This window comes from Oratosquilla oratoria, chromosome 29 (assembly GCF_046742065.1).
Source record: "Oratosquilla oratoria isolate Oo_2021 chromosome 29, ASM4674206v1, whole genome shotgun sequence".
Lineage (NCBI taxonomy): Eukaryota > Metazoa > Arthropoda > Malacostraca > Stomatopoda > Squillidae > Oratosquilla > Oratosquilla oratoria.
Window position 1 is genome coordinate 20563664 of NC_134805.1, and position 72089 is coordinate 20635752.

Here is a 72089-nt window from a genome sequence, read left to right on the forward strand (position 1 = left end):
CCCATAGATCAGTCATACGAGCTCTGAGCTCTCTTCCGGGAGGGAAACAGCTGTCGATCACGTGCCCAACACGTGATCCAAAGATCAAGGTGAATCACACACACAGCGATGCCTACTTCGCACCTTTTGTCCAATCAAACAATATCCACCTCACGTATGTGAATCCAACTCACCGACCCCTTTGAAACGTAATTGGGCCTACCATTTGAAATCAACTCACACGATATGGGTTGCTTTCAAAGGACGTCGAACTTTTTTAGATAGAAAGGACTCGCATTGGAAGCCGTGGGACTTCTTCTTAAAACCAACTAATTTATCTAAAACAACTCATTTATATGAGTTGCTTTCAAAAGACGTGAAGCAATTCTTAATCGACAGAACTCGCATTTGAAACCGTGGGACTCATTTTTTAAACCAGTGCACTCATTTAAACCGTGTAGCATTCATCGTCAGCAATTTGACTTTCGCCCTGAACTATTCTATCTATATATAAAGAGCTCCCCCCCCCCTTATAAGGGAGGTAGCCAGGTCAAAGACACGTACCCACTCCCATCCAGCACTCTTTCCTCCCTCCCATCTTAGCTCCTCATGGATGACGGGTCACACCTGTATCCTTACTGCTCTGTGTCAGAAGACACAGTACATCCTCAGCAAGGCCGCTTCACTTAATCGGCGCCCCCCCCCCACCTCTCCGTTCTCTCATGCAGAAAAAGAGAAGACGGGGAGAAATCCCTTTGGGCTGCGTCAAAATATCATTCACTCATAAACACCCCCCCTACCCCCATCCCCCGCCCCTCCCTCCTCGCTTTGAAGTAAATAGAGATATTGTAGTTACTCTTGATAATAAACTTTGACTTTCGCTTTGAACTAAAAAGGGTTATTGTAGTTCATTCTTGATAACAAAGTTGTAAAACCTTGTTCAATTATACGAGAATATCTATCTATATTTTTTTCCGCCGTGGCTTTTTTTCCGCCTGGGCTATTCCGAAAAGGGATTTTTTCCGCCGTGACTGGATGTGATTATGACTGGAAATGGTCAGAAGGGATAGGAAAGGTCAGGGCAAGTCATGTTGGATAACCCCTCTGGGATTATCACAAAGTAAAGTGATAATTTAAAAAAAAAACTCTGCATGTATGTGAGAGTTGAGAGGGTTTAAAATGCATTTTGTTTGAGAAATATTACAAAAAAAAAATCTTCGAACAGCGTTAATCCATTAATGTATTGAATATCTACATCCCTTATTCTTTATAATTTTCGGAATTAACCACTTACACAATTATTGCCTATAAGAAACAAACGTTACTTTTCCTTTGTGATATTTCTGAAGCTAAAAGTATAACTTTGAAATCTTCATTTTACGAGCATCTTTAATCCGTTGTACTGAATATCTTAATACTTTATTCCTTATCATTTTCGCACTTACCAGTTAGGCGATTATCTGGTACGCATCTGTTCAAGACGTAACTGTTTGTTCACCCAAAACAGAACTAAGTTACTATTACTAACTATATTATTGCACCTCCAGCCCTTGATATAGCCTATTTCATATTTCTAGTGATTTGAAATTGGTGCAGATTAGCCTGACCATTTGGATTTTTTTTTTTTTTTTTTTTGGGGGGGGCGAATTTCACCCGCTACACGCATCAGTTTTACCAACAACGATGACAACATTGTCCCACTGTTGGAACAACATGGACATGTTATCAGGGATGTCAAGTTTAATTTTCTAACAAATTGTTAACGTCATTTTTGCGTAGTTTTATTTTTTAAATATAGTTTGGTTATCTAAGGCCCAATATTTTTAAAATTACGTATTAATTGTAATTTGTATGCCATTTTACATGTACATACTTATCAATATTTAGTGCCAGGGACTTTTCATTGTTTATCATTTGGTTATTTTTCTATTTCAGTTTATTGTCGTTGTTTATCTTTCCTAAGAAAAAAATAAATAAGAAGACTTTACGCCGTGGCAAGCACAAGCAGAGATGTAGAACAAGTGTGCGGCAACCGTTAACGAGTAGGCCTACTGGCCAATGTTAGGGTAGCTGAAAACGAAAAATATAGAGGTTTTGTTACAAAATTTCTTGTCAGTGCATCTCTGAAGCGCCCATGTATTGAGAACGAGGAAAACAAAAGCTATTCAGGAAATGACAGCATAGTCTTAACTACAATTACATTTGATAAATACAGTGATGATATTTTGAGCAAGTCAGAAAAGGATAACGCAGATGTGAATCATCCCATTACGCCAGAAGACAGTCCCAAAGCGGAAAGTCTACTTAAAGCCAAAGAAAGACCAATCCCAAACCTAATGCAATGATGGGTCATCCATGAATGCATTTGTAATTAACATTTATGATGGCCCAGCTAGCTGGCTAACATATATGAATCAAAATGTAAGATCATTTAACAATGAGAGGTCCTCCTAATATTCAAGTGAAGAAGTTCCCACAAAATGAAGATGGATTGTGTTTATCCAGCTTTCACTGTAAAAGGATACTTCCAAATGGGGAGTGTTATAAGAACATAGATTATATGCTATCATTTTGCCCATAGAGTTAATTGCTTTTATCATGAATTTTTAGTAAAAACACAACGAATGGATTCATCAACCGGTCTAATCTTCACTAAAGGATAGAGTTAATTGCTTTTATCATAAACTTTTAGTAAAAACACAACAAGTGCATTATCATCAAGTGAATTCACCAACTGGTCTAATCTTTATACAAGGTTATGTGAACATGAAAATTCTAAAAACCGTTTGGAAGCCACACAGAGCTTCCGAGAGTTGTTCTAAAGACTTTGTAGTGGACAAATAATTGAGAAAGAACATGAAATTGGAATCAAGACAACTTCAAGGAATTAACTTCGTTGAAGGAAGAGAATGTTTTCATATGAGGCAAAATGTCAACCTTCAGATCATCCAAATGAAGCATACATAGTTAAGGGCTTCAGTTTAGTGCAAGACAAAGCTATTCAACTTTAGAGTCTAGATCAAAAGATTTAAAAGCATGTAAAATTATTTGGATTTTTAAATAATTCTCAGAACTTACCAAAGACGGAAATATGGAGGTAGACAGCAGAACTTAAAACGCTTTTAATTTACCTCAAACCAAAACGGAGCACTGAAGGAAGAACAGTTAATGAAACAGTTAAAAATGTGGATGGCTATCTATTGGCAAAATAAATTGAGACTCTGGATTCTTTTCATCTCTTCAATGTCAGTTTGAAGCTCAGTCTGAATGTCTGGTAGTAAACAATACATTTACATCTTTTCTTAATGTTTTTATTGGTTTGAGAATTCACTAAACAATGCCCGCAACTTCGTAACAAGATTTTTTTTATTCACAACTATAATCTAATTAAAACATACTTACGGTCAACAATTTCACAAGTGACTATACAATTTGGCGATATTGTCTATAGAAAATGACATTACTAAAACCATTGACTTTAAAATTATTATGAAATATTTTACAAATAAAAAAGCCAGAAAAGTATTTTTCTAAATGACCTCTGCAGTATACCAGTTATTGTCTTAACTTGTATTGAAAATTAAAACTTTCATATTGTCTTTCAACATTTAGTATTTAATGTTTTGTTTCAAGTCTGGTATACCACATTAAAATTAAACATCAATGTCGAGCTTTTGTAGAGCAAAAGCCCCGCTATAAAATTTCTCATTGGGCCTCGCATTTTCTAGCACCGAACCTATTACTACGCAGAGAAAATATAAATATATATATATATATATATATATTTTTTTTTTTTTTTTTTTTTTTTTTTTTGTCTGGTATATCCAGTCCTAGATTGAGCTTAATAGGAGTCTGAGACACAGATCATCTTGGAGGCCTATATATAGATAGATAGATAACAAGAAAAAAATAAATTGTTGCTAACGTTTTATTAAAAAATCAAAAAGCACAACTATTGGTAACCACTTTTCTAGGGTCCAGCTGGATACATTAAGACAGAAATAGTTAAAGGTGTACTTATTCGTTGATCATTTACTGGAATATATAGATAAATGTAGATACAAATATCCATAGAATCTAGGGGCCCCTTACATGAGTTGGGGGGAAGGGGTCAAGATCCCCTAATGCCTCATTTTTAACCAACCCTGAGTTTATCATGGAACCCTTTCTCAGTGTATTGTGACTCCCTGCTACAGTCACCTTGCCCACCTCCCAAGCCTGATCATTTACGAAGAAATTCTGGATGACTATAGTAGGAATAGGATAAGAAATTGGCCCTTTAAATGGGCGTCTGAAAATCTGGTACATGAAAACGGTAATGAAAAATAAGATGTCAAGGTGGAAGACGGAGAAGAGAGGAGTTCCACAAGGTTCAGTTCTGGCATCTGTTGTGTCATTGATAAACGTCAGTAATGAAATGGAAGATAAGGCAAACTACATTTACATGTTTGCAGACAATGCAAAGATCGTGAAGAGATTAGAAAATGAGGGAGACTGGGTATTACTACAACATGATCTGGTAAAAGAACTGATATAGAAGAAGTGCAAAATGTTGGTAACTGGTAAAAACCCGAAAAGTTCATCACTGACTTACTCAGTGGGAGCTGAGTAAATTACAAAAGTAGAAGAAAATAAAGTTCTCAAACCACTGGTCAGATTCCATGTCACCTGACAGATATACTAACCAAATCGAATGAACCATACATCAGAGAAAATAAATACAGTGAGCACTTTCGTGTATTATATCCTCAGAGTAAAAGAAAATTCTTGGGATGTGCAATGACCCTACCTACCCTTACTTTACATGATCTCAACTATATTCATATGTCGGAAATTTCTTTGCAATCACTGTGGTAAATAATTTCAGGTGAGGCCACCTACCCACATCCATTTTCCATGGACATACCTCACTTTTTGTCCGTGTGTGTGTGTGTGTGTGTGTGTGTGTGTGTGTGTGTGTGTGTGTGTGTGTGTGTGTGTGTGTGTGTGAGATTCACCATGGTCTTGGATCACGTGTTGGACTCATGATCGACAGCTATTTCACTCCCGGAGGAGAGCTCAGAGCTCATATATGGCCGATTTATGGGTAATATTGTGACCTTACACACATCCCAACTCCCCGCCCACGAGAGTTGGAGTAACGACTCGCAGAGCAGCGATACTGAATTATTTCAGTCCTGGGCGGGATTCGAGCCCGGACCGCCATAGTGGCGGCCGGGAACTCTAACCACTGCGCCATCGAGAGAGAGAGAGAGAGAGAGAGAGAGTGTGTGTGTGTGTGTGTGTGTGTGTGTGTGTGTGTGTGTGTGTGTGTGTGTGTGTGTGTGTGTGTGTGTGTGTGTGTGTGTGTGTGTGTGTGTGAGAGAGATTCACCATTGTCTTGCATCACGTGTTGGACCTTTTTTTTTTTTTTTTTTTTTTTTTGAATCCGACCTAGATATGGATCAAAAGGCCTCCTGTCGGCATGCTCCGCCTTTGTAATCCTTTGTGATCGACAGATATTGCCCTCCTGAATGAGAGCTCGGAACTCATATATGATCGATCTATGGGTAATGCTATGAACTTACACACACGCGCGCGCACACACACACACAACTCCCCGCCCACTAGAGCTGGAGTAACGGCTCGCAGCGCAATTATACTGAAATTATTTCAGCCCTGTGTATGTGTGTGTGTGTGTGTGTGTGTGTGTGTGTGTGTGTGTGTGTGTGTGTGTGTGTGTGTGTGTGTGTGTGTGTGTGTGTGTGTGTGTGTGTGTGTGTGTGTGTGTGTGTGTTCGCGCGTGATGTACAAAATTATTTATTATTTTTATGTTTTCTCCTTTTGTAATATTACATACTTGTTTTTAGCCATGTAAAAACTCCTGCACTGTTGGTTTTCACATTGTCCGTAGAATATTCCAAGACTGAGGCCATGAAAAGGAACATGGCTGGACACAACCCGTCTTGGGTTGTGTAGCCGAGGGAGGTTACGCTGACGGTGACTTCTTGCAGCCACCGTCACACCCATGGGTCGGTGTATTAGTGGTGATGTTTGCTAGCGACGCTAATGCGTAGACCATGGTACTGGTGGTGATGAAGATGACGTCTTATCGGTGACATCCGCTCGTAGGCCACGGTCACTCGCCTCGGGTTGGTAGTAGAGGCGCACTACGAGACGGCGACATCTCGTGTGGGGAAGGATTCTAAAGACGCCATGTTGGAGAGGGTGGCGGCTCATCGGAGACGTCTGCCTATGGAGGGAGAAAGTGCCGCGCTGGCCCGATACCCTGCCGGGCGAACAGAGTTCGACACTTCGGTCATCCTCGCTTCTTCTTCTTCCATTTTCTTCTTCATCGTATTCTTCCTCTTCTTCTTCTTCTTCTTCGTATTCTTCTTCTTCTTCTTCTTCTTCTCCTTCTCCTTCTCCTTCTTCTTCTTCTTCTTCTTCTTCTTCTTCTTCTTCTTCTTCTTCTTCTTCTTCTTCTTCTTCTTCTTCTTCCTCTTCTTCTTCTTCTCAGATTATGCCACTCTGTTGGAAGTGGCGGTAACCGAAGGCGATCAGGAGAGGAAGGCAGGCCTCGATGCTAGCGGCGCGGCGTGCCAACGCATCAACGGGCCTCTTGTTTCGCGCGGCGTACATGTAATAACATCGCGGAAGGTGAAGAGGAAAGAGGAGGCTAAGAGGGAATTCTAGACCCTACGCAAGCAGGATCCGAACTTACACAAGGAAAAAGTATACAAACCTTAATTTCTATACTTTATTGATCAACTCTTGCCAGCTCGGTGTCTTTTTTAAAATGGAACAATGTCTAGAAATACCTGATTTGTCATATCTATATTTCGGTAACATCTAGACCTGTGGGAAACTTTACTATGTTATATTGCTTTCCTCAGTATCGTGTACTTCACACATCAACGTCACGACGAAATGTGAGTACAAATACAACGTGAAACAACCTGTAACTGAAATGCTGTAGTAAAATAGAATAAGAGTAGTAGTCAACCCCAGAAATAGATATTTTATTGATATTTTTGAATGGAACAACTGTACAAAGTGGAACATTATAGTAGCGTTAGAAAAAAAAAGGACAGCCGTAAAATGGCGGGACTGGCCTTCTGACCTGCATCGTAAAAATAATTGTAATGTTTAGTTCATATGCGAACATTTCCATATGTTTATGTAAGTTTCTACGTCCTTCTCCATTATCCTCCCTATGTTATGACCCAAACTCCAAATTTGCTCCGCTTCTTTCTCTTTCATTCTTGTCTGGTTTTCTGTATCTATCCCGAAAATCTTTGTCACTATGATTGTTTCCACAATTTACGTAACAACACGTCTTACTGTCTGGCCTACGACACTTCATAGCCATCGCTGCTTCGCCGTGCATTTTCCCCTGGGAAGGGTAAGCTTGCCTTTGTCTTCGGTGTGAGGGTTTCGCTTCTTGGTTGGCTATGTTAGGCATCCTTCACCCATAGCGTGAGCCACAGGGCTGACCACAGCTCGGTCGGGGAGAGGCAGGCCCTCTCCATGCTGCACTTCAATGGATTCCCCCGATCGCCCCTCTTTGTGCAGTGGTCGATGCAGCAGGAATCCAGTGCACCTCACTGCTGGCACCTCACCAGTAAGGTCCAGCCGAGGACACTGGTTTCGGGCCACATTCACCCAGCTTTTCCAGCACCGCGATGGGTGACCTGATCTGTGAAGGCCACATCGACCCCAGGGGTGAACCGGTGCTGTTTGACCGGTAACCTCCCCGGTATCCAAAGGGTTAAATTCAACTGAATAAAAATGACGACAACCTTGATATAGGGACACATGTCCTTCCGGTACAGGAAGTGTCCTTTCACAGTCCAGTTACCGAAGGAGTGGCGTGCAGCTGTGTCCTGTCGAACAGTCCGGTTGTATCCGGTAGGACAAGTGCCAGATGGAACGGACCGGATTGGGACTGAGCTGGTGGCACACCCGAAGTCCGGTGAAGGGAATATCAAGCCCAATCACTCCGCGGGTCCGGGCGAGGACCGGGGTGGAAAGAAAGTGTTAGCAAGCGAATTGACCTTCGCTTTAGAGGGGGAACCACAGACATGAATAAGATAGCCTACCGCTAATTATATCAAGAAGAGAAATGACATCAAGTACGAATAGGATTCATTATCATCAGTCTTGGTGTTTATTTCCCGCCGTCTTTTAAGGATTTGAGTATCCTTTTCAGTTCAGGTCTTGATTTTTTTTTCTGGTTATTATTTTCATATTCCTTTTTTCTTAGTAATGCCGAAATCATTCATGGCAATGTGTCAGAAAAAACAAGAAGATTTTACAATTGTTTTAACTACCATTACATCTATGCGTTACTTAACAATTTTCAAATTTCTTATTGATAAAACCTTTCCAAAAGACTTCGCATGACTTTTCTTAATTTGTACACAAAAAGTGACAACCATAAACATCACAGGACTGGCTGATAAGACATGAAGAGAGGCTTTTTAGGTGATATGATAATGACATTTAGATAAAAAAAAAGAGTAGACAGAGATTACCTGCTTGTATGGGATGAAAGAACAATAAGTCACGGTATAATATCAAAATATAGTGTTTAACATATGCTAGAATGTGTTTTAGTTTGTGGAATAGGTTAGAATACGTGGAATACATGACCCAGGCAATAGCCTTCATGAATTTAAGGCAACTTTTGATAAAAAGGTATACAGACATGGGGCCACTGAACATAGCTACTATAACCGGGGTACAAAATCCCACTGGGTCAGAGTCCTACTTACTAAATCATCAAAAGTCTCTTTAAGAAAACTGCTGCAGAATTTAATAAGGGAACCCGTAAACTCGTAGGAGATGATTTACTTAGTAAGTTAAAACTCATTATACCAATAAGGGTTCCATATGGCTCACAGAAATATTTTCATCTTTTGTTGGGAGTTTCTCCAATTTCCGTATTAGCCATTCTGAAGATTTTGTGATTAAGATTAAGGGACAAAACAGGCCTCGATATAGTTTCCCTATTCACCAATGTAAACAAAGAAGCTGTTCTAAACTGTTTATAAACTAAAATGCATCAATATCTTCAAAAATAGTCAGTTTGGCCCGTTTATGTGTTACTACTAATATTTTCTCCTTCAAAGATGCTTACCTTAGCCAAATATATGGATGCTGTGTGGGTTCTAATCTTTCTCCAGTGCCCACAAACTTGTATATGAAATATTTCGAGTGTGCCATCAAACCAATCGACATGCTGATGATATTTTTACCATCTGGTATGATAAATGGTTTTTTTTTATGATTATCTAGCCAAATCTAATAATATAGCTCGCAACATCGAAATAGATGTTTGGAGTGGGAAGCAGAAAGTAAACTCTCATTTCTGGACATATTGATCAAGTGTCCAGGCCATCTGTCTTTTTCGGTGTACAGAAAGCCTACCCACACGGGTAACTACTTACTCTTTTTCAACTATCATCCAGATACAGTATTGCTTTGGGCCTTTACCCAAGAGTACTCAGAATTTGTAGTTCACTATATTTAGACGACGAATTAGAATTAGTACGCTCACGACTTAAAATTAGATTGTCCGGTATGGTTTTTTACTAAAACCCTCGACAAAGCAAAGACCAACTTTTATTGGACTTCGAAATTATCCTACAACGAGTCCATCAATGCTGCTTCCAAACTGTTGCCAAACAATCAAATCAAGGTCACCTTTAATTACCTCAACAGCATTTTTTAAAAGGTAGGAAATGTCCATCAAAGAACCAAGGTCGATAATAGCCCCGAAGTATATAGATTACCATTCCAAGGCTGTGAAGTGGGGCTAAATGGCGTGTGATCTAACTACAAGATAAAAGAATAAAAGAACATGAAATCTCCATCAGATACGCTTAAGACAACTTAACATACCATACCATCTACTGAAGAAATGGTATTGTGTTTCTTCACTCCAACAAGATGGATCACCGCATCGATAGGAAAAAAGCTGCTATTATTTTCAAATCCCATTGTTGTTTCAGAAGAAAAATAATTGAATATTTACTTTTCAATTAAACACTTCATTAACTTTAACACTTCCAAAGGTCAATGGTCACGAGGTTCTATAACTTGGTTGCCAATCAATGAATTAATCTCCAAAGCTACTAGTCCCGAATTTGACACCTGTCAATCATTTACCTGACCTCACCAAAGGCATTGACATGAGTCTACTCGTTCCTATAATGTACATCTTTACTTTACATATATGCTTGTTCTCCACTTACTATACTTACCTCACGGTTACATGCATTGATTCCAGCCTCCAACTCCAAGTCTCCTGCCCATCCCTCCTAAGCCACGACACCACGAAATAAATATTCCTAAAATCGCCCGATGGCAATAGCCCTCTTTTATACACAAATATCTTTTCATTTTCATACAGACATCGCTTCCCCATCTACGACTACCGATCTCGCGCGAGCGGATGGTCTGTCCTAAGCAGTCCATACTCCATTACAGGATCACAAATAATGGTCGAAATATACGGATATTTCTGAACTTCTCCGTTAGTGCTTTATTTCTATTTCATCCATGTGCTACTGCATCACCTTACTCTAATACATGTATATATTATTTTTCTCCACTTACTCTACCTGTCTGCACAGGAGGATCATAGATGGTGGTCGAAATGTACGGATATCTCTGTACTTCAACACTTATTCTTCTCCTATAGTTGATCATTTTTATTTTACTCATGAGTTTCTATATCACCTCACTTTTAATACATGTATATGTACATGTACACACGCACACACACACACACACACACACACACACACACACACACACACACACACACACACACACACACACACACACACACACACACACACACACACACACACACACACACCACGGGATACCACGACACCACGGGATCCCACGAGCATAGCTCCTCTTCCCGTAAAATACAACTAGGTAAAATACACACACACACACACACACACACACACACACACACACACACACACACACACACACACACACACACACACACACACACACACACACACACACACACACAGGTCTTTAAGATTCTAAAGGAAATTGACGTCAAAAATGACGAAGTTTTCACACTGAATGCAAATCAGACAAGAAATAATGGTCTCAAACTGTCAGGAAGTATTTTTTATATGGAAAGTAGGTAGAAACAATTTCGCCAACCGTGTAGTTAATGAATGGAATAAACTTCCTGCGGAGGCATTGTAATGCAGTACAGTTCGAAGTTTCAACATTATTTAAATAAATATCTAAGTAATATGCTGTAATGCCCGTCATTTATTTTATCTTATTTTTTCATTTATTATTATTTATTAATTCATTATTATCTATCTGTTTTATTGTGAGTTATTATTACTTGTCTGTTTGTTTATTTGTTATCGTTATCTATCGATTTTTGCTATTTAATCATTTATTTTTTACTTATTGTTTTTTTTTTCGGGCTGCGTCAAAATAGTTTGTTGATGATCCCCCTGATATATATATATATATATATATATATATATATATATATATATATATATATATATATATATATATATATATATACCTACCTATCTATACATACACACACACGCGCGCGCACACACACACGCGCACACACACACACACACACACACACACACACACACACACACACACACACACACACACACAAAGCTTTTGACGAAGTACCACACAAAAAATATTAAAAAACTGGAACATATAAGAGGGATACAAGGGAACCTACTAAAATGGATGGAGAACTTCCTGACTGGTAGAAAGATGCGAGTAGTGCTCAGAGAAAGATATTCAGGTTGGAAAGAGGTAATCAGTGGAGTTCCACAAGGATCTGTATTGGCTCCAATAATGTTTGCTATTTATGTGAATGACATGGATGATGATGTGCAATGTTACATGAGCTCCTTTGCAGACGACGCCAAACTGTTAAGGAAAGTAAAAACTGAAAAGGAGTGCGAATCACTACAGGAAGACCTGAATAAGGTATGGAACTGGAGTCAGAAATGGGAAGTGGAATTCAAAATTAACAATTGTAGCATAATGGAGTTTGGAAAAAGTAAAAATAGAATACCAGGACAATATAAAATTGGAACTAAGGAGGTAAAGAAGGTGAAATCCGAAAAAAGATTTGGGTGTAATTATCTCAAACAACTTGTCCTATGACAAACAGATAAACAAAGTTGTCGGAGAATCCTACAACTTGCTAAGATCAATAAAAGTGGCATTTACATATTTGGACGAAGAAATTATTAAAAAAAATATTGGTCACACTGATAGGGCCTAGACTAGAATATGCGTCGACATTGTGGTCACCCAGTACCAAAAAGAATATAAAGAAAATAGAAAAAAATCCAGAGAGCAGCCACAAAAATGGCCCCTGCACTTGCAAACTTGTCATATGAGGAGAGATTGTCTAAACTGGAGTTACCGACTCTGGAGCAAAGAAGAGAGAGAGGTGACCTATTGACCATGTACAGAATCATGAAGGGCACAGAAATACTCGATAGAGAGGACCTGTTAAACTGGGACAAGAGAAGCACAAGAGGACATGGAAAGAAAAAAAAAACCATAACGACAGAAGAGGTCTAAAGAAAAACAGTTTCCACATAGAGTGGTGAACACTTGGAACAAACTGAACGAAAAAATAGTGTGTGCAAAAACTATTCATGAGTTTAAGAGACACTGCGAGATACAAAGGCGGGATATCACGAGCGTAGCTCCCATTCCTGCAAAATACAATTAATTTTCTCTTATAGCTATAAAGGATACCTTCAGGAAGTTGGAAACTCTGAAGAAGAAAGTGATCAGCGCTGAATTTGCAGTTGCTTTTAACCAAGCCTAGGCTTACCTAAGAGAGAATATATATATATATATATATATATATATATATATATATATATATATATATATATATATATATATATATATATCTGTGTGTGTGCATGTCGGTATTAGAACATTCTGACAGGTTCACGTGGTCAGGATGAGGAAACATGGTTATACTCTATGTTTCGCAGATGAGAATGCTAATTTGAAAAACTAGTCAATATTCATTACGGGTTAAAACTCCGGTGGCGCGGTTAGTAGAGTACCAGACTGTCACCACGGCGGTCCGAGTTCAAATCCTGGCCAGGGCTGAAAATAATTTCAGTATCGCTGCGCTTCGAGTCGCTACTCCAACTCTCGTGGGCGGGGAGTTGGGTGTGTGTGTGCGTGTAAGGTCAAAGCATTACCCATAGATCAGTCAAACGAGCCCTGAGCTCTCTTCCGGGAGGGAAATAGCTGTCGATCACGAGTCCAACACGTGATCCAAAGACCAAGGTGAATCACACACACACACAGATATGTTGGGGAATTAGAGAATATGAGACGTGGTCTAAAGATCGGTACTCCTTTACTGTGTACTATAATTGGTGAATAATTGGACACATTCACGCTGTGCTAAATTTTAGGCATGATGATGATTTGTTCTGGTCCTACTTTTTGCTATTTCCTCTTGATATACCATAGCAGATTTGTCCAAACTTTCTATATTAGAGAAATGTAAATTCTAGAAACTACAGAAATGTAATATTCATTGGTATTATTTGCTTGTTGTATCTCCGGCAAGGTATGCTTTAACATATTCGTGGCTGCAAATAGAACGTAAGGATGACCGTACGCCACTACAGGACACGTTCTTTATGAAAAAAAATGCTTTATAGTTGGTTTTACACGTTTCTTTTGAATATTCCTCTAAATGAGTGACAATGAACATATTATAAACAAAATACATTAGTGTTTGGCACTGCAAGTCCCGACTGGGCTTTGCTACAAGTTCGCATGCCGTTTGGCATTTGTTTTGATCACGTGATCAGTCAGCTGGTGTCGTCCGTGGTACTGTTTGTAACTTTCTCCACAAGACTAGGCGTGTAGCCATTTTTTCTAATTAAAAACCGGCTGTACATGACTATTATTGTAATGTGAATCTATAACAGTGTAATAGAATTCTATTTTTGACAAATAAACTTATTATTGGTGCATATGAAGATGAATGTGTAAGGTACGGAACTAACTACTTTTACTGCGAGTCTGTGAGATCTTTGATCAACGGCGACTCGGTGTTTGCTTATTTTCTGTGGCCTCGTTTCAGACTTTGTAACCCAATCTTTACTTACGTACACGCAGTACAATTTTGCGTGGTTCAGATCTTCAGAGTGGCCACTGCAAGAAGGTGTTGTTGGGCAAAGTCTGTTGTGATAATTTCAAGAGGACTGCAGTGAACATACGACAATGATTATTGAAAATCCAGAAGCATTCAAAACGTGGCTCACAGCCTACCTGGAGCCTATGTAAGTATTATTTTTGTTGTAGTTTCGTGTTACTGAACGCATCATTTGAGATTCAGCATACAATATGGTAGATGCACTAAATTAACAAAATGGTCACACATAGGGAGTGGACGTCGTGGGGGGAAATTTCTAAATTAGGACCATGCAACAACAGGAGTAAAGTTTCGAAATTATTAATGTGGAAACTGGTGTTATGGATGAAACAATATATTATTGTATTGAATTTGTGCATTTGAAGTGGAACATTCCTTCAGTTGCTGATTTATTTATATGGTATAATAGCATGATTTGGCACCATAGACATGATAGTGTTTCCTACCAACAGAGTACCAAAAAGGAGAATAATAAGCTCTCGTAGCCCATGTAGAATATTAGTAGTTGTGGAGTGTGCATACCAACTTCTAAATACCCACATTGTCAGTAGTTGAGCACCAATACAATTTAGTTTTGAAATTGTATGTCTTAAACTTTTGATGTGTTAAATGGTGCGACTGGTTTTTGCAGTTCACCTCGTAGGCTTCCCAGATAATAACAAAAGGAAATTGAATTAATCCATAGTAATTTATTCAGTTGTGATACTTGGATTAGTTTTTAATATATTCAAAACAAGAAAGTGACCAACAATAGATGCTTGGTTGTAGTGTGTTGTAAAAAAAGATAGTAAAGTTACTTGTTTTCAAAATTTCAATCCCCTAACCACTATTAAGAACTGCATTCCTGTAGAGCGAATACCTAGTCTCCAGACTGGGTATAATAGCTATATCCACTTCACCTATATTTCATACACCATTTCACGTGACTTTGGGAGCAAACAACCAGCAGCTGCAACCCTCATGCACGCAAACAACACAACATACACTCTATAAAGGATTTGTGGGAAAACCCAGTTTTGGCTGTGGCATTCCTTGGGGAGACGGGACTGCTCGGACAGACAGTCTAGGGAACGACAACAACAACCCTCTAACATAGAAACAAGTCCGACACAAATACAACACAGCAGATCAAAGATTCTTCCCAGAGAGAATTACAGGAGGGCTCGGGGACCATTGCCAGCTGCTGTAGTGGTGTGGGTATACTACTCATTGAATCTTGAGGCAGCTATTATTTTTGTTGTTATTATTAGACTATTATTATTTTATTGGGTAAATTTTTAGAAGTGCACATCTACACGGTATAAGAATAGAAAATTAAATAATACTTTTGTAAATTATAATACACCAATGTAATATATGTTATTCTAGGTGGAAATTGATAATAGAAGAGGTTGCTAAATGCTATAAACCAACAAACGTAGACGCTTCGGTTGCTTGACATGCCGTCTTTACTTTGGTAGAGGTGGAGGCTGAAGGAATTAAAATATAACAAGTTTGTCTATTTTAACCAAACCTAACCTGCATTTAGTAATGCAGTGCCTGTAATTCTAGAGGTCATCAGGGTTGTCTCCAACCTACAAATCTTTCAATACAAAGAAGGTGTCTAAACGAGTCAAAGCGACTTGCAGTATAAATTTTAGCAACATTTTCTGATATTGATTTCTGCCAAGAAAGATATGTGTTACATTGTTATATTGTAATTTATAAAATTAATATTTAATTTTCTAATGCTATACTAATGCCTTGGTGGTTTAAAGAGTGTAATGAGGAATAGACATTTGGGAATGGATGCGAAGAGGAGACTGTATGAAGGAGTGATTGTGCCAACAGCACTGTATGGGGCAGAAACGTGGAACATAAGAGAAGAAGAGAGAAGGAGTTTGAATGTGTTTGAGATGAGGTGTCTGAGAAGTATGGTGGGGGTTACTAGGCTAGATAGAGTGAGAAATGAGGAGGTGAGGAGGAGAACAGGGGTGAAAAAGGATTTGGGAGATAGGGTCGATGAAAGAATATTAGGATGGTTTGGACACATGGAAAGAATGAGTGAAGAAAGACTAGTAAAAGAGGTATGGAAGGCAGATGTGGAGGGAGTGAACATGAAGGGACGTCCTAGGATGAGGTGGATGGATGGGGTGAAGGGGGCTTTGGGGAAGAGGGGAATGTCTGTTGAGGAAGGAAGGGAGAGGACGGAAGACAGAGGTGAGTGGAGAATGGTTGTATATGGATGATGTTGTGACTGCATGAGGAGGAATGGGCGGGGAAGTGGGGGGTGGGGTAGTATGTGTGAGTAAATTTTGACGCAGCCCGAAGGGATTTCTCCCCGTCCTCGCCTTATATGCAAAGGGGGACGGAGAGGGGGGGTCGCCGATTAAATGAAGCGGCCTCGCTGTGGATGTACTGTGTCTTGCGACACTGCTTCTGACCCAGGGCGGTGGGCAGGGTGCAGGGATGACCCGTCATCCAGGAGGTGCTCAGATGAGAGGAAGGGTGGGAGGGGTGTGGAGTGTATTTAGGGATGAAATGGGTGGGAGTGTTTTTGTGCCTTTCCCTTTTTGGCTACCTCCCTTGGAAGGGGGAAAAAGCCTTGGTATATGTATGTATGTATATTGCATAGATGAGGACTTCTAAAAAAGTACCTTAAAATAATTACATATTGCTTACTGAGTATCTTCATTAGGCTTGACTGAAAGGCTAGGAGACCAGGATTGGTTCATAGACAGCCACTGTATGCTGACCATGTCAATATTCCAAAAGGCTTCTTCTTCCTTCTTAGGAAGGTAGCCAGCCAAGGCATGCAGCATTCATTCCACAATGTTTCCCCCTTGTTTTAGCTCCTTGTGGATGAATAGCCATCCTTTCCCACTGTCTGGGCCAGAAGCAATGCAACAAGACACAGTACATCTACATCAGGGCCCAACAACATAAACTGTATTACTTGTACTACTTTATACAGCAACCCTCCCTGAACATCTCGTGGAGAAATTTCTATTTGTTCATAACCATTCTTCATATAAACCTATCTTTTGCCCTCTCACTTCCCTGCTCAACAGACATTCTCCTTATACCCAAGGCTCCCTTCAACCTATCCATCCCATTCTTGGGGGATAAGTATGAATTTTGTAGTTTTAGAGGGATCATTGTCAAGTGTAGTTGTTAAAGTGTATGGGAGGATGCTAAATAAGAGGATTAGGAGGGGATTTAGTAATTGGGGAAGAACAGTGTGGGTCTGGAAAATGGAGAGGGTGTGTAGATCAAGCTTTTGTAGCAAGACAAATTTGTGGAATTTTTAGCAAATTGTAAAGATGTGTTTGGGCTTTTATGGATTTGGAGGTATATATGCCAGTTGACAGAATGGGCTATTAATTCTGCAGAGGCCCACCATATATGCCTTTGTTTTGGTTTAGATCGACTCACCTCATCAATTATACAATGTTCTTAAATGAAGATCTGCAAATGTATGGTTTTTGTGATAGTGTTCTTGACATGTACACACTCCATTTTGTCACCCAACACAGTAATCCACATAAACCAGTGACAGAGAGATTAGGAAGGTTAGTGTTTTATGTTATTTTAGAAGTAAAGAATTATAATACAGCAATGTTATATAAATTTTTATTGGTGGAAATTATAAAAAAAAAATGCTAAAAGCAATATTATAATTGTGACAACTTGGACGTTGGCAAAATTTGAGACACCATGTTTATTTTTATTTGTTGTGGAAGATGAAATAACAAAAGTCTAATAAATTGGCCTAATCTAACCAAACCTCCTAATGGGTATGCATTTAGCATCCCTAGAGGTCATCAGGGTCATCGTAGGCATAGTTTTTTTTTTGTTTCATTCAAATTTGACCCTGAAGTTTGGTGGAAACCACATTTTTGCTCGTACCCTATCACCCCTACAATAAAGGGGAGGCAATGGGAAGGTGGATGATTAGGTGGGAAATCACAAATTAGAGCTGAACTTTGAAAGAAAAAATAAATGCTATGGAAAACCAAGCTTTGTGGAACTTAACCTAATCCACCAAACCTAACCTTACTTAACCAAGCCTTATGTAACCTAACCAAACCTTGCATAACTAACCCAGCCAAATTGGTCACTTATTTTAAGCGCTACTGTACTTGTCAAGAAGACTAATATTTTTTTTATTTGTTTAGGATTTATTTATTTTTATTTTATTGATTTTTTTTGCAAGAAAAAATATTGTCAACATACTTTAATTGATAAAATAAATAATTCGTTTTTTATGGATATATTGCTTAGTTGTGCACTTCTAAAATACCCAGATTTGGGGAGTTAATCCAATTGTTTGTGGATGACACTGCAGGTCAAGTGTAGCAGGGAATGTAGTTGAAATATGGAGTAAGGGAAGCATGTAAATGTGTAGGGGGTATGAAAAGAAAGGTATCTGGAGATAAACGCAGAAAAAGCGCAAGGGAGTGGTTGTGTCCACAACTCTGGGTCAGAGAATTTGAATTTGAAGGAGGCAGAAAGGTGGTGGATAGGGTTGACTAAAGAATGCCGAGATGTTTAGGCCTAAAGGAGGGGAGTGTCTGAAAAGACTGGAAGAGTGTGTTTATAATTCTGTTTTGCAAAGGAAATTGGGACAAAAGTGAATGTTGTAATTTTAGAGCACTCAAAATGTGTAGTTGGAAAGGCATGTCAAAGGGTGACACGAGAATTAGGAGAGAAACTGAGTAATTGGAGAGGTACAGTGTAGGTTTAGGGAAAAAAAGTGCGTGATATAATTTTTGTGGTGTGGCTGATTTGCGAGATGTTTTTAGCAAAGTTAAGGATGATTTTAGGGCCTTTATGGATTTAGAGAGGTATTACATATATATGGGACAAAGGGAAAACTTTAAAGGCTATTCAAAAGCTTTTACATGGGTAGACTCGTGTTTGGATTGAGAATTGTGAAAGTGGGGCTGTGTTATGTTGTTGTGGCTGTTCAATGTGTACTGATACATGGGTGGGGTGGTATGGGAGGTAAATGTAAGGGTTATGGGCAGAGGATTGTAAAAGATAATGAATGGATAGTGGTTGTAAGTGGATGAAGAAATAATGTGGCCTAAAGAGATGTTTTTGTTTACTTCACGAATTTCTTGAGTAGATGGAGGTGTGAGGGTCACTTTACAAGGAAGTGGTGGTGGTAAACTGACTCTGGGTGTCAGGCTGTGCTGTGCCTTGCTTCATTGCCTCTGACCAGAACCTTGTGGTGGGAGATAGGGATGACTATCGATAAGGTGTTAAGATGGGAGGGACAATGAATGAATTTTTGGATAGGTGTTGAGTGGGTATATGGTTTGACTCAGCCAACCCTTCCATATAAAGGGGAAAAGGTATTTTTGATATATATTATATACTGGGATTGTAATTTTCAGGTGTGATGCAGACCCAGAAGCTCTAGCCAAATACTGTTTGGCACTAGTACGGAAGGATAAACCACATAAGGAACTTCGTGAGGGAATGGTTGAGCAACTTGATGTCTTCTTACAGTCAAGTAAGTGTACAAAGTAGAGTGGAACCTCAGTATGCAAATACAGCTCCATTCAAAGTAGTATTAAAAAAATGCTCATGTATTAGCCCCTTGTATCTGAATTAAGGGAAATTGTTAAGGCTTGCTCCAGCCAGTGTTTGATGTGCTTTTGATTTTTTTTTTTTGTTTCAATTTGTTAATTATTTTTATGTGTGTGTATATGTATAGAGAAGGAAGGGTAGTGAATGGTGGGATAATGAAGTGAAGAAGGTAGTAGAAGAGAAGAAGCAAAGGTTCAGGAACCAATTCCAAAGTAGGATGAGAGAAAAATATGAGAGGTATAAAGAAAAAAGAGAAACAAAATAAAAGATAAAGGAGCCAAAAAGGAGAGCAGATATGAAATGGGGGATTAGTATGACAGAAAATTTTGAAATCCATAAAAAGATGTTTTGGAAGGAAATCAAGAGAGGAAGGGGAGAAGAGTCAAGTAGAGAAGAAAAGGTAAAATGTGTGGATGGGCAGATCTTGACAGAAGAGGATGCAGTTAGGGGAAGATGGGCAGATTATTCTGGAGAGCTGTTGAATGTGGAGGATAGGGAGGGATTGGTGATAGCAGTGGTAGGTGCTAATAAAATGACGGTGATAGGAGAGGAAAATTATTACTTTTTTATTATTGTAATTAGGCAGCTACTATTACAGTACAAGGACATAATACATGTAGATACTCTGGAAAGTATTAATCCAGGTTACATTATTTCTAATAGGAAAATTTATTCAGTATATGCAATTGTCAAAATATCCCACAGAAACCAATTTAGTTTGTATGATAAGGTTCCACTGTATACTTTTGCATTTCATGGCATATTCACTGGTTGACGAGATAAACACCATATGAGGACGGAGCCTTTATTTGTACGACGTTTCGCTTATTACAGCTTTTTCAAGTACAAGTTGAGATACAAATGCTTGAGATTAAATAAGGGGAAAGGAGGGAACGGGGAGAGAAAAGGGGGGGGGAAGGAAGAGGAGGAGGAGGAGGAGGGTGGGGGGATTGGACACTGGGAAAGGATGAGAATGCTGGCCCAAACGTCCGTGGACGAAATGTCCACAAAGGGTGGTTTAAATATTTAATATTTTGCTGGCCATGGGTATTAGGGGAATAATGTGAGGAGATATGTTAAACATGCCCCTGTTTTGTTCAATAGTGTTCGTTCCTTGAATGATTGCTGCTTCTAAACACTTCCTGCGGATTTTGTCTGGTTCCCGTATCAGCAGCTCTGCATTCTTCCAGTCCATAAGATGGTTTTCCTTGTTTCTATGTGTCACACATGCATTGGTGGTGACATCATGCCTGACGTCGTAACGGTGTTCACGTATTCGTGTATTCAGGTCGCGTGACGTTTCTCCGATGTAAACTTTATCACATCCTGAACACGGAATACGATAAACACCGGCTTTGGTGCCCGGTGTCTGGTTGTTGTGTGTTTCCGTCTTCGTGATGTCTTTTATTGTTCTGCTTGTCTGGCACACTATTTCCAAGTTGGTGGTTCTTAAAAGACGTGTCAGGTTGGTGGTAACGTCGCCAGTTGGCAACACGAGATGTCTAGTTGTGCTGTCCTGCTGCTTACGGCTTTCCCGAATCTTAGCGGCCTGCTGTTTGCAATTATCTAAAAGAAATTCTGGAAATTTTAGTGTTAAAAAGGTCTCTTTAATAAACCTGCACTCTTCTTCTAAGTATTTTGCACTACATATCCTAAATACCCTAAGGACATAATACGCTTGCAGACGGCCTTAAACGAAGTGGAGCCCACCATTCAGTTTTCCCTAGAGGAAGAAATCCACGATTCTCTTCCTTTCCTGGACACACACATCTTTAAGTACGGTAACCAACTTGAATTCAAAGTGTATAGAAAGCCCACCAACAAAAATTATTTAATTCATTTCTACTCCTACCATGATATAAGGACCAAGAGAGGAGTAGTAATAGGTTTTTTCCTTAGGGCATTTAGGATATGTAGTGCAAAATACTTAGAAGAAGAGTGCAGGTTTATTAAAGAGCCCTTTTTAACACTAAAATTTCCAGAATTTCTTTTAGATAATTGCAAACAGCAGGCCGCTAAGATTCGGGAAAGCCGTAGGCAGCAGGACAGCACAACTAATCTCGTGTTGCCAACCGGCGACGTTGCCACCAACCTGACACGTCTTTTAAGAACCACCAACTTGGAAATAGTGTGCCAGACAAGCAGAACAATAAAAGACATCACGAAGACGGAAACACACAACAACCAGACACCGGGCACCAAAGCCGGTGTTTATCGTATTCCGTGTTCAGGATGTGATAAAGTTTACATCGGAGAAACGTCACGCGACCTGAATACACGAATACGTGAACACCGTTACGACGTCAGGCATGATGTCACCACCAATGCATGTGTGACACATAGAAACAAGGAAAACCATCTTATGGACTGGAAGAATGCAGAGCTGCTGATACGGGAACCAGACAAAATCCGCAGGAAGTGTTTAGAAGCAGCAATCATTCAAGGAACGAACACTATTGAACAAAACAGGGGCATGTTTAACATATCTCCTCACATTATTCCCCTAATACCCATGGCCAGCAAAATATTAAATATTTAAACCACCCTTTGTGGACATTTCGTCCACGGACGTTTGGGCCAGCATTCTCATCCTTTCCCAGTGTCCAATCCCCCCACCCTCCTCCTCCTCCTCTTCCTTCCCCCCCCTTTTCTCTCCCCGTTCCCTCCTTTCCCCTTATTTAATCTCAAGCATTTGTATCTCAACTTGTACTTGAAAAAGCTGTAATAAGCGAAACGTCGTACAAATAAAGGCTCCGTCCTCATATGGTGTTTATCTCGTCAATCTTGTCGGCAAACTGCCACTTTTAAGCATATTCACTGGTATCTCGTATTATGTTTTATTAATGACTGATATAGAATAGTGATTATAATTTTGAAATTGTGGAACTAATAATTGCTTTACAACTTTATTGCAGACACACGGTCCTTTGTGGAAAGGTTATTTCAAGTCATAGAAAATAGAGATTATTTACCTAAGACCACAACTCCTACAGCATCCAGTAGTCACTCACCAGATTCTACCACAGCCACTACTGCCACAGCACCTCCACCCAGTACACAGCCTCCCCCACCACCACCCCCTCCAACAACAGCTTTACCTCCTCCACCTCCTGAAACAACACCACCTCTCCTCCAAGTTGCCGCCCCTCTTCCTGCCACCAATACAACTGTGCCTGTTCGCAAGGAGGATGTTACCACATCTTCACAGAAACCAAAACGTTTAGAACCGGTAAGTTTTTTCTTCTTCATGGATAGGTGTCAGTAACAAGAGTGATAGGCTGTAAGCCACATTTTATGGAATATATATTATTTGTAGTATATATCCTGTGTCCCCTTGCCACCTTCCACTCATATACTATTTAAATACCAACAAGCTTTCTCCATGAGGGAGTTAGCCATCCAAGGCATGCATCCACCCCCATCCAGCTCACCCCCTCTTGTCACCTATTTCCCTTTCAAATGTGCTGTATGACTTGTGTGTAAGAGCATCACTAAATTCCTTAAAGTGTTGATTGTATGTAACTACACAGCCTGTAACCTGCTGCTATGACATTATACAAATAAATGCCTTTTTTATATATATAAATCCTGGAATTAAGTTGTTTATTGCTCATTTCTTAACAGGAACGTGACCGAGATGAGAGAAGAGGCAGAAGGAGATCTCACAGTCCAAGAGGAAGAACGCGGTCAAGGTCCCGCAGCAGAGAGAGGGACAGATCCCGTAGATCCCGGTCAAGGGGCAGATCAGGGCGGAGCAAGTACGAGGATAGAAGAAGAAGATCACCTGCAGGCAAAAGGTAGGCTTGCATCACTGGTTGATGTACATTGGCTGAAATTAGGGACACTTGTCAGGGAAATCTTCTGGTGTTTGCCTTATTTATGGCAGTCATCAGATATTTCAATAATTTTTTAGTTTCAGAATTAATTTTTTCATTACTTTGATGAACAGTATTTTTTTCATTGGAGGGTTCAGTGATGCAAGCCAGTCCTTTAGTTGTGTGTCCATCTAATGGCATCATAAAAGTCTTACTGAAAAGATGCTGTTCTACTTGATTAATCCATTGGTGAAATTACTAACTTTTTTCAACAACTTTCAACATACATTGTCAAAGGTGGGACCAATAGCTAGTACTTGCACATGATAGTCCAGCAAGATGAACATCAGGGAGACTTATTTCACTGCTGCCCGTCTTCAGAATCCATTAACATCTTTACCTCCACACTTGGTATCTGGACTGGACCCAAGATATCTCTCTTGATTTAACCACTTCCATACGGTGACGCCTACGTAGGCGTCATGAGGAGCAAGTGGGTACACAATGATGCCGACGTCGGCGTCTTGATTATATTTATTGTAGTCATACCTACGTAACCTCCATTCTCTCTAAACTGGCTTCATCATATTTTCTATGGTTATCAAAATTCACAGGTGAAGGAGAACGAACGATTGAACACTGACTATTTTTTATAATGCGATTATTATGACGCAACATCGCACGTCGGGCAGCTAATGCTGCCAGACGTGCGATGTGCCCCGGAGTGAAGAGGTTAAGCTGTGTTTCCTCAAGTTTTTCACACAAGAAGAGATGACGTCCAGCACCTGCTCCTGTCCCCTTGTTACTTCAAGTTGGTGATATAGTGACAGTCCCACAACGCAGGCATTTGTCCCAAGTCTTCTCCCTGGGAGACCATGGGAGAACTGGAGGGCATTTGCCAGCATTTGTGGGGTTCCAGGTTTTCAGTCAGTGAAACTAGTAATAAATTATTATTTCCAATGGTCACTATTGAAGAAATTCAGAACATTACAAACAAGCTAGTAGAGCTGCACATGTATATTGTCTAACTATATATATACCAAAGACTTTTTTTTTTCCCTTATAAGGGAGGTACCCAAGTCAAAAGGCTCATACCCACACCCACCCATTCCACTCCTATCCCTTGTCCTTTCTTCCCTCTCATCTTAGCTTCTCATGGATGACAGATCATCCCTCTATCCTGTCCACTGCCCTGGGTGCAACAAGACAGCACATCCACAGCAAGGCCATTTCACTTTCATATACCAAAGGCTTTTTTCCTCCTTATAAGGGAGGTAGCCAAAAAACAAAGGCTTAAAAAAACATTCCCACCCGCTTCACTTATTTGCACCCCCTCCCCCCCCCCAAAAAAAAAAATGTCCACTCATGCAAAAAAGGAGAAGACGGGGAGAAATTCCTTTGGGCTGCATGGAAATATATTTCACATATACCCACTCCCTACTCCCCCCCCCTCCCCTGCCCCCCTCCCATCTTTGCATCACAGTATCATCTATATACAGCCATTCTCCACTCACTCCTGTCTCCTGCCTTCCACCTTCCTTGCTCAAAAGACATTCCGCGCTGAATGGCCTACCGGCTCCGGCGCTCGGCCTTTAAGCCAAAAATTTCATAAATCAATCAATCAAAAGACATTCCCCTTTTGCTCAAAGCCCCTTTCTACCCCACCATCCATTTCATCCTTGGTCATCCCCTCAAGTTCACTCCATCCACCTCTGCTTTCCACACCTCTTTTATTTGATTTATTTCTTTAATTTTTATTTTTTATTTTTTTTCTCCATAAGTTATCCTTGGATTCTGTGAACTGGTTTGATCACATTTTCTGTGTTTATTATTACTCAGAGTAAAAGAGAATGAGTAATACAGCACTGATTTTATATTTTATAATGCGAGTAGTGTGATGCATGGTACATATGGCAGCTGATGCTGCGTGCGAGACTTGACTTGTACTGAAGTGGTTAAATTACAAGTCTGCTCCATACAGTGCCATCAGCATAATCACCCCATCATATAATCTCCTCTTTGCATCCATTCCTAATTACCTATTTCTTATGACCCTTTTTAATTTCCCAAGGTATTTATTTGCTTCTCTCAATCTACAATTTACTTCCACCTCAACTCCTCCCTTTCCTGACTTATGCAATCCCAAATATCTAAAACTACCCACTTCCCCCAGCCTCTGTCCCTTAACCTCTTCACTCCGGGGCACATCGGCCGACGTGCGATGTTGCGTCATAATAATCACATTATAAGAAATAAAGTCACTGCTCAATCGCTCGTTCTCTTTCACCCGTGAATTTTGATAACCATAGAAAATATGATGGAGCCAGTTTAGAGAGAATGAGGGTCACGCAGGTACGATTACAATAAATATAATCAAGACGCTGACGTCGGCATCATCGCATACCCACTTGCTCCTCATGACGCCTATGTAGGCGTCACCGTATGGAAGTGGTTAAGACTTACCTCCAACTTGCTGCCATCCTCTCTCCTTTTACATCTTGCCATCTTACTTTTACCCACATTTACCTCCAACTTTCTCCTATTGCATACCTTCCCAAACTCTATCACAAACTCCCTTAATCCCCCCTCTGACCCTGCCAGAAGTGCAGTGTCATCAGCAAACAACAACTGGCTCACCATCCACTTTTCTCCATTTTCTTTAATCATCTTCAGTCCCCTGCCCATTACCCTTGCATTTACCCCCCACACCACCCCATCCATGTACACAATGAACAGCCATGGCAACATGACACATCCCTGATACAGCCCCACTTTTACCTCAAAATAATCACTCTCTCCATTTCCAATTCTAACATTCTCTATTGCTCTTGTAAAAATTCTTAGCTGCCCTTAACAGCTTTCCCCCAATCTCATATTTCTACAACACTCCCTACAATGCCTTCCTGTCTACCCTGTCATAAGCCTTTTCCAGATCCATATAGGCCTAAAAAACATTCTTACCTTTTCCAGATCCATATAGGCCTAAAAAACATTATTACCTTTTCCTAAAGATTTCTGACACATCTGCCTTACCACAAAAATCTGATCAATGGAACCCCTACCTTTGCTAAGCTTACACTTCCTCACCAATTACTCCCTCTGTTCCTCTCCCAATACTCTCAAACAAAACCCTCCCATATACCTTCTCAACTACACTCAGCAAATTGATCCTCCTAAAACTACTAGTCACATTTGTCCCCTTTTCCCTTGTAAAGCACAACTATGCAGGCACTCCTGCCATTTCTTTGGCAATATACCCTCCCTTAGACACACATTAAATGACCTCATTAGTCAGTCCACAATTACTGTACCTCCCTTTTTCAGACACTGCATGACATCCATTCAATCCTGGTGCCTTACCTGTTCTTGTCATTTTCAAAACTATTTGTACCTCATCTTTTAGATACTTGGGTGCAAGTGTAGCAGGAAAAGGTGGAGTGAAGGTGGAGGTAGAATGTAGATTGAGAGAAGCGAGTAAATGCCTTGGTGGATTAAAGAGTGTAATGAGGAATAGACATTTAGGAATGGATGCGAAGAGGAGACTGTATGAAGGAGTGATTGTGCCAACAGCACTGTATGGGGCAGAAACGTGGAACATAAGAGAAGAAGAGAGAAGGAGTTTGAATGTGTTTGAGATGAGGTGTCTGAGAAGTATGGTGGGGGTTACTAGGCTGGATAGAGTGAGAAATGAGGAGGTGAGGAGGAGAACAGGGGTGAAAAAGGAGCTGGGAGATAGGGTTGATGAAAGAATATTAGGATGGTTTGGACACATGGAAAGAATGAGTGAAGAAAGACTAGTAAAGGAGGTATGGAAGGCAGATGTGGAGGGAGTGAACATGAGGGGACGTCCTAGGATGAGATGGATGGATGGGGTGAAGGGGGCTTTGGGGAAGAGGGGAATGTCTGTTGAGGAAGGAAGGGAGAGGACGGAAGACAGAGGTAAGTGGAGAATGGTTGTATATGGATGATGTTGTGATTGCATGAGGAGGAATGGGCGGGGGGGTGAGGTAGTATGTGTGAGCAAATTTTGACGCAGCCCGAAGGGATTTCTCCCCGTCCTCTCCTTATATGCAAGGGGGGTCGCCGATTAAATGAAGCGGCCTTGCTGTGGATGTGCTGTGTCTTGCGACACTGCTTCTGACCCAGGGCGGTGGGCAAGGTGCAGGGATGACCCGTCATCCAGGAGGTGCTCAGATGAGAGGGAGGGTGGGAGGGGTGTGGAGTGTATTTAGGGATGAAATGGGTGGGAGTGTTTTTATGCCTTTCCCTTTTTGGCTACCTCCCTTGAAAGGGGGAAAAAGCCTTGGTATATGTATGTATGTATCTTTTCTTATTTCTCCACAGTTTTCCTCGCCCATCATTGTCATTTTCTTAGCACCTCCCACATCTACCACCTATCCCTCCCGATCCTCTAAGTTCAACAGGTGTAAAACATTCTTCCCCTTACTTGTCTTCCATTAACATCTATCCATCTGCCCTTTTACCATTTCTTCTCTGCTTGACCCACCTTCCCTTCCTCTCATGATTTCTTTTCAAAACATCTCATTATTACTTCTAAATTTGTCCATCATACTCCGCCACCATTTTACATCTGCTCTCCTTTATGCCTCCTTTATCTTATGTTTTGCTTCTTTTCAACTCCAAACATTCAGTAGAGAGACCTGAATGCTTACCAAACCCATATGGCTACACACACACTCAGCATACCATATGATAATACTGTGATATTTGTTGCCTTGAGTTTCACCTACTGGAAACCTGCATACCAAGGTGGATGGCAGCAATTCAGAGGACCTCTCCTAGGGGGGTCACACCCGTGCAGCTTAAACTGAGTTACAACTGTTCAGTTATAACTGAACAGTTGTAACTGTCAGTTTAAACTGCATGGGTTTGACCGGCCCTAGGTCTCCCTGGGAAGAGATTTAATGGTTTTATGTGTTGCATTCTTTTTGGCTACCTCCCTTGTAAGGGGGGAAAAAGCCTTTGGTATATGTATGTGTGTTGCATTAGTGTGGGACAGTTTCACTTATCACTGTCTTGTATTAGGAGGAAAGGGAGCTGTCACCAGTTGTCAGTTCTTATCTGAAAAAGTGGAGATACAGTTGAAATTTATAGAAATTTTGGTTCTGATCAGTGTCATCCCTTTGGAGTTTGACCTCTAGATGGAAGTTAGGGCATATGTGTTTTGGAAGTTGGCAGCAGTGATACGAATCCTTGACACACATATTGTAGGACCCATCATTGGTCCCTCAGTAGGCCAAAGTTGAAAATAATCCTGGACCTTCTCAACCTAAATATGCTAAACTTGAGCAAATTCACCCACAAGTCAATTTCCCAACATGGTCAACAAGTAATTCTCAGCCATCTTGATGTGCTCACCCATGCTCCATCCAGAAAGAATGTGGTAAATAATTTATAAACTCCACTGTGACTACTTCTCAACAAAGATCACCCTGGAGTTTGCAGAAAAAAAAACAACAACACTTTTATTATTATATTACAAAGCAAAATTGCCAGAATACATTAAGAAATAAGAAAGGATTTAGAAAACTTCATTGTAACACAGTTCTCATTTATAGATAAAGCACAGAAATGCTGAAAGCAAGTAAGAAATATATCCCTGGAAGCTGTATGGAAAAATCCAATCCAAATATCTGTGACTGTTTCCCTTAAGATAAATAGAGACAGAGAGAATGAAACAATATGAAAGGGAAGAAAAAAACTATCAGAATAGGAAAAAAGAGCAACTAAAAGACATCACTAAACAAATAGGAAAGAAAAAAAGGTAGAGGGTGGTCTGAATATAGGCACTGTCATACAAGTAATCACACACACACACACACACTCACTCACTCACTCACTCACTCACTCACTCACTCACTCACTCACTCACATTCACATTCACATTCATGAGTTTAAAAGCAAACTAGACACTGCGAGATACAATGGCGGGACACCACGAGCATAGCTCCCCTTCCCGCAAAATACAACTAGGTAAACACACACATACACACACACACACACACACACACACACACACACACACACACACACACACACACACACACACACACACACATACACATTCAGGAGTTTAAAAGCAAACTAGACACTGCGAGATACAATGGCGGGACACCACGAGCATAGCTCCCCTTCCCGCAAAATACAACTAGGTAAACACACACACACACACACACACACACACACACACACACACACACACACACACACACACACACACTCACTCACTCACTCACTCACTCACTCACTCACTCACTCACTCACTCACACACACACACACACACACACACACACACACACACACACACACACACACACACACACACACACAAATGTGAATCAAACTGGCAACAGACATCAGTTGTTCCGAATGCAACCACCACATGGAAAGTGCACAACATCTTTATTTAGTGGCTTCACTGGGTGCGTGATGAATGGGCTGAACTATAGCTGATAACAGGAACAAAATTATCAGGATTGTCAAAAATTTCAGAAGTACATTATTTTGATGAGCTATGAATTCTACTCAAAGATATATCCCAGACATTATTTGTGTAACATTACTGTAGTATGTTATGAAAACTATAACCTATGTTTTGCTGGGGTCATGAATTTTGTTACAAAATGCCACAATTTCTGTGGAAGTGAAATGTCTGAAACATAATATCAAGTACTTCCTGTTATATTTATTGACTTGTATACTTAGGATTGGGAATAATGTGTTAATTATAGGTTTATATAATAAGTTTTTGTGATATAATGTCAAAATACCACTTTATTCCATAGGTACAGAAGATCAAGAACGCGTTCAAGATCCCGAAGCCCTCGGCGATCAAGAACGCCTCGTAGGTCTCGATCAAGGGACCATAGATCACGTTCAATTAATCGATCCCTGTCCCCTCATAGAGGACATAGTGGAAGACCACCACACAGCCCTCTAAGGAGGCCACCATCATCTCCACCTAAAGGTTAGTATATAAGTAATATTTACATGTCCATAATTCAAACCATTGGTCGAAGTTAGAGAAAGAATACTTGCACTCTTACACACATCTACACACACACACACACACACACACACACACACACACACACACACACACACACACACACACACACACACACTTTCAACGAACGGACGGCTTGAAGAACGTTCCGAAGAAAAGTGCCGATTGTGGATCCCAACGCAAAGAGAAGTACCTTTTTGTATTTGCAGGGTGGGGGGAAATTGCTCGTGAGGCAGTAGGTAAGTAGGAAAAGAGGAGAAGGGGAGGGATTGCTGGGGAAATGGAAGGAAATGAGGATGTGGAGGACTTGGCCCAGGCAGACGGGCGTAAGGTCAACATGAAACGACCACCGGACCAGCTCAGTGATGACGAAATGGCAAATAAAAATGTAAAGATTAGAAGTATAGAGAGGAGCAATACAGTAGAAAGTGACGAGAATATGTTCCAGGGATTTAAAGAGGGTGGGGGGGACTGATAAGACTAGAGGAGAGAGTTGATAAGGTGATCGAGGACTTGGAACGTAAGTTAGGTAATGTAGACTCCATTTTCCAGAGAATTGAAAGGTTGGAACAACTAGAGAAGGCTAACAGAAACTTAACTGAAGAAGTAGAGGACCTAAAAAGACAGTTAGGAAATGTAAAGGAGGAGAATGAGAAATTGAAGAAGAATAGTAATGAAAACAGTGAGAAAATAGCTACAGAAGCTAAAAATTGGAGAATAACTCAAGAAGGGAATAAGGTTTCATTCACTGACATAGTCAAACAGCAATTGAAAGAACATAATGAAGACTCAGTTATTAAAGTGATGAGACAGAAGGAGAATATAGTAAGAGAATTAGCTGACAAAAAGAAATGTATAATTATATTAGGAATGGAAGAGAAACATAACCCAGATAGAACCGCAAGAATCAAGGAGGAAAATGAAAGGGTAAGCAGTTTATTAAAATTAGTCCAGGAAGATGAACCAGAAATTATAAAGGAAATTGAGGAAAAATTCAGACTCGGAAAATATAGTACAGATAAGACCAGACCAATTAAGATTAAATTCAGGTCACAAACAACGGCAGAGAAAATTCTATCCAAGACAGGGAAACTAGCAACAAATGATCAATATAAAAAGGTATGGATAAAAAGAGAAATGAATAAGGAGGAAAGAGAGGCAGAAAAGCAGAAAAGAATTGAAGCTAAGGCAAAAAACGAGGAAAGAACGGAGTCAGAGAAAGAGAGATTCTATTGGAGAGTAGTGAACATGAAAATAAAGCAGTTCGACATACTAAAGAAAAACATAAGGGAAACAGAGAACACAATGGAAGTGGCAGAAAACTAAGAGTGTCTTACACAAATATAGATGGATTGATAACAGGATTGAATGAACTGAATGATTATTTGAAAGAAAAAGAACCGGACATAATGGGAATTGTAGAAACAAAATTAAAAGGCCCACTACCACCCAACAGTGTAGGACATGATACATACAATTATTGGATTAGAAACAGAGAGAAAAAACAAGGGGGTGGAGTTATGTTCCTGACTAAGAAGGATATAAACGTGAAAGGTGTCATATATGGAAAGAATACAGTAGAGATGATTATGATAGAAGTGGAAGACAGAGATAAGAAGAGCAGAAAATTTGTGATCAATTATGTGCCTCCGAAAACAGCCTCATGGGAGGAGAGTGAACATAAAAGTATGTTAGAGGACACAAAGATAGCATTAACTAAAATAATGGAAGACGGAGGAAGAATAGTTATGATGGGCGACTTTAATTGCAAAGAAATCTGCTGGGAAGAAATGACAGTAAAGAGTGGTGATGACTCATGGGGAAATGCTCTACTTGAGATGATTACTGACCATTCAATGACACAATGGATACAAGAGAACACTAGGTATAGAAATGAAGAAGAACCATCGAGGCTAGACTTAATCATTACATCTGAACCTAGAATAGTGGACAAGATTGAATATAAAACACCAATAGGTAAAAGTGACCACATATTGATTGAACTGGAACTTAATGAAGAAAAATATATGAAAAGAAATGAACAATATAGAAAAGGAAGAATGATGTATGAAAAAACAAACTTTGATAAAATAAGAGAATTCTTCCAACAAGAAAACTGGGAAGAAATATACAAAGAAGAAACATCAGTGGAAGAGAAATGGAATATTTTGACAAAAATTTACAAAGAAGGAGTGGAAAAGTATGTCCCAAGACAAAAACAAGAAAAAGAATATGTAAAATGCTGGTACAACAAAAGTTGTAGGGAGTTAAAAGACAAAAGAGACAAAGCCTGGACCGGATGGAAAAAAGACAGAAGACCTGAAAAATGGAAAATATATACTGGTTATAGAAATGAATATGTACAAAAGTGCAGAGAGGAAAAAAGAAAATATGAAAAAGATGTTATAGAAAAGTGTAAAGATCAACCAAAACTATTCTACAGATTTGTAAACAATAAACTGAAAAACAAACAAGACTTGGAGAAATTAAGACAAGGAGGAGTTGAATACACTGAGGAAATGGAAATGGCAGAAATTATGAACAAACATTTTAAATCAGTGTTTACAAGGGAAAATATACAACCTGAAGAGATTGAGTGGAAGGAAAAAGTCCCCCCTATGGAAGAAATAGAAGTAACAAAGAATGAAATATTGACACACTTGGGTAATTTTGATGTCAGAAAATCGCATGGGCCAGATGAAATAGCAAACTGGATTCTGAAAGAATGCAGGAATGAACTGGCAGACAAAATACATAGCATAATAAGCAGTTCCTTAAAAGAAGGAAAAGTTCCAGAAGATTGGAAAAAAGCAAATATAGTACCTATATATAAAGGAGGAAATAAAGAACCTACCAACTATAGACCAGTCTCTCTAACAAGTACAATAGCAAAAATATGTGAAAGAATTATCAAAAGTAGATGGGTAAAATACTTGGAAAAAAACAACGTACTAAATCCAAGGCAATTTGGATTCAGACAAGGACGATCATGCGTCACCAATTTAATATGTTTCTATTCAAGGCTAATAGATATAATACAAGAAAGAGATGGATGGGCTGATTGTGCATTTCTAGACCTAAAAAAAGCTTTTGACAAAGTACCACATAAGAAGTTGCTTAAGAAATTAGAATATGAAGGAGGAATACAAGGTAAATTGCTAAATTGGATGGAAGACTTTTTGCAAGAAAGAAAAATGAGAGTAGTGATAAGAGATCAGCACTCAAAATGGAATGAAGTAATAAGCGGTGTCCCGCAGGGAACAGTTCTGGCCCCAATAATGTTTGCTATATATATTAATGATATGGATGAAGGAATTGAAAGCTATATGAGCTTCTTTGCAGATGATGCAAAATTACTGAAAAGAGTGAAAACTGAAGAAGATTGTGAATCACTACAGAGAGATCTAAATAAAGTACAAGAATGGAGTAGGAAGTGGGAGATGGAGTTCAATACAAAAAAGTGTAGTATAATGGAATTTGGAAAAAGCAAAAACAGAATAACAGGATCATATAATTTGGGAGAAGAAGGAATAAAAAGAGTAGAAAATGAGAGGGACCTGGGAGTCATTGTTATGAATAATATGTCACCTGAGAAACATATAAATAAGATTTTTGGAGAAACTTATAATTTAATAAGAACAATCAAAGTGGCATTTACATACCTGGATGAAGAAATGGTGAGGAAAATCCTAATCACCCTGATAAGACCAAGATTGGAATATGCAGCAACGATATGGTCACCAAGTACAAAAAAATGTATAAAAAAACTTGAAAGAATACAAAGAGCAATTACAAAACTGGCACCAACACTCTCAAAACTATCATATGAAGAGAGACTACAAAAACTTAAACTACAGACACTAGAGCAAAGAAGAGAGAGAGGAGATTTGATAGCTATTTACAGAATCATGAAAGGCATAGAAATTACTGATAGAGAGAATCTGATAAAATGGGATGACAGAAATACAAGAGGACACGGAAAGAAAATAAAAAAAGACAACTATAGAAGAGATTTGAAAAAGAACAGCTTTCCTCACAGAGCAATAGACAGTTGGAACAAGTTAGATGAGAAAGTGGTGTGTGCAAAAACAATACATGAATTTAAAAATAGTTTAGATAAAATGAGATATGAAGACGGGACCCCACGAGCATAGCTCCCTTTCCGTAAAATACAACTAGGTAAATACAACTAGGTAAATACACACACACACACACATACACATCCATGCACCCACACATCCACGCACTTACACATCCACATCCATGCACACACACACACACACACACACACACACACACATACACATGTACACACACAAACATGTGAAGGCATCACAAGGTCTTGGAAGCAATTTGAAAAGGACTGCAAATATCTCTCTCCTCTCTCTCCTCTCTCTCTCTCTCTCTCTCTCTCTATATATATATATATATATATATATATATATATATATATATATACATACATACATACATATACCAAGGCTTTTTCCCCCTTACAAGGGAGGTAGCCAAAAAGGGAAAGGCATAAAAACACTCCCACCCATTTCATCCCTACATACACTCCACACCCCTCCCACCCTCCCTCTCATCTGAGCACCTCCTGGATGACGGGTCATCCCTGCACCCTGTCCACCGCCCTGGGTCAGAAGCAGTGTCGCAAGACACAGCACATCCACAGCAAGGCCGCTTCATTTAATCGGCGACCCCCCCTCTCCGTCCCCCCTTGCATATAAGGAGAGGACGGGGAGAAATCCCTTCGGGCTGCGTCAAAATTTACTCACACATACTACCCCACCCCCCACCCCCCCGACCATTCCTCCTCATGCAATCACAACATCATCCATATACAACCATTCTCCACTCACCTCTGTCTTCCGTCCTCTCCCTTCCTTCCTCAACAGACATTCCCCTCTTCCCCAAAGCCCCCTTCACCCCATCCATCCACCTCATCCTAGGACGTCCCCTCATGTTCACTCCCTCCACATCTGCCTTCCATACCTCTTTTACTAGTCTTTCTTCACTCATTCTTTCCATGTGTCCAAACCATCCTAATATTCTTTCATCAACCCTATCTCCCAGCTCCTTTTTCACCCCTGTTCTCCTCCTCACCTCCTCATTTCTCACTCTATCCAGCCTAGTAACCCCCACCATACTTCTCAGACACCTCATCTCAAACACATTCAAACTCCTCTCTTCTTCTCTTATGTTCCACGTTTCTGCCCCATACAGTGCTGTTGGCACAATCACTCCTTCATACAGTCTCCTCTTCGCATCCATTCCCAAATGTCTATTCCTCATTACACTCTTTAATCCACCAAGGCATTTACTCGCTTCTCTCAATCTACATTCTACCTCCACCTTCACTCCACCTTTTCCTGCTACACTTGCACCCAAGTATCTAAAACTATCCACTTCCTCCAGTCGCTCTCCCTTAATGTTCACTTCCAGTCTACTGCCACTTTCACCCCTTGTACATCTCATCACCTTACTTTTACCTACATTTATCTTTAGCTTTCTTCTATCACATACTCTCCCAAACTCTGCCACCAGCTTCCTCAATCCCTCCTCTGACCCTGCCACAAGCGCAGTGTCGTCTGCAAACAACAGCTGGCTCACCTCCCACTTTTCTCCATTTTCTTTAACCATCTCCAATCCCTGACCCACTACCCTAGCATTCACCTCTCGCACCACCCCATCCATGTATAAGTTGAACAGCCAGGGCGACATAACGCATCCTTGACGAAGTCCCACCTTTACTTCAAACCACTCACTCTCTCCATTTCTAATCCTGACACAAGCTCTACTACTCTCATAAAAACTCTTGACAGCTCCCAGAAGCTTTCCTCCTATCCCATAAATCTGCATAACCTCCCATGTATATATATAAATATGTATATATATATATACATGTATATAGATGTATATATATATACATATATATATATATACATATATATATATCCATTTATTCATTCATTCATGGTTAAGGGCCCCTGGCTTGTCAGTTCATTATGTAGTAGGAAAGAAAATGAGAGTAGAGGTTATGTGGGGAAGTAAGAAAAATGAGGGAGGCAGAGAGGTACTGAAGGTGAGCAAATTAGATAGAGCTGAAGTTGATAGATATCTTTAGCCTGCTCTAGAGACTGAGCACCATTCACACACACACACACACACACACACACACACTTCAACGAACGGACGGTTTAGAGGACGTTCTGAAGAAAAAGTGAAATTTCGTGGATCCCGAAGCAAAGGAAGTACCTAACGTATTTACAGGGTGGGGGGGAAATTGCTCGTGGTGTAGGGGAAAGTGAGGAAAAAGGAGAAGGGGAGGGATTACTGAGGGAAATGGAAGGAAATGAGGAAGGAGAAAACTTGGCCCAGGCAGGCAGACGCCATGTAAACAAAAGAGGTCCCGACCAATTTAGTGACGACGAAATGTCTAACAAAAATGTAAAGATTAGAAACATAGATAAGAACAATTCAATGGAAGGTGAGGATAACAATTTCCAAGGATTTAAAGAGGGGGAGGCGGATACCAACCTCCCCCGACTAGCAAAACTGGAGGAAAGGCTTGAACAAATGACTGAACATTGGGAGGTTAGGTTCGGTAAAATGTCAAAACTTGCAGAAAAGTTTGAAAGATTGGAAGAACTAGAGAAGGCGAACAAAAACTTAACTGATGAAATAGAAGAACTAAAAAGACATTTAAGAGAAGTAAAAGAGGAGAATAAAGAATTAAAAAGGAACAATAAAGACAATAAAGAAACAATAGCAAAAGAGGCACAGGGGTGGAGAAAGATACAGGAAAATAGTAAAGTTGCATTTACTGATATAATTAAACAGCAAATGAAAGAACAAACTGAAGACTCAGTTATCAAAGTTATGAGACAGAAGGAGAATATTGTAAGAGACTTAGCAGACAAAAAGAAATGCATAATTATATTAGGAATGGAAGAGAAACATAACCCAGATAGAACCTCAAGAACCAATGAGGAAAATGAAAAAGTAAGCAGTTTACTAAAATTAGTTCAGGAAGATGAAGCAGGAATTATGAAGGAAATTGAGGAAAAATTCAGGCTCGGAAAGTATAGTACAGATAAGACCAGACCAATTAACCACTTCACTACGGGACTTAAATCTCGCGGGCAGCAGCCAATGCCAGCCGTACGACGTGTCGTAATAATACTCGCATCATAAAATATAGTCGCCACTTATATCGATCGTTCTCTCTTTCACCCGCGAATTTTGAAAACCACAGAGAATGGGATTAAGGGCGCATTTGGGAGAATGTAAAAACACAGGGGCGACTACAATAAATATAATCAAGACGCCGATATGGCAGCGTCGCGAATCCACTTGCTCCTCATGACGCCTACGTGTGCGGCACCTTATGGAAGGGGTTAAGATTAAATTCAGGTCACAAATGACGGCAGAGAATATCTTGACAAAAACAGGGAAACTAGCAACAAGTGAACAATATAAAAAGGTATGGATAAAAAGGGAAATGAATAAAGAAGAAAGAGAGGAAGAAAAAAAAAGAAAAGACTTGAAGCTAAGGAAAAAAAGGAGAACAGAACAGTCAGAAAGAGAGAGATTCTATTGGAGAGTAGTGAATATGAAACTAAGGAAATTCGACACACATGAGAAAAACAAAAGGGAAACAGAGAACACAATGGAAGTGGCAGAAAACTAAGAGTGTCTTACACAAATATAGATGGATTAATAACAGGATTGAATGAGCTGAATGATTATTTGAAGGAAAAAGAACCGGACATAATGGGAATTGTAGAAACAAAATTAAAAGGTCCACTACCACCCAACAGTGTAGGACATGATGCATATAATTATTGGATTAGAAACAGAGAGACAAAGCAAGGGGGTGGAGTTATGTTCCTGACTAAGAAGGATATAAACGTGAGGTGTGTCACATATGGAAAGAATACAGTAGAGATGATTATGATCGAAGTGGAAGACAGAGATAAGTAGAGCAGAAAGTTTGATAAATTATGTGCTTCCGAAAACAGCCTCGTGGGAAGAGAGTGAACATAAAAGTATGTTAGAGGACACAAAGATAACATTAAATAAGAATGGAAGATGGAGGAAGAATAGTTATGATGGGCGACTTTAATTGCAAAGAAATCTGCTGGGAAGAGATGACAGTAAAGGGTGGAGACGGCTCATGGGGAAACACTCTACTTGAGATGATTACTGACAATACAATGACACAGTGGATACAGGAGAACACTAGGTATAGAAATGAGGAAGAACCATCGAGACTAGACCTAATAGTTACATCTGAACCTAGAATAGTGGACAAGATTGAATATAAAACACCAATAAGTAAAAGTGACCACATATTGATTGAACTGGAACTAAATGAAGAAAAATACATGAAAAGAAATGAACAATATAGAAAAGGAAGAATGATGTATGAAAAAACAAACTTTGATAAAATAAGAGAATTCCTTCAAAAAGAAAACTGGGAAGAAATATACAAAGAAGAAACAACAGTTGAAGAGAAATGGAATATTTTGACAAAATTTTACAAAAAAGGAGTGGAAAAGTATGTCCCAAGACAAAAACAAGAAAAAGAATATGTAAAATGCTGGTACAATAGAAGTTGTAGGGAGTTAAAAGAAAAGAGACAAAGCTTGGACCAGATGGAAAAAAGACAAGGCCTGAAAAATGGAAAATATATACATGTTATAGAAATGAATATGTACAAGCATGCAGAGAGGAAAAGAGAAAATATGAAAAAGATGTCATAGAAAAGTGTAAAGATCAACCAAAACTATTTTACAGATTTGTAAACAACAAATTGAAAAACAAACAAGACTTGGAGAAATTAAGACAAGGAGGAGTTGAATACACAGAGGAAATTGAAATGGCGGAAATTATGAACAAACATTTTAAATCAGTGTTTACAAGGGAGAACATACAACCTGAAGAGATCGAATGGAAAGAGAAAGTCCCTCCCATGAAAGAAATAGAAGTAACAAAGAACGAAATATTGAAACACTTGAGTAATCTTGATGTCAGAAAATCGCATGGACCAGATGAAATAGCAAACTGGATTTTGAAAGAATGCAGGAATGAACTGGCAGACAAAATACATAGCATAATATACAGTTCCTTGAAAGAAGGAAAAGTTCCAGAAGATTGGAAAAAAGCAAATATAGTACCCATATATAAAGGAGGAAATAAAGAAGACCCTAACAACTATAGACCAGTCTCCCTAACAAGTACAATAGCAAATATTTGTGAAAGAATTGTCAAAAGTAGATGGGTAAAATATTTAGAAAAAAACGTGTTAAATCCAAGGCAATTTGGATTCAGACAAGGACGATCATGCGTCACCAATTTAATATGTTTCTATTCAAGGCTAATAGATATAATACAAGAAAGAGATGGATGGGCGGATTGTGCATTTCTAGACCTAAAAAAAGCTTTTGACAAAGTACCACATAAGAAGTTGCTTAAGAAATTAGAAACTGAAGGAGGAATACAGGGCAAACTGCTTAATTGGATGGAAGATTTTTTGCAAGAAAGGAAAATGAGAGTAGTGATAAGAGACAAACACTCAAAATGAGATGAAGTAATAAGCGGTGTTCCGCAAGGAACAGTTCTGGCCCCAATAATGTTTGCTATATATATTAATGATATGGATGAAGGAATTGAAAGCTATATGAGCTTCTTTGCAGATGATGCAAAACTACTGAAAAGAGTGAACACGGAAGAAGATTGTGAATCACTACAGAGTGATCTAAATAAAGTATGGGAATGGAGTAGGAAGTGGGAGATGGAGTTCAATACAAAAAAGTGTAGTATAATGGAATTTGGAAAAAGCAAAAACAGAATAACAGGAGCATATAAATTGGGAGAAGAAGGAATAAAAAAAAGTAGAAAATGAGAAGGACCTGGGAGTCATTGTTATGAATAATATGTCACCTGAGAAACATATAAATAAGATTTTTGGAGAAACTTATAATTTAATAAGAACAATCAAAGTTGCATTTACATACCTGGATGAAGAAATGGTGAAGAAAATTCTAATCACCCTGATAAGACCAAGATTGGAATATGCAGCAACGATATGGTCACCAAGTACAAAAAAATGTATAAAAAAACTTGAAAGAATACAAAGAGCAATTACAAAATTGGCACCAACACTCTCAAAACTATCATATGAAGAGAAACTGGCAAAACTTGAACTACAGACACTACAGCAAAGAAGAGAGAGAAGAGATTTGATAGCTATTTACAGAATCATGAAAGGCATAGAAATTACTGATAGCGAGAATCTGATAAAATGGGATGATAGAAATACAAGAGGACACGGAAAGAAAATAAAAAAAGACAGCTATAGAAGAGATCTAAAAAAGAATAGCTTTCCTCACAGAGTAATAGAACAAGTTAGATGAGAAAGTGGTGTGTGCAAAAACAATACATGAATGTAAAAATAGTTTAGATAAAACGAGATATGAAGACGGGACACCACGAGCATAGCTCCCCTTCCCGTAAAATACAACTAGGTAAATACAACTAGGTAAACACACACACATACACACACGGTCCCTTCCATTCTAATTTCCTCCCCACATATCCTTGAGGATCTTTACGTTCAGTGACATGCATATCTTGTCGCTCATGAAGAGTCAATCATCTTCCTCACCCTGTCTTCACTTGACCCTACTGACCACACTCCCAAACTTGTCCTCATCTTTCCCATTCAGCTTTATCTATGTATTTGAATATATTCATATCAGTTTATCTTTCCCCAGCAGTTGAGGAAAAGGTACTGCCAACCCAGAATGGGTCCCCAGTGGCAGAGGTGAAAGGTGATGTTGATGACCGCATTGGAGGACCTATTCAAAGTGTTGTAGCAGAGCTCCAGCCCGCCAAAAAGCAACGCTGTAGAGACTATGATGGTAAGAATTGTAACAGCTAATGTTATGGGGAAATTGCACATAACTTCATCATATTTATTTCTGGAGCTGCCTAGTGTAGGCCTTATGGTCTCTTGCAGTCTCCTTCATTCTTATGTTCTGTAGGTAGAGATTGTCACCCATGATGGGTGTTTGATGTATCCTCCCTTGTTCTTCAAGCAAGACCTGAGTGACAGGGAACAGGGAGAGCAGAGTTTTGGAGGATGGATTGGGAGAAGTTAGCCCAAATGTTCATAAGGGCAGCAACAAGTTTCAGCACAATGTGTTGATTGAAATGGGTGGGAATGTTTTTGTGCCTTGTCCTTTTTGGCTACCCCCCTTGTAAGGGGGAAAAAGCCTTGGTATATGTATGTATGTATGTGTTGATTGAACACAGCATTTGTATGTTTTCACTGTTTTCTATTTTACAGAAAAAGGTTACTGTATGCGAGGTGACATGTGCCCCTATGACCATGGCTCAGACCCCGTAGTTCTAGAAGGAGTTGGAGGTGTCCTCGACTTTCATCCCATGTCTGGTGCTCCTCCCCACGTGACACCAGGATACACACCAGCACCTCCTTTACCTCAGGGTGTGCCACGCCCTCGACATATTCCCCCTCCAAGGCCACCACAACCACAACAACCACCAGTGCAACAGCAATACAGTAAGTATCAGGTGGTCATACTAGCTGGACGGAGTTCAATGATGGTACTGATGTACCAATTTAAATTTATCAAATTCAAAAGTTGTATATGAGGTGGGCTGGTGTGTAGTGAAATGAAGATCATATTAAGATATACACATCTTTAACTTTTTCTGCTATTTGTGGATTAGCCTGCAGGTTTTCTATTATGATTCATTGGGATATATATATTCATGGTGTGAATAAGCATGTTTTCTGCCAGTTGAGTTCCTAGGCCATCAAACTGTATACAAAAAGGTCAAGTCTGTGGACTTCACTCAGAACCCTAGTAATTGGGTCATAAGAGGTACATAGTATGATGTGGACTTGACTCTTAATTTTAAAGACCCAGATTCTGTGGATTTAGAATTCAATTGAGAAAACATGTCTTACCAAAATTACATGAATTTGGACATAAATTCAGTCAAATTCTAGGGAATTTAATAATATATGTTATGCAGCAACTCCATTTTAATATAGACTTGGGCTCTGTTTTTTCAAAATTTATTTTATTCATTTTGTAGGTGAATATACACCAAGTGATCCAAGTTTATGGAGTGACCCCAACCCAACTGGAAGCTCAGGCTACTATGGAGGAAGGGGTCGAGGTAGGGGTGCTCCCCCACCCCCGTTTCCCCCACCCAATCAACAGTCATACTCTGGACCAGGCAGAGAGCTTATTAGCATCCCAGTCAACAATGGACAAGGACCAAAGGTACATACATATACCAAAGGCTTTCTTCCCCCTTACAATCACCCCTTTCATATAATCTTTGCATCCATCCCTAGATATCTATTTCTCATGTCACTTTTCATTCCCCCAAGACGTTTAGTTCTTTCCCTTGCTCTACAGTTTACCTCCAACCCCACTGCTCCATTTCATGCTACTTGTAACCCTAAATACGTAAACTATTCATTTCATCTAACCTCTCTCCTTTAAGACTTGCATCCAACTTACTGCCACCATCACACCATGTACACCTCATCATCATGCTTTTGCACACATTTACCTTCAACATCCTCCAATCACATACCTTCCCAAACTCCATGGCTGCCCTAAAGGCTCATCTTACCCAGCCACATGCGCAGTGTCATCAGCAAGCAACAACAGGCTCATTTTTTTCTTTCCTCCGGACTTCTCTAATTATTTCTATTCCTCTGCCCATCGCCCTCACATTTAATTCCATTTCCGTCCCATCCATGTATGCATGTTAGGGCTGAAGTGCCTATGCATGCTGATTTTAACTATGTTAGTTCTACTTACCATATGTTCTGTTCCACATCTATTTATGTTCTGAACTTGTTCTGTTTGTGTTATGTGCATGTAATTCATATCTATGAAATGTTTTGTTACAGGGTGGTATGAGACCCTCCCTTGCACAGCGCTTGGGTCCGGCAGCAAGCGGCCCCCAGGGTAGACCACCAGTGCCTCCAGGACCCAAGAGGGGAGTGGATAGCTGTACTTTGGAGTTGAGGAAGATTCCTAGTGGCCTCAACAGCATATCTCATCTCAATGATCACTTTGCCAAGTTTGGCAAGATTGTTCGGATCATGGTAAGCAACCTCCAGTAGATTACCATGTTGTGAGAATCAACACTGTGTGAGATCGAAACCTTTATTGGTACGACGTTTTGCTTGTTACAGCTTTTTCAAGTATTGACCCGTGCAATTGGCAGAGAACAGGGGTGATCCTTTATCCATAAGGAGCTAAGATAGAAGGGAAACAAAGGGTTAATGGATATGGGTGGAGATGTGCCTTGGCTGGCTACCTATCATATAAAAAGGAAGAAGCCTTTTGGTGTGTAGATAAATTTTTGCAATAAACATATATTGGCATACAAAACATCCCAATTTCTTCCTCCCCCTTCTCCTCCAAATTATGGTGAGAGCCTATATTCATTGTATGTTAATTTCCAATCCATTGCCAAATTGAGCTTTGAGGTGGATGGTGTGAATATGAGAGGAAGACTGAGAATGGGATAGTTGGATGAGGTGAAGGGGTCTTTGGGCACAAGGGGAATGTCTGTTAAGCAGAGAAAGAAGCAGGCAAGGGATAAGATTTGAGTGGAGAATAGTAATGAATGAATGAGATATTGATGCAGATTGAAGAGATGTCCTCTTGTCTATTTTGTAATTTCTCAAATGGATAAGTGGATGAGTTGTCATGTAATGAAACAGTGGGAGCAGACCAGCTTTGGCTGGTCTTGCTGTGTAGGAGATTTAATGGATTTGTTGAAGGCATATTACTGGAATCATAAAGAAACGTGGGATATGCAGTGGATATATTGAACAGGGGAACTCTATTGAGTGTACATACATATACCAAAGGCTTTTTTCCCCCCTTACAAGGGAGGTAGCCAAAAAACAAGGCATAAAAACCACTCCCACCCATTCCATCCCTATCACACACTAGTCCCCTCCACCCTCTTCCCTCCTTATCTTGGCACCTCCTGGATGACAGGTCATCCCTGCATCTTGTCCACTGTCCTCAGTGGTGAAATTAAAAATTATGTTAGCAGTAGAGGTGTTTATATATATATATATATATATATATATATATATATATACATATATATATATATATATATATATATATATATATATATATATACATATATATATATATATATACATATATACACACACACACAACTGGTATTGGTGTACCCCCCATCCTGAGTACTTGAGGACTATTTTGATACGTGATTTCCCTTATTTTTTCAGGTGCAACACGGTGGAGATCCAGAGGCTGCCTTAGTCACATTCTCATGCCACTCTGAGGCCAATGCAGCAATTAGGTCAACTGAAGCTGTCCTTAACAACCGTTTTATCAAACTCTTTTGGCATAATCCTGAAGTACGTATTGAACACTGTAGAACTTTTGAAAATTAAGTAAAATTAATACCTTGCTGACAGGACTTGCCCTATCTTTTCTATCTATACCATTCCTGATATGCTCTTGAATTTCCTCTCAATGGATCCCCCTCCCCCTCCCCCCTTCAGGCTCTGCTTTCTCTTTCTCACACATGCCCTGCTGTCTGGGTATATATATATATATATATATATATATATATATATATATATATATATATATATATACATACATACATATACCAAGGCTTTTTCCCCCTTCCAAGGGAGGTAGCCAAAAAGGGAAAGGCATAAAAACACTCCCACCCATTTCATCCCTAAATACACTCCACACCCCTCCCGCCCTTCCTCTCATCTGAGCACCTCCTGGATGACGGGTCATCCCTGCACCCTGCCCACCGCCCTGGGTCAGAAGCAGTGTCGCAAGACACAGTACATCCACAGCAAGGCCGCTTCATTTAATCGGCGACCCCCCCTCTCCGTCCCCCTTTGCATATAAGGCGAGGACGGGGAGAAATCCCTTCGGGCTGCGTCAAAATTTACTCACACATACTACCCCACCCATTCCTCCTCATGCAGTCACAACATCATCCATATACAACCATTCTCCACTCACCTCTGTCTTCCGTCCTCTCCCTTCCTTCCTCAACAGACATTCCCCTCTTCCCCAAAGCCCCCTTCACCCCATCCATCCACCTCATCCTAGGACATCCCCTCATGTTTACTCCCTCCACATCTGCCTTCCATACCTCTTTTACTAGTCTTTCTTCACTCATTCTTTCCATGTGTCCAAACCATCCTAATATTCTTTCATCAACCCTATCTCCCAAATCCTTTTTCACCCCTGTTCTCCTCCTCACCTCCTTACCTCCTTATTTCTCACTTTATCCAGCCTAGTAACCCCCACCATACTTCTTAGACACCTCATCTCAAACACATTCAAACTCCTTCTCTCTTCTTCTCTTATGTTCCATGTTTCTGCCCCATACAGTGCTGTTGGCACAATCACTCCTTCATACAGTCTCCTCTTCGCATCCATTCCCAAATGTCTATTCCTCATTACACTCTTTAAACCACCAAGGCATTTACTCGCTTCTCTCAATCTACATTCTACCTCCACCTTCACTCCACCTTTTCCTGCTACACTTGCACCCAAGTATCTAAAACTATCCACTTCCTCCAGTCGCTCTCCCTTAATGTTCACTTCCAGTCTACTGCCACTTTCACCCCTTGTACATCTCATCACCTTACTTTTACCCACATTTATCTTTAGCTTTCTTCTATCACATACTCTCCCAAACTCTGCCACCAACTTCCTCAATCCCTCCTCTGACCCTGCCACAAGCGCAGTGTCGTCCGCAAACAACAGCTGGCTCACCTCCCACTTTTCTCCATTTTCTTTAACCATCTCCAATCCCTGACTCACTACCCTAGCATTCACCTCTCGCACCACCCCATCCATGTATAAGTTGAACAGCCAGGGCGACATAACGCATCCTTGACGAAGTCCCACCTTTACTTCAAACCACTCACTCTTTCCATTTCCAATCCTAACACATGCTCTACTACTCTCATAAAAACTCTTAACAGCTCCCAAAAGCTTTCCTCCTATCCCATAAATCTGCATAACCTCCCACAGTGCTTTTCTGTCTACCCTATCATAAGCCTTTTCCAGATCCATAAAAGCCCAAAAAACATCCTTCCCCTTTCCTATAGCTTTCTCACATATCTGTCTTACCACAAAGATCTGATCTACACAACCTCTACCCGTCCTAAATCCACACTGTTCCTCACCAATTACTCCTTCTGTTCCTCTCCTAATCCTCTCAATTAAGATCCTCCCATAAGCCTTCCCTACTACACTCATCAGGCAATCCCTCTGAAATTACTACATTCACACTTGTCCCCTTTTCCCTTGTAAAGAGGAACTATACAGGCACTACTCCAGTCCTCCGGTACTCTACCCTCTCTCCAGCAAACATTAAATAACCTCACCAACCAGTCCACCATCACTGAACCTCCCTTTTTCAGACATTCTGCATGACATCCATCCAGACCAGGTGCCTTACCTGCTTTCATTATCTTTACAACTGCCTTCACCTCATCCATCCTTATTTCTCCTCCATTCTCCTCACTCATCACTCTCATTTTCTTCGCATTTCCCACTGCAGCTATCTTTCCTTCCCTATCCTCCTTCACATTCAGCAACTCCCTAAAATATTCTGCCCATCTTCCCCTCACTGCCATCTCTTCCATTATCAACTCTCCATCTGTACCTTTTACCTTTTCTTCCCTACTTGATTCGCCTCCTCTTCCTCTCTTAATTTCTTTCCAAAACATCTTTTTATTACTTTCAAAATTTTCTGTCATACTCCTACCCCATTTCACATCTACTCTCCTCTTTGCCTCCTTTACCTTTTGCTTTACTTCTCTTTTCTTTTCTTTGTACGTCTCATATGACTCCCCTGTCCTCTTTTGTAACCAATCTGTGAATGCTCGCTTCTTCTCTTCTACAACCTTCTTTGTTTCCTCATCCCACCATTCACTACCCTTTCTTCTATTTCCCCCTGTCCTTCTTGTTCCACACACCATCCTTGCACACTTTAAGACTCCCTCCTTGAACCATCCCCATTCCTCCTCCACACCCATCTCTGCTCTATCCTTTACCCCCTCCCACTCCTCCTTCAGCTTCTTTTCGTACTCCTTCTCCTTTTCCTTTTCATTCAAGGAGTTCACTCTAAGAACCTCCCTACCTTTTGTCCCTTTCCTCCTTCTCCATCTATCCTCCACTCTCAGCTTACCTTCCACCAAAAAATGATCTGATATTCCCCCACCCTCTCCCCTTAGCACATGTACATCCTTAACTCTTCCTATCATAATCCTATTTACCACTACATAATCCATTAGCGCTCTATCTACCACCCTTCCCTCCACCACCCTCTCCCATGTGTACTTATGCTTGACTTTCTTCCGAAACACTATTTGCTATCATCAACTCTCTTTCTAGACACATTTCCACCATCAACTCTCCACTACGATTCTTTCCTGGAACTCCACACTTCCCAACCACTCCATCGATTGGACCATTTCCCACCCTAGCATTAAGGTCTCCCAGTACTATTACATTGACATTTCTTCCTAAACCCTCTATGCACTCATTTAAATCTATCCAAAAGGCCTCCCTTTCTTCCATGCTCTTCTCACTGCCCGGCCCATATGCACTTACAAAGACCCACATCTCCTTTCCCAGTTTCACCTTCATCCACATTATCCTTGAGGAAACCTCCTTCCACTCCACTACCCCTTTACCTATCTCCTCACTTACTAGAATAGCCACCCCTTCCCTCCCTCGCCCTCTCTTCACTCCTGATAACCTCCCACTTACACTCCCAAACTTACACTCACCCTTCCCTTTCAACTTAGTTTCACTCAAAGCCAACACATCCAACTTTCTTCTCACAAACATACTACCTATCTCTTCCCTTTTACTCTCATCTGTACCACATCCACGCACATTAAAAGACCCAAACCTTAGGGTGCTGGCCCGAGGCCCTCCAGCACCCCTTATGCCTTTCATTTGTTTTTTAGGAATCTGCCCCTTGGGGCTACAGGGAGAAGGATGCCTAGTCCCTCTCCCCGTCCCTTTCTTCTCGCCTCTTATGATCCAAGTGGGAAACTTGGTGGCAGTATTCTTTTCCCCCACCACAGGGAATTCCCCCATCACAGAAAGAGAATACTCAGAGAAATGGTACAGGACAGCAACAAGGGGTTGGGGGACAGCATAACGGAGGGACAGTCGTAGTATATATATATATATCCTATTTTTTCTCTTTTGCTCTATCTTTTTCACTTTCTCTTTTTTCTCTTTTTCTTTCTCTTCACTTTCTCCCTCATTCTTGTTCTCATTATTTCTTTTTTTCTATCAGTTTTTTCTTTCTATTTTCTTTTTCACTTTTTCTCTTTTCTTTTCTTATTTCTTTTTCTCTTTCTTTTTCTCTTTTTCATTCTCTTGTTCATGTTCATACATTCTCTCTCTTTCTCTGTCTGTCTATCTCTCTCCCTCTCTCCACATACTATATCAGAGTGAGTTATGAATTATTGATGGAATAATATTTGTTTTTCTATAGTTATATCTTCATATACTAAGACTAGTTTTGGTTGTTTAGAATAACCAAGCCAAGAGTGAAGCCACTCCTGCCACTACCACAGGCCCTCGCTCTGTGCACGATCGCCTTGGTTTGAGGCATCCAAACAAAACTCTCAATAAACTTACTCGAGAAGAAGACAAAAGTGAAAAGGTTTGTGACTTGTTGAGTAAAGTCAAAGCCAAGTTTGATTGATCTGTGTTTGAAAAAAATGTCACCCATGGTTGATATATTTTATTTATTTATTTTGCTTCCAAGTATGTATCAGATATCATTCAAAGGTTTCTGTATACATATTACATTTTGATTCCCTTTTGTAGTGATTTGATAGTTGTCAACTTTGCAGTTATCACCTAAGTTATAAAAAAAATACCTTCTTACTGTTTCAGGTGCTTTTAACTTACGGAAGCCTTGTAAAAACTGTGTACAATCCTTCTGCTCTTCAGTCAGCAGCATGCAATCCACCACAGCCTGCAAGTACAGGAGCCCCAGCAGCAGTAGCAGTGCATACAGTGCCAGACTCGACACAGCAACCTCCTCAGGTAGATGCTAAGCAGCAAGAGATTGCAGCCATTTTGAAGCAACAGGAATTACTGGCTGCTGAGGTATGGAGATAGTTGAAGAATGTTCGTGTGACAATAATTTAGTTAGATGTAATATAACTCGTATTTTTTTCGTTGGAATATCTTAATCAGTTTCACGTAACAATGAAGGAAGTAGAGATCAATGACAAAGTACCTGGAAGCGATAGTTCAGCAAGATGGACATCTGAGGACAGATTTCCTGTTGCCCATCTTCAAAACAACACGCTTTCCTCCACCTGGAGACCAGACCTAATATCTCTTATTATCTTCAAGTTTTATGCATTCCAAATGTTCACATACAGAGCTAACAACAGGGAACTGTTCTCTTCCTCCTTCATCTGTGAGTTGGTGACAGATACTGTCCGTACAAATACAACATGGCTAATAGTCCAAAGTTTCTTCACAAAGAGATCTGTGGGAAGGCCTAAGGACAGTTGCCATCCACTGTGGGGCTGTGGATGTCCAGTCAGTGAAACTAAGTAACAAAATTATTATGAAGGAGGCAACCATATTGCCTATTAGTAAAGGTAGCCATTAGTAAACCTAGGTCTTACATTTTTTTTTTTTTTTTTTTTTTTTTTTTTTCCTCTCCAGGTTGCTGCAAAGCAGAAGGATGAGAAGAGGAAAGCTGATACCATGAAATTGAAAACTGAAGTGGAGCAGAGGAAAAAACAACTCTTGGAAAAGCAGATGCAGCAGCTAAAAGTAATTTCTTATACTTTGGTGTTTTAGGTGGGGAAAGTACAGTACATGAAGGTAACTATATGTATTTGTTGAAATGTAAGAAAGTGTGACATGTTTTTACTGGCAAGGAAAATATTTCATATGGACTGGACTAGATGGGATTTACATACATATACAAACAGCTTTTTTTCCCCTTACAAGGGAGGTAGCCAAAGTCAGACATAAATCCACTCCTACCCATTTCATCCCTACATAATCCACTCGCATTCACTACCCCTCCCTCCCACTTTTATAGGCTCCTAGATGATGGGTCATCCCTGTGTCTTGCCCACTGCCCTGGGTCTGAAGCAATGTAGCAAGACACAGCACATCCACACTAAGGCCGCTTCATTTAATCAGTGACCCCTCCTGTCTGTCCCCTTGTGCAGAAAAAGAGAATACTGGGAGAAATCCCTTCGGGCTGTGTCAAAATATCATTCACACATACTCCCTCACCCCCCCATCCCCCACCCATTCCCTTCCATGCATCACAGCATCATCCATACACAACCATTCTCCACTTACCCCTATCTTCTGTCTTCTCCCTTCCTTCCTCAACAGACATTCCCCTCTTTCTCAATGCCCCTTTTACCCCATCCCTCTCATCCTTGATTGCCACCTCATGTTCACTTCCTCTGCTTCGGCCTTCCACACCTCTTTTACTAATCTTTCTTCACTTAATCTTTCCATGTGTCCAAACCATCCCAGTACTCTTTCATCAACCCTATCTCCCAAGTCCCTTTCCACCCCTGCCCTCTTCCTCACCTTGTTTCTCACTCCATCCAGCCTAGCAACCCCTACCATACTTCTCAGGCATTTCATTTCAAACTCATTTAAACTTCCTTATGTTCCATGTTTTGGCCCCATACAGTGCAATCAGCACACTCGCTCCTTCATACAATCTCCTTAGCATCCATTCCCAAATGTCTATTTCTCATTACACTTTAATCCCCCAAGGCATTTACATGCTTCTTTCAATCTATATTTACATACGTACACCAAAAGACTTTCAGGGTTTGCCCAGCCAAGGAACCCACCCTTCATGTATCTATCTTCCATTTGTTGCCCCTTTTATCTTAGCTCCTTGTAGATGAAGAGTCAGTCCTGTCTCCTCCCACTGCTCAGGTCAGAAGCAGTGCAACATGCCAGAGCACTGCCGCAGCAGAGCCCTGTAACTAAAGCTGGTTTACCCCCACTTCTTCATAACATGGCTACCCTTACCCTTTGTGAACTGAACCTACGGCATTCTTTGACCTATCTTTCCATCCTATTTTTGGTCTTCCCCTCAGGTTCACTCCATTCATCTGTGTCTTTCACACACTTTTTGTTGCTGATGACATGGTTTGATGTCACACACTCCCCCCTATCGGGAGGCTAGGATAGTGCCCCTCACAGAGGGCTTTGTAGCATGGAATTTAATGAACCATGCCCTTGGTTCAACTTCTCTGGTGGCAGGATTCAAACCGCCCTCACCTCGACCTTCGCCATAAGTAATGACGCCCTAACCTGCTCAGTTATTCCATATTCGCAAACCATCCCAGAGAGGGATTTGGAGCATCTTAAAGACAAAATGAAAAAATAAGGAGATATAGCCGAAGTTTGAATTATATGTGAATTTGTTGCCATGTGTGACAACTGGAGAGTTAAATCGCCGGAAAATCACCCCTCGGTGCAGAAAAAACGTAATATTGCATGTATGGAAAAAGGCTGCACAAATACAACTACAAACTATTTACACCATGAAACAAAAGTCCTCAAAGTCAAGGACCACCTCGACATGAGAGGCACACAAACACTTGCCGCAGCCACCACAAACACATTACACCTGCTACACTACATAGCAGAACACCCACACACACCAAGAAACATTAAAACAACACCCAAAGACCTTTATCACGCACAGATACTCTCTTCTCTTCCTCCACAACCACCAAATACCAGCCTCCGGAAACATATTCATAATCATATCACTCACCGCTCCATTAACACACTGAAAGACAACACACTGCTGCATGCCAGACCCCCTGATATCCACCCTTCTGAATCCTCTCTCCCATGAAAGGACAGGGTCCACTTGGCCAGACTGCGGTGCGGTCACCACCCAGCACTTCTAAGCTACCAGAAGAGGCTGGATGACCGCATTGTGAACAGCTGCCCAGGATGTAACACTTCACCCCATACCATACAACACATAATGGAAGACTGCATTATACACAATCATACACGCAAACAACACAACATACGCTCTATAAAGGATTTGTGGGAAAACCCAGTTTCGGCTATGGCATTCCTTGGGGAGACGGGACTGCGCGGACAGACAGTCTAGGGAACGACAACAACAACAACAACAACTGGAGAGTTAGGGACAGGACCCCACAAGTGTTGGTTCTTTCTTGTACATGCACACAAAAAAAAACACACACACACACACACACATATATATATATATTTATTGATGGGCTGGTATTGTGCTCAATCACTAATTCAGCATTCTGAATTAAAGTCCCTGCTAAGGCTGAAAAGCATTATTGCACTACAAGCTACTTCTTCAACTGTGATGGGCAATAAGGTGTGTGTGTTTGTGTATAAGCTCAACTCTCATCTGGTATGGTAATAGTTGTCAATCATGAGTCTAACATGTAATCCAAAAATGTGGTAAGTTACAATGTTGAGGTGGTGTGTCTTACTGCATTACCTTTATCCCAAGCCATGTAGCATGGATAAAGAATGAACCTTCATCCATGTAGTGGTAAGATGGGAATAACAGTGAATGGGTTAGATGCATTGCCTCTGACCTGAGCAATAGGCAGGTGATAGGGATGAGCCTTTGCACATAAGGAGCTAAAATAGGGGAAACAACAAATTGTTTAAATTAGATGGGTGTAGGATGTGTGAAGAGTGGATGAGTGCCTTTTGAAGGAGATCCAGTCTGCTGGATCTATGGTAAGTGGTGTTGATCCAAGCTGTGTATTTGCAAGGCATGCTACTTATGAATGCTATACTTTTCAGGTGCTGCTAGCTAAACTAGATACCAATAAAGCAACAATGAAAGACGATGAGAAGAAAAAGATGATGCAAACTATAAGGTCTCTGCAATCGGTCATTGAAACAACAAAGGCGCAAATACAGCAACAGCAACCAAAGAGTAAGGCGCAGGTTAGTAGCCATGTAAAGTATATTTATATTCAATTATAGGCTAGTGTTTACAGGGAAAAGGGGTCTTATATTTGCACATATACATTTATGAACTTTGTTGCTATAAGACTTAGGTTCTATCCTCATTTGAAAAGTTGTAGTATTTTTCATACAAGGTCTATAAAATGTGTTGAAATTTTATACTTATTCAGTGTGTTTGGTGAGAAGATGTGGGTGTGAGTTTTGACTCAGCCACCACATGTAAGGGGGAGAGGCCCTTTGGTATATTTATGTGTAAATGTATGTACTTTTATATTTAATAGAGTTTATTTTGTATGCGGCTGGACCAGGTCGATAAAGAAATTTTGGATACGGAACTAGATATGTATACCAGGCAGGCAGAAGGCACTGACGTAACAGAGTTGCGATCAAAACTGTTGACGCTAAAGGCACAACAGATACCTAAACCTAGCCGTGGGGCTCGCCACTCTCCATATGCTTTATCGAGGTGAGGTGATTTTATGAATTCATTAAACAATGTAAAGAATTTACATTCAAATGAAAAATTATTGTCAGTATAAGTTCAGTTTTTCTAATGAGAATGTACTTTCACAGAGGAGGTCATTATGGAGTCCGTGGGCGTGGAGTTAGGGGAGGTTACCGTGGAAGAGGAAGGGGACGGGGAACCTTTGAGCATCTGGCTTCTGTAGATCACCGTACCACCAAGATCAATGCTTCAGGATTTGAGAGAGAAGACAAAGATCAAGTCTTAGCCCATTTTGCTGTAAGTAGCTTTTTGAACAAAAAAGTATTAGTACACTGAATTGCAAAAAATTTGTATATGCAAAAATTTGGTCTGCTTCTCCAGTCTGTAGTCAACCACCATTCCTTACAGAAAATGGGAAGTATTGTCAATTATGACTGGGATGATGCTACGCCAGCCGTAACGGTCCAGTATGCAACCCGACGAGAGGCAGAGCGAACCATGACAGAAGGGCGGAACTTAGAGGATCGCCTGCTAACAGTCACTTGGGTGAATGAACAGCAAGCCCCCTCTCGTACATCTAGCCAACAAGTGCCACCCGTCATGCCCGCACCACACTCAACCACTCCCACCCTTCTCTCTCTCTTTTTCTCCCTCTCTCTCTTCTCTCTCTCTCTCTCTCTCTCTCTCTCCCCCCCCCTCTCTCTCTCTCTCTCTCTCTCTCTCTCTCTCTCTCTCTCCCCCCCCCCTCTCTCTCTCTCTCTCCTCTCTCTCTCTCCCCCTCTCTCTCTCTCCTCTCTCCTCTCTCTCTCTCTCTCTCTCTCTCCTCTCTCTCTCTCTCCTCACACTCTCTCCTCCTCCCCTCTCTCTCCTCCCCTCTCCCCTCCCCTCTCTCTCCCCCCCTCCCCCCTCTACTCTCCCCCCTCCTCTCCTCTCTCCCTCCTCTCTCCCTCTCTCCCCTCTCTTCCTCCCTCCTCTCCCCTCTCTCCTCCTCTCTCTCTCTCTCTCTCTCTCTCTCTCTCTCTCTCCTCCTCTTCCTCCCTCTCTCTCCCTCCTCTTCTCCTTCCTCCTTTTTCTCACTCCTCATCTTTCTTCCCCTCCATCTCTTCTCTCTCTTCTCTCTCCCCTCTCTCCTCTATCCTCTCTCTCTCCTCTCCTCTCTTCTCACTCCTCTCTCTCCTCTCTCTCCTCTCTCTCCTCTCCTCCCTCCCTCTCCTTTCTCCTCTCTCTCCCTCTCCTTTCTCCTCTCTCTCCCTCTCCTTTCTCCTCTCTCTCCCTCTCCTTTCTCCTCTCTCTCCCTCTCCTTTCTCCTCTCTCTCCCTCTCCTTTCTCCTCTCTCTATCTCCTCTCTCCTCTATCTCCTCTCTCTCCCTCTCCTATCATTCTCCTTTCTCCTTCTCCTCTCTCTCCCTCTCCCTCTCCTTTCTCCTCTCGCTCCCTCAACCTCTCCTCTCTCTCCCTCTCCTTTCTCCTCTTGCTCCATCTCCTTTCTCCTCTCTCCATCCCCTTTCTCTTCTCTCCATCCCCTTTCTCCCTCTCCTTTGTCCTCTCTCCTTCTCCTATCTCCCTCTCCTCTCTCCCTCTCCTCTCTCCCTCTCCTCTCTCCCTCTCCTTTATCCTCTCTCCCTCTCTTTTCTCCTGTCTCCCTCTCTTTTCTCCTCTCTCCCTCTCCTTTCTCCTCTCTCCCTCTCCTTTCTCCCTCTCCTCTCTCCCTCTCCTTTCTCCCTCTCCTCTCTCCTCTCTCCCTCTCCTCTCTCCCTCTCCTTTCTCCCTCTCCTCTCTCCTTCCACTTTCTCCTTTTCCTCTCTCCTTCCACTTTCTCCTTTTCCTCTCTCCTTCCCCTTTCTCCTTTTTCCTCTCTCCCTCTCCTTTCTCCTCTCTCCTTTCTCTTCTCTCTCTGTCCCTCTCCTTTCTCTTCTCTCTCTCCCTCTCCCTCTTTCTCCCCCTCTCTCTACCTGTCTCTCTCCCTCTCCCTCCCTCACTCCCTCTCTCTCTCCCTCTCCCTCCCTCACTCCCTCTCTCTCTCCCTCTCTCTCCCCCTCTCTCTCTCTCTCTCTCTCTCTCTCTCTCTCTCTCTCTCTCTCTCTCTCTCTCTCTCTCTCTCTCTCTCTCTCTCTTTCCCTCTCTCTCTCTCCTCTTCTCTTTCTCTCTTAATTCTTCTCTGTCTCCTGATCCTGTTTGAACTTAGTTTTATTCTATTTGTTTTATTATTCATTTTATTATATAATTATCTCCATATTTGGGTGTTGACTATTTCAGGGACAAATATCCACTCGGAGATGAATGCTAAGTCACATTCTAACATTTTCTGTCCTCCATTCTTGCTGTTTTGAATAATTTTAAATACTCCTATGACTCCTTCTTTTTTCATGTTCTGTGGTGCTTGTAAAAGGCAACTGAATGGGGGTGAGGGGTGTGTTGGAAATTCCCCTTCCTGAATATTTTGTGATAAAGAACTTGTATGCAGTGACTCGGAACCTCCCCTCCCCTCTTTATCTACTCTATTGGGACAGACACACTGGCATGCATGCACATACTTGCTTACACACAGGAAAAATTCATGTTACAATTATATATATTTTTGTACTTTTTCCTGTAAATTACATTACTGGATTTTTTCATTTTAGGAGGAGATCACAGAGGAGATAGTTGAAGTGGAAGACACTGATGTTGGAGAGAACAACCTCATCTTTGAAGAAGAGGAAGAATTGGAGGAAGAAGAGGAAGAAAACCGCTCATGGAGGCGCTAGCCAAAGTCTTCTTAGATATTTTATTATTATATATATATATTTAGATATATATATTTTTTTGTTTTTTCGTTTTTTCTTCTCCTCTTGCTGCTTACTTTGGGCTGTCTTCACCTGAAGTTACGGAATAGTGTTATTTTATTATTTTATTCTCCTCTTTTAGTCACATAAGAGTTGCAACAGTTTCTAATGTTTGAGGATGTTCCATACTCTTTCATGATCATTGTGCAACCATTGATACTACGGTGGGAAAATGAGGTTATGCTGTGGTACAGATAACCTTATTGGATGTTCCCCATATCCTCACTCCCCAATGTCATTCTTGTAGCCATGAGCTGATAGGTTTGTGTAAATTTTCACTTTGGAAGTTAAGTGAGCTGAAAAAAATGTACAAACTGTATCCTGTTATGTATCTGTACAGATGTGCATCAAAGCTACAACTTCCATCGACGATACTTGAGAGTGCTGCCTCAAAGTTTTTGCTTTACAGTACATCACTATTTGAGTCATTGTAAAGATTTTGTTTCTAAGATGATTGTGTCCTGTCAACAATTTGTAAACAATTTGTACAATTTTCCACTTGGAAGTTGCTGCTTCTGCTGCTGCTGCCTCTCTCACTATGTGACCAAATGGGGAACTTGTGTAGCCCATTAGGTGATGTTGCTAAGGTGTTTAGGCCATATTTGTACCATCTCTGTAATCTGTCAAGAGACATGAAGAAAATATTGTAACAAATTGCTAACTTGTAAATGGTTGCATACCATTTATTTTGTGTGCACAAAGTTTGAAAAAATACTTCACACCAAAAAAAAAATAAAAAGAGTCACATATAAGAGAAAGAAAAAAGATATATATGTGAAGTGGTTCATGAACAAAAAAAAGAAAGAAAGAAAAAAATTGAGTTAATAGAGCTTAAAAGAAAAGAATAAGAAAGAACCACAAAAAAAGAGAAAATTACAAAAGAGATAACTAGACAAAAACCCTTTTCCTCTTTTTCCTCTTTCTCTCTTCTTCCAGGGTAATTCATGCACTTGCTCCTCTTGATAGTAATCTGTCTTGGACTTGCTTAATTATTTATTTATTTTATTTTTTTTTTATTTTTTTTTTTATTTTTTTTTTTTTTTTTTTTGTGTGTGCATAGGTTCACCTTGCACTCCCATCTTTATTTTTATTATGCAATAATGGGAGATACGCCATTTGTTTGCTGATGACACTGCTTGTAGGAGGATCAGAGGAGGTATCAAGGAAGTTAGCGACATTTTGGAAAGGTGTACGAAAGAAGTTGAAGGTAAAAGGGTGGGAAGAGTAAAGTGATGAGATGTCCAAGGAGAGAGAATGGCAGCAAATTGGAAGTGAGTATTAAGGGAAAGAGACTTGAGGAAGTGGATAGCTTTAGATACTTGGGGACACATGTAGCAGGAAAGGGAGGGGTGAAGGTAGAATGTAGATTGAGAGGAGCAAATAAATGCCTTGGGATTCAAAAGTGTAATAAGAAATGACATTTGGGAATGGATGCCAAGAGGAGATTGTATGAAGGGGTGATAGGGCTGACATCATTCCTTCATACAATCTCTTAGTATCAATTCCCAAATGTTTATTTCTCGATGCACTTTCCAATTCCCGAAGGCATTTACTTGCTTCTCTCAATCTACATTCTACCTCCAGTACTCCCTTTCCTGCCACATTTGCACCTAAGTATCTAAAGCTATCCACTTCCTCCAGTCTCTCTCCCTTAATACTCGCTTCCAATTTGCTGCCATCCTCTCCCCTTGCACAACTAATCACCTTACTTTTACCCACATTTATCTTCAACTTCTTTCACATACCTTCCCAAACTCCATCCCTAACTTCCTTAATCCCTCCTCTGATCCTCCTACAAATGCAGTGTTGTCAGCAAAGAACAACTGGCTTATCTTCCATTTTTCTCCATTTTCTTTAACCATCTCCAATCCCTGGCCCATTAACCTTGCATTTACCTTTTACACGATCCCATCCACATATAAAATGAACAGCCAAGGTGATATAACACATCCCTAGCAAGGTCCCACCTTTACCTCAAACAACTTTCTCTCTCCATTTGTAATTCTTGATTGCACTTAACAGCTTTTCTCCTATCCCATATATCTACAATGCCTTCCTGTCTACCCTGCCCTAAGCCTTTTCCAAATCCATACATGCATGTACCAAGGGCTTTGCTTCATCCCACCACTTGCTACCCTTCTATTTTCTCCCAGCCTTGTTCCACACATCATCTTTGCACACCTTGTGACTCTCTTTGAAACACCAGCATTCCTCCTCCATTCCTAGTTCTACTCTATCCTTCATTCCCTCTCACTCCTCTCAGCTTTTTCTTGTACTCCTTTTCCTTATCATTTAAGCAGTTTACTCTAAGCACTAACGTCCTAGGATGAGATGGATGGATGGAGTGAAAGGGGCATTACAAAAGAGAGGAATGTCTGTGGAGGAAGGATGGGAGAGGACAGAAGATAGGGGTGAATGGAGAGGGGTTTTGTATAGATGATGCTGTGATGCATGAGGGGGAGTGGGTGGGGGAAGGGGGGTGAGGAAGTACGTATGAGAAAAAATTTGACGCAGCCTGAAGGGATTTCTCCCCGTTTTCTCCTTTTCTGCATGGGGGGGTCGCCGAATTTATGAAGCAGCCTTTCTGTGGATGTGCTGTGTCTTGCAACACTACTTCTGACCCAGGGCAGTGGACAGGATGCAGGGATGACCCATCATCCAGGAGGTGCCAAGATTGGAGGGGAGTGGAATATATAGGAAATGGAATGGGTGTGAGTGGTTTCTATGCCATTTTCCTTTTGGCTACCCCCCTGTGTAGGGGGAAAAGCCTTTGGTATATGTATGTATGTACTCTAAGCACCTCCCTATCTTCTGTCCTTTTCCTTTTCCCCCCATCAATCATCCACTTTTAACTTACCTTCCACCAAAATATGATCTGATGTTCCCCCACTGTCTCCCATTACAACATGTACATCCAAAACTACTACTACTCTTCTGGTTACCACTATATAGCCCATTAACCACTTCAGTACGATGACACCAACATAGGCATCATGAGACGCAAGTGGGTACACAAGGATGCCAGCATCGGTGTCTTGATTATATATTTTTTCGTATTTGTACACGAGTTAGCCCAGATTCTGTGAACTGGTTTGATCACATTTTGTGTTTTTTATTACTCAGGGTAAAAAAGAAAGTAATACAGCAGTGACTTAATATTTTATTATGCGAGTAGTGTGATGCATTGTACCTTTGGCAGCTGATACTTTGCCCAAGAATTTGACTCTTACTGAAGCGGTTAAAGCCCTATCTACCACCATTCCATCCACCGCCCTCTCCCATGTGTACTTCTTCCTGACTTTCTTCCTAAACACTTTGCTATCATCAACTCTAGCCACATCACCATCATCTCTCTGCTACAATTTTTTCCTGGTTTAGTATTTGTGCGTGAGGTAGTACTAAGATGGGGTGTATTTCAGCTTTTATGTTCAATGTTGAGACTGTGGTGGATATTATGGATAGTGAACCTGCCTTTGTTTTTCAGAAAGGGAATGGTTTGGTGACATTTCTGGAGTGTAAATGTTTTTGGTCAGGTGAGTTTTCTGGTCTGACATATTCCATTATTGACATATGTGGTTATTTTTGGAGAGTTCAATCTCTTCTTTGAGTAGATGGGTTGTGAGTTGCAGTGGATAAGGGGAGGGGATTAAAGGGTTTGTGGGTGAAAGTCATAGAAGACTGGTGAAGGTTGGGTCTTTCTACAGATGATTCTTGTACTCTTTTTCATAGGGTAAAATGATTAGCTGATTAGGGACGGAGAGGAGGGGTCGCCGAATTTATAAAGCGGCCTTGCTGTGGATGTGCTGTGTCTTGTGACACTGCTTCTGACCCAGGGCAGTGGATGGGATGCAGGGATGACCCGTGATCCTGGAGGTGCCAAGATAGGAGGGAGGGTGGAGGGGAGTGGAATATATGGGAAATGAAATAGGTGGGAGTGACTTCTATGCCTTTCTTTTTGGCTACCCCTTGTGTAAGGGGGAAAAAGCCTTTGGTGTATGGATGTAGAATGATTAGCTGTGGGTGGACAGAATGAGTTGTTTGTGGTTGATGGTTTTGGCATGCTGGAGGCAATTGGGGCTTGTATTTGAGGTTCTTTTGCTTCTGATGAGTTTGGGTGTGTGTGGTTGGGCTGTAGGTTCTAATGACACTGGGATTTTTCCCTGTCACCTCTTTTTCTGCATGAGGGGACAGAAGGGGGGTGCCAATTAAATGAAGCGGCCTTGCTGTGGATGTGCTGTGTCTTGCTACATTGCTTCTGACCCAGGGCAGTGAGTGAGATGCAGGGATGACCTGTCATCAAGGAGGAGCCAAGAAAAGAGGGAGAGGGGGGTGATGCATGGGAGTGGATTTATGCCTGACTTTGGCTACCTCCCTTGTAAGGTGGAAAAGCAGTTGGTATATGTTTGTATGTATTTTAGATCCTCATGGATAATGTGTCATCCCTGTATCTCGCCCACTGGGATGAGCAGGGCATTCCTAGTTGGCTGTTCAGCCATGTAGGCTGCTGCTGTGCTGTGCTACTCTTCATTTTACACAGGACCTACACTGCCTACCATTTGGGTTCCACACAGCTTCCAGAGATCACCATCTTTTGCCCCCCACTGTGATGCACCATCACCGGAGAACTGATGGTTGTTAGTTGGAAGGAAAAAGAAGCTATATTCAAAAAGTGGGATAGAAAGTTACTGAATATACCATCAGTCACAGTCACTGCCTTCACCTGGGAACTCCCAGGTAGGAACAGGTCCCAAAGGTGGGGTATTAATTAGTCCTCCTTTTCCAGGTATTCAATACCTGAGTCTTACTTTGGGATCTTACTATCCTCTTCTTAATAGGGGATATGTTTCAAGGAGGAAGTGATAAATTGTGCAAAGGTGGTATTTGAAACATGGAAGATAGAAGGGAGCAGAAAAAGAGGTGAAGGCAGTGGTGGAAGAGAAGTGAGCATACAAGGATTGGCTTCAAGGTAGAATAAGGGAAGTGTATGGGAGGTACAAGAAGAAAGGAGAAACAAAATGCAAGGTAAGGAAGGCAGATTAGGGGAGATATGGGGTAGGAGTCTGACAGAATTTTGAAAAGAAGAAAAGGATGTATTGGAAGGAAGTGAAGAGTGGGGTGGGGGCAAGTTAGGTAGAGAAGAATATGTAAAGGATGCAGATTGACATACATTAATGGAAGTTAAAATTAGCAAGGGAAAGACGAGTATGGTATTTCAGAGAATTGCTGAATGTGGAAGAGGTTAAGGAGGGATTGATCATGGCTGTAGGAGGTGCTAGGGAAATGACTGATGGGAGTAGAAAACAATGGATGTAGGAAAAGATAAGATTCTATGAACAATGAGACAGATGACTTGGTAAGGCACCTGGGTTGGATGGGTGTTATGTGGAGTGTCTGGCAAAGGGAGGAACTTAGTGAATTGGCCAACAGGTTTGATATATGCCTATGAGAGGGGGAATGTGCCAGAGAACTGGAGGAGTACTTGTATAGTTCCACTTTACAAAGGAAAAGAGGGATCAATATGAATGTAATAGTTTTAAGAGGGGTGTCTGTTTGAGAGGATTGGTAGGGGAACATGGGAAGTAACTGGGGATGAACACAGAGTACTTGAGAAAGGTGGAGGATGTGGATTAATTTATTGTAATAAAGCAGGTAAGTGAAAGCTTTTGGCATAAGGTAAGGATTTTTTCCCTTCATTTTTCTTTCCTTTCTTGCTTTAGGTTTCCTCAAGGATAATGTGGATGAAGGTGAAACTGGGAAAGGAGATGTGGGTCTTTGTAAGTGCATATGGGCCGGGCAGTGAGAAGAGCATGGAAGAAAGGGAGGCCTTTTGGATAGATTTAAATGAGTGCATAGAGGGTTTAGGAAGAAATGTCAATGTAATAGTACTGGGAGACCTTAATGCTAGAGTGGGAAATGGTCCAATCGATGGAGTGGTTGGGAAGTGTGGAGTTCCAGGAAAGAATCGTAGTGGAGAGTTGATGGTGGAAATGTGTCTAGAAAGAGAGTTGATGATAGCAAATACAGTGTTTCGGAAGAAAGTCAAGCATAAGTACACATGGGAAAGGGTGGTGGAGGGAAGGGTGGTAGATAGAGCGCTAATGGATTATGTAGTGGTAAATAGGATTATGATAGGAAGAGTTAAGGATGTACATGTGCTAAGGGGAGAGGGTGGGGGAATATCAGATCATTTTTTGGTGGAAGGTAAGTTGAGAGTGGAGGATAGATGGAGGAGGAGGAAAGGGACAAAAGGTAGGGAGGTTCTTAGAGTGAACTCCTTGAATGAAAAAGGAAAAGGAGAAGGAGTACGAAAAGAAGCTGAAGGAGGAGTGGGAGGGAGTAAAGGATAGAGCAGAGATGGGTGTGGAGGAGGAATGGGGATGGTTCAAGGAGGGAGTCTTAAAGTGTGCAAGGATGGTGTGTGGAACAAGAAGGACAGGGGGAAATAGAAGAAAGGGTAGTGAATGGTGGGATGAGGAAACAAAGAAGGTTGTAGAAGAGAAGAAGCGAGCATTCACAGATTGGTTACAAAAGAGGACAGGGGAGTCATATGAGACGTACAAAGAAAAGAAAAGAGAAGTAAAGCAAAAGGTAAAGGAGGCAAAGAGGAGAGCAGATGTGAAATGGGGGTAGGAGTATGACAGAAAATTTTGAAAGTAATAAAAAGATGTTTTGGAAAGAAATTAAGAGAGGAAGAGGAGGCGAATCAAGTAGGGAAGAAAAGGTAAAAGGTACAGATGGAGAGTTGATAATGGAAGAGATGGCAGTGAGGGGAAGATGGGCAGAATATTTTAGGGAGTTGCTGAATGTGAAATGAGGATAGGGAAGGAAAGATAGCTGCAGTGGGAAATACGAAGAAAATGAGAGTGATGAGTGAGGAGAATGGAGGAGAAATAAGGAAGGATGAGGTGAAGGGCAGTTGTAAAGATGATGAAAGCAGGTAAGGCACCTGGTCTGGATGGATATCATGCAGAATGTCTGAAAAAGGGAGGTTCAGTGATGGTGGACTGGTTGGCGAGATTATTTAATGTTTGCTGGAGAGAGGGTTAGAGTACCGGAGGACTGGAGTAGTGCCTGTATAGTTCCTCTTTACAAGGGAAAAGGGGACAAGTGTGAATGTAGTAATTTCAGAGGGATTAGCCTGTTGAGTGTAGTAGGGGAAGGCTTATGGCGAGAATCTTAATTGAGAGGATTAGGAGAGGAACAGAAGGAGTAATTGGTGAGGAACAGTGTGGTTTTAGGACGGGTAGAGGTTGTGTAGATCAGATCTTTGTGGTAAGACAGATATGTGAGAAAGCTATAGGAAAGGGGAAGGATGTTTTTTGGGCTTTTATGGATCTGGAAAAGGCTTATGATAGGGTAGACAGAAAGGCACTGTGGGAGGTTATGCAGATTTATGGGATAGGAGGAAAGCTTTTGGGAGCTGTCAAGAGTTTTTATGTGAGTAGTAGAGCATGTGTTAGGATTGGAAATGGAGAGAGTGAGTGGTTTGAAGTAAAGGTGGGACTTCGTCAAGGATGCGTTATGTCGCCCTGGCTGTTCAACTTATACATGGATGGGGTGGGGCGAGAGGTGAATGCTAGGGTAGTGAGTCAGGGATTGGAGATGGTTAAAGAAAATGGAGAAAAAGTGGGGAGGTGAGCCAGCTGTTGTTTGCGGACGACGCTGCGCTTGTGGCAGGGTCAGAGGGAGGGATTGAGGAAGCTGGTGGCAGAGTTTGGGAGAGTATGTGATAGAAGAAAGCTAAAGATAAATGTGGGTAAAAAGTAAGGTGATGAGATGTACAAGGGGTGAAAGTGGGCAGTAGATGGAAGTGAACATTAAGGGAGAGCGACTGGAGGAAGTGGATAGTTTTAGATACTTGGGTGCAAGTGTAGCAGGAAAAGGTGGAGTGAAGGTGGAGGTAGAATGTAGATTGAGAGAAGCGAGTAAATGCCTTGGTGGTTTAAAGAGTGTAATGAGAAATAGACATTTGGGAATGGATGCGAAGAGGAGACTGTTTATGAAGGAGTGATTGTGCCAACAGCACTGTATGGGGCAGAAACGTGGAACATAAGAGAAGAAGAGAGAAGGAGTTTTGAATGTGTTTGAGATGAGGTGTCTGAGAAGTATGGCGGGGGTTACTAGGCTAGATAGAGTGAGAAATGAGGAGGTGAGGAGGAGAACAGGGGTGAAAAAGGATTTGGGAGATAGGGTTGATGAAAGAATATTAGGATGGTTTGGACACATGGAAAGAATGAGTGAAGAAAGACTAGTAAAGGAGGTATGGAAGGCAGATGTGGAGGGAGTGAACATGAGGGGACGTCCTAGGATGAGGTGGATGGATGGGGTGAAGGGGGCTTTGGGGAAGAGGGGAATGTCTGTTGAGGAAGGAAGGGAGAGGACGGAAGACAGAGGTGAGTGGAGAATGGTTGTATATGGATGATGTTGTGACTGCATGAGGAGGAATGGGCGGGGGGGTGGGGTAGTATGTGTGAGTAAATTTTGACGCAGCCCGAAGGGATTTCTCCCCGTCCTCTCCTTATATGCAAAGGGGACGGAGAGGGGGGGGTCGCCGATTAAATGAAGCGGCCTTGCTGTGGATGTACTGTGTCTTGCGACACTGCTTCTGACCCAGGGCGGTGGGCGGGGTGCAGGGATGACCCGTCATCCAGGAGGTGCTCAGATGAGAGGAAGGGTGGGAGGGGTGTGGAGTGTATTTGGGGATGAAATGGGTGGGAGTGTTTTTATGCCTTTCCCTTTTTGGCTAACTCCCTTGGAAGGGGGAAAAAGCCTTGGTATATGTATGTATGTATGTAGCTTGTTATAGGTTTGGAAATAGTATGGTTTGAGGTGAAGATGAGATTGCACTAGGGTTGTGTAATGCTACCATAGTGGTTTATCTTGTACATAGATGGGGGTGATACAGGAGGTAAACACAAGGGTGATGGGTAGGGGTATTGGAGGGAATGTGAGTGATTAAGAAAGGTGGAGGATGTGTTGATAAAATTTTTGTAATAAGGCAGGTAGGTAAGAGGCTTTGTCTTTTTTTTGTTTTTAGCTTGTTTTAGGTTTGGAAATTGTGAGAGTGGTTTTAGGTGAAGATGAGATTGCATCAGGGTTGTGTAATGCTACCATAGTTGTCTTGTACATAGATGGGGTGATACAGGAGGTAAACACAAGGGTGATGGGCAGGGGGGTTGAAGGAAAGTGTGAGGTGAGCCAGTTGTTGTTTGTAGATGACTCTGTGCTTGTGGCTGGGTCAGATAAGGGTCTAAGGCAGATAGTGAAAAACGAAAGGTCTAAGGCAGTTAGTGGCAGAGTTCATGAGGGTATGTCAGAAGAGAAAGTTGAAAATTACATGTGGATAAAAGTAAGGTGTAAAAGGGATGAGGGTGGCAATGAGTTGAAGACAAGTCTCACTGGAGAAAGGCTAGAAGTAGATAGTTTTAAGTACTTGAGTTACATGTATCAGGGAATGGAGGAGTAGGGTAGGAGGTAAATTCTAAGAGTAAAGGAAATATTTAGGAGAATGAAAAGCATGAGAAATAGGTACCTGGGGATGGATGCAAACACAAGACTATACAAGGATGATTCTGCCTATGACGCCATTTGGGGCAGAGATTTGGAACATAAAGTAGGCAGAAAGGAGAAATTTTAAGTGTGTGAGAAGTATAGTGGGAGGTATGAGGGTGGATATGGTGAGGAATGAGGTGGTGAGGCAGGCAACAGGTGTAGAAAGAGAGCTGATAGATAGGGTTGATCAAAGAGTAATAGAATGGTCTGGGCATATGGAAAGAATGAATAAAGGAAGACTAGCAAAAAGAGTGGAAGGTGAAGGTGAAAGGAGTGAACTTGAGGGTAACTGAAAATGAGATGGATGGGGTTAAGGGAACCTTGAATGAAAGGAAAATGTCTGTTGAGCAGGGAAGGAGGGTAAAAGGTACAGTAGGTGTGAGTGGAGAATGGATGATTAACTGACATGACCTAAAGGTATTCTCCATGTCTTCTTGAATTACTCCCAACTGGATGAAGAGATGGGGGTAAACCAGCTTCGGCTATTTGGCCCAGCTGGTGACGTGCAGTGTCCTGCCACATTGCTTCTGACCCAGGCAGTGGTAGTGGGGAGAAGGGATGGCCCTTTATCTACAAAGAGCTAAAATAAAAGTGGAAACAGGTGGATTGGGTGAAGGGTGGGTGCATGCCTTGGCTGATTACCTCATTAATAAGAAGGAGGCGGCCTTGATTTATATAGATATGTACTATATTGTCCATACACATACCAAAGGTCCTTTCCTCCATGTAAAGAAGGTGGCAGTCAAAGCATACATTCATTTCATACATATAAATACTGTGCCTACATAACAAAGCCCCCCTAACCCCCTTATGGAGAGCCTTGATGTGCCAAGGTAGAGCATGCTGACCCAGATCTGAGCCTTAGACCCGGACTGATATGCTAACAGTTCTTCACTCCAGTCAAGAATTTTCTTATGCTTACACCCAGGTGACATGAGGTTAGATAGCTTCACAAAAGGAGGTAAGTGTTGATGAATGACTGCTGTCTCTGCTTCTCTTGATAAACCACTCAAGTTTTCTTCCAGCTGTTCATCCTCCCTTCTCCCTCTTTCAAAAGTGGTACTTAAGGCTGAAGGTTGAGGACCCACTTGAGCCTGCTAGCTCACAAGTCCTCCTTTTACTCCCTCATACATTGGGGAGTGAAATTTACTCCCTCAGATATCCAGCACATGTCATGACTCTCACTCAAAGATCCTGCTACTCTTCACAGAGGAGAGCAGTATTCTGAGGTAAGACTCGGGGACTGGAAATCTGGAAAAGGAGGACCAACAACTGCCCCAAAACCTCCATATGGTACCTCTTGGGACCTGCAACCACTGAGGAGTTGCCAAGAGTGAGACAGTGACTGGGACCAACAGTATATTCAGTCACTGTCACTACCGCTAACTGACAATGATTTAATTTTTCCAACTAACAACCATAAGCCTTCAGGCAATGGTGTGTGACAGTAGGGGCAGGAGATTGTGATCTCTGGAAGCTTTTAGTCACAACCCACACAGTGGGTGGTGTACACCCAATGGTCTTCATATGTGAGGATGGGGAGTAGCTTAGCTTAGCAGTAGCCTACAGGACTGAACAGGCCTATTTAGGATCCACTCCGCACACCCCATATGGTGAAGGGCTAGAAAAGGTGCCCTCAACATATCTTCTCCAAGACTAATCAGGCTGGGGAACACATGCAAAATTCAACTCTAGTATTGGAGTGGTCCTCATCCCACAACTGGGGCACCACACAAAAGAAGAATGATGAAAAAGGTAATGAGAGTATATCAGGTTAAGAAAACCATAAATGACAAGACCAATGTGGTGTGTGTGGATGTGGTGATCGTGCAAGATAAACAGTGAAGCTTTCTATTTGAAAAAATTGACCCCTTCACCTCCATTAGGAGATGCAGCCCTGAGGTGCTGAGACTAGGCCTCTGGACTGGGCCCACAATTTATCTATCTATTTCAGCTGGTTTTTTTCTTTTTTTTTTTTAATATATATATATATATACATATACATATACACATACACATACACATACACATACACATACACATACACATACACATACACACTCGTCGAGTGCTGACAGCTTAGGTGCCCCCAGCAAAGTTGTCCATGTGCAGTACAAATGAGCATGACCAAACAGCAATAAGGAGAGAAAAGCCCTCCTAAAATCAAAGTTCCTCTTTTGCACCCTCGCCTCACCCTCAGACACTTCCCTGTGAATGGAGTGAAAAAGAAAAGCTCCCTCTCCCCCAAAGATGATGATAATTACTGTTGTCAATGTAATTCCAACCCCCACTAAACAAGCCTAACCAGCTGCCAAATTGACCCATATTGAGAAGTTAATCTTGACTTGGACTACCCAGGATTCTTGGTCTCAGAATCCATGAACAGTAAGTTATTATGAAAGAAATACCCCATGGAAGATGACTTTGAAGATATATGTGGGGAATCCGATAATATATGGCCTAAAGGGGAGACCCTAACAGTAGAAGTAGAATCAAGAATGCTATATGACAAAGCTTAACCTTGGCAGACAGCCCAGTTCAAACGATACCTCGCTGCAACATTAGACATCAGTAGGAATAGTTCACAACCAGTACATAGAAAAAAAAAATGGTAAAATAATCATAGGTAATAAGAATAACTGTTAGAGTTAAAAAACCATAAAAAGTACAAAGATCAATATCGACATAGTAGTGGCCTTCAATCGACCCAAACTTCCACCTATTGTAGGGTACCTAAAATACATAGTCTACCCATACTAATGCTGCTTCAACTGCAAGTTCAATTATGTCATTACTTAGAAGATTTGTTCAGATCTGGTACCGTGCCCCATGCTCAAACTCGGCCAAATGTACAAAGTACAACCAAAATCATCCTGCAGCATTGTCATACTGTACAGTGAATTTGAAAAAAGTCCTCGGTCTCGGGGACATTGAACACAGTTTCAGAATGATCATACCTGGAATTTCATGTACAGAAGAAGTATGATCCATCAGATGCCCTTCATAATTCCATCCAAATTGCCACAGAAAGGCCACCTGCATGATGCAAGAACCCCTACACTACTTCTTACATCTCTACTTCTGCCATGAGGAGCCCCAATTCAACCCCTCCTCTTCCCACCTGAATTACAAGAACCTACCATACAACCTTCCACACACTAGAGTCCACCACACCCCTACCCACAAACCCACCCATCTCCTCCCCTCACTCCTCCCAGCACCTACAACCTTACCATCTAAAAGAAAAGACTAAGGTTTTCAGATGAAACCATAGAAAATATGTAATATAACTTCACATTACCAGTAATCCTCCACCTCTAAAGCACCATCAAACTATTCTCTCCAAACAACCAAAGCAAATCTACCCCACCAACCATGCCCATTGGAACACAGCCTAATACCAGCCACACATTCCAACACCTAACTAGACCCAAGTGGAAAGAACTGATGTCTTCAAATTCAGATATCATTGTCCACCCCTGAGGAGCAAAGGTATCCATTACCTGCCATGAATCTTGTTTTGAGGTTGTGCAACTCTTCACCTTATCTCCCTACCAAGAGGAGGATAATAGGCTCTTAAGGCTAGGCTTGAGGACTGGAAACCTGGAAAAGGAGGACCAACTGCTATCCTACCACCTCCACATGGTGTTCCTTGGAACCTGCTTGCACCTGGGAATTCCTAAGAGTGAGGAAGTAACTGAGAGCGAGAGAACATCCAGATGATCTCTGGAGGCCTTTGGTCACAACCCACACAACCAGTAGTTACCTTGTATGACAAGGATGAGCAGACCTATTTAGGGTCTGCTTTGCTAACCTCACATGGGGAAAGGGCTAGAAAAGATGCCCAAAAAATATCCTCCACAAACCTGACCAAGTTGGGGAGCTGCTACCCAGCATGGTCATCTATAATGCTGTATGAATGATAGTAGTAATGATAATGAAAAGAAAATGAGGAAAACACTTCCCCCAAAGTCACTTTGTTGCATCCCCACAACACCCATTAGCAAAGTGAAGAGGCCTGCCCCCAAACTCGAGAATAATCTATAGTGGTAATACCAAGGCAATTACCCATGCTCTCCACAGGTGGCAGTAATTGCCAGCATTGGCATTATCAACAGAACCAAGGAGCACAATAAACCTTCACAACCCAGTCCTCGATATGAAATGCAGCACACTCGAGTTTACCGCCCATACCAAGATGAAGTGGACCCTGAACTGGACTACCGAAGATTCTAGGTCTTAAAATCTTGTATCAAAGAATCGATCGCAAAGAAATACCCTATGAGAATATATGACGAATTTGAAGAGCAATATGGAATTTCCTGTTATTTATGGCCACAAGGAGATCTCAATGTAACTGGATTGAAGAGATTATAACAAAGAACCCTAATGACCCTGGCAGGCTCCCCAATTCAACACCACATTGAACATTACACAAATGTATGTATCCCACTTGTATGACACCACACAGAAATAATAATGGAAAGAATAGTAAATTCACCGAGCTAAGAACACAGAGTTGTACAAAGATTACTAATAGTGACCTTCAGTCAACTGTAACTTCCAATCGTAGATGTAGGTTATCTGAATTATGAAATAGATAAATGCTGTACACACCTACATCATTGTTTGAACTTGCAATGGTTTAGGCACACTAGACAATGGTGTATTTACATAGATGTATGTGTAGCTTACATTTAGTTTCTGCACGTGGTACCTTGTACTCAAGCCCAGCAAAATTTATAAATTGCAAGCACGACTGCCCCACATCATCCTCAGAATGCATAGTATACCAATATGAGAAGGAAGTCCTCTGTGTTAGACTCGGAACACATCAGTTTTGTAGAAGCCCAAAAAGAAGTACAATCCAGGATGAGACCAGGAGTCACATACGTGGAAGCACCCACCACTGCCACCACTTTGTTGTAGGTAGTGTGGTAAAAAAAAAAAAAACTTTTTTTTTTCTGTATTATAAAGTTATGAATTTCAGTTACACAATTGCTGATTAATATGCAAGTTCTGACATGTCACATAATACACTGTCCCTGTCACAGCCATATCAGAGTTCCTGTCCATATGCTCCGTCTCTGCTTATGTACTCGCCCTTTTGAGTTGCCTGTTTACCGTTTTTCTAATTCTAATTCCTGTCTGATTTTCTATGTTCTAATTTGTGACAATTATATTAATCTCGAATGCTATTTATTATGATTTTATATTTTTTGTTTCTGGCATTCTGTGTTATACAATTTTTTTCTTTCTTTTTCTTTTTTTTCCATCAGTGATGATAGATTGGCTTAACCTCTTTAGTTCTTGATAATTGTTCCTTACCATGTCGGGACTAGTAAGTCTGAGTGCGTGGTGTTCTACATTTTACAGTGATTTACAATACCTGTGGTGTGAATGAGATGGATGAATGTATGGAATACGTGAGATGATGGGGGAGACCGTTGGCACCCCTGACCGCGGAAGCATTGGCACGTGGGACGGGGTTTGGCGTTAGGGAGTCAGTGCTTGGATAGGTGGGAGTGAAAGAAGTGTG

General features: G+C 41.1%; 1 protein-coding gene across 1 annotated transcript; it reads left to right on the forward strand.

Annotated features, from left to right (window-relative positions):
• Positions 1-13855: 13855 nt before the first annotated feature.
• On the forward strand, positions 13856-56920 carry swm (Zinc finger protein swm). The gene is made up of 19 exons (XM_076212260.1): positions 13856-14035; positions 14161-14324; positions 19579-19697; positions 22690-23003; positions 23399-23571; positions 30397-30578; positions 41402-41548; positions 41977-42210; positions 42753-42943; positions 43585-43782; positions 44953-45084; positions 49266-49397; positions 49634-49849; positions 50423-50533; positions 53561-53707; positions 54010-54194; positions 54302-54470; positions 54582-54806; positions 56798-56920. Exons 2-19 carry the CDS (start codon positions 14266-14268, stop codon positions 56918-56920), a joined length of 3057 nt encoding a protein of 1018 aa, XP_076068375.1. The 5' UTR covers positions 13856-14035; positions 14161-14265.
• The last annotated feature ends 15169 nt before the right edge of the window (positions 56921-72089 follow it).

Excerpts from the sequence above, each read along its gene's own strand:
- swm (XM_076212260.1), top strand. The coding sequence starts at position 14,266 with ATGATTATTGAAAATCCAGAAGCATTCAAAACGTGGCTCACAGCCTAC. Across the intron at positions 19,698-22,689 it reads TGATGTCTTCTTACAGTCAA|ACACACGGTCCTTTGTGGAA; the intron begins GTAAGTGTACAA and ends ACTTTATTGCAG. Across the intron at positions 50,534-53,560 it reads AGCAGATGCAGCAGCTAAAA|GTGCTGCTAGCTAAACTAGA; the intron begins GTAATTTCTTAT and ends TATACTTTTCAG.